At 38.7% G+C, this 62241-nt stretch overlaps 1 long non-coding RNA gene across 1 annotated transcript; it reads right to left on the bottom strand.

The window, feature by feature from the left end:
- Positions 1–26844: 26844 nt before the first annotated feature.
- Positions 26845–49401, bottom strand: LOC136858347 (uncharacterized). The gene is made up of 3 exons (XR_011017616.1): positions 49385–49401; positions 40157–40323; positions 26845–28930 (listed from the first exon to the last, which is right to left on the bottom strand). It is a non-coding gene; the product is annotated as an uncharacterized lncRNA (long non-coding RNA).
- Positions 49402–62241: the final 12840 nt, after the last annotated feature.

Genomic DNA, 62241 nt, shown 5'->3' with positions numbered 1-62241 from the left:
CCTAGGTGTACTAATCACAGGCGCCGGTTATTCCCGTGGTGTTCCTCACACAGTGGGTACTAATCACAGGCAGCGCCCAGACCCGTGGTGTTTCTCACAATGGTACTAATTACGGATACTGGAAACTCACAGTGAACCACTCTCTGCTGCTACTAATCACATATCTATTGTGTACCTAACATAGTGGTACTACTCGCAAGTAAAGGCAACCCACGTTGTTCCCCACTTGATGGTACTTATCAAAAGTAGTTTCATGGTTCGAATGCAATCATCCCTTGGTGGCTCCTTTTAGTCGCCTCTTGCGAAAGGCAGGGGATACCGTGGGTGTATTCTTCATCTGAGTCCCTCACCCACAGGTGGCTGAAATAAAGTTACTGCAGAGAGTTTTGCTGGAATTAAAGAAGACAGGGATAACTAGATTACCCAGAGAAAGGCTGTCCCATCTCAGCTAAATCCAGCACAAGTCCCATATGCAGTGACCAGGGCTTGAACCGTCCATCATTTAGACTTAATATTTGAAATGTATCACAGTATTTTAGAATATTTGAATGTTAGTAAAATTATTTGATTAAAAAGTATTATAAAATTATATCATAAAAAGCACTATACTCCATACTTACTGCAACTTTAGGGGGTACATTATTGTATCGTGCCGTTTTTTTAATTTCGTCAAAAACTCCGGCCAATAATTCAATATGTATTATGTTGGGCGATCGAATACATATATTAGTTTCTCGCAATCTCCGAGATATCACGCAGATGGGAATAAAAAAATAATGGCATCAACCTAAATCTGCGACCTGACATTAATATCAATAGCCATGTTTGCCACTTCGCTTGAATATTTCATCCCATAAAAAATAAGTACTCTTTCGCCGTCGCAACTCTTTGGTTATTCTGATAAATTCCACTTACATATCATGTTTTGATGTCAATTTGTACCAATTCTCCGCACGATACCTTTCAGGGACGATTATTGGAGCTAAAAAATATTTCCCTTCTTTTTACGTGGACTCAACTGAAGTAGTGCACAGCCTCTTTCCTAAGTTCGTCGGCCTAACCATTTCCACTTGACTGTTGCCAATAAATGGGTAATACCCTGGATTCATCCACTGATTATCTTATACGTATTCCATCTAATACCTCTTCTGATAATGAAATGAATAAATAGCAAAAATTTCAATCAAAATCCTTATCTGCTAGTTTATTCAAAAATATCATTGCACTTGGTATGAAAACATAATATTATTCTTAACATCTCCAATCATATTCACTGAAATCCGATCCAAATATAAGGTATAGTTGACTTAATTATTGACTGAAGTTAAGTTTTAACCTCGTAGAAAGAAAGTGAACTAGTCATAAAAAACCATAAAGTCACAGTGATGGAAAACCAGTTAACATATTCTAAGAATCGTGTTAAGTATTTAAATGAATAAAATTTTAGTGAAACATTTTTAAAATGTGCATGAAAGTATATTAAACATCAATGAAACACCACTGGAGTATCAATGAAATATCACCGCAATATCACTAAAATATCACTGAAATATCCTTGAATTATTATTGAAATATCATTGAAATATTGAAATATTATTGAAATATCATTGAAATATCATTGAAATATCATTCAAATATTATTGAAATATCATTGAAATATCATTGAAATATCGAGAATGTCCCTTGCAATTCGCACATATCATCTCTTGCCTATCTTGCTTTCTCAAATGTTTTCTCAAATTTCTATTATAACGTAAGCAATATAAGTAAGTTCCACATGAGCTGGCTTAATATAGCCATTCAATAACATACCAACGAAAATCCAATTAAAAATAGCAAATATCAATTAATTATCTCTCCTAGATGTAATTATTAATTAATAACATCTGAAAATATGTAGGAGTATGCTAACGCACCGCACATATGTCGATAAGCAAGTCAATCATCTGGTAGTGTCATACTTTCCTTCAAATACAATCACCTATCCGCGAAATTTCCAAAGAAAAATGTAGATGATAATTATCTATTTGCGGACAGTAGTTATATAAATCATGAGGGTGTTTCTTCCATCTAATCATGTCTTTGACAGAAATCAACTTGGACTTAGCCTTACATGCGAAACTCTTCTAGAAAAATATCAAGTTTCGGACGTAAATGCATTATTTTAGGATATACTTTCGATGATCGTACACCATTGACAGCCTATTAATTCAATAACCCCACATTAACATGTGCATGTGTCATTCAACCCGACATCGTACGCTATTTTATAATTCACATGGCAAAAACAACAACTATAACCTATCATTAGCATAACGTTGCATTAATATCACCAATTACTCGAATATATATACATATTTCGTCGTGTACACATAATATATCTAACATAATTCCTCATGAATCGTATACTTCCATATATCCGATTTATATTCTTGCCTATAATCTCATTATTCCGCTAATCATTTCATCATTTCCATATAATAACATCATTCGTTACCTCCCTAGTAGTGTAATGTATGCAGACTCCACTATTATAGTATAACGGCACATTACGGGTTTATTATAATACAGAACACAAGCAATTACTCATTTCCTTAAAAAGAAAGGCATATGTTAATATTTCAGGCTCTATCTACTTACGTTTGGTGACGAATTACCGTTATATCATTTTTTATAGTTCAAGTAGACGATCTTATTTCATTCCTCATTGCATCTGGATTGTTTTACACCATGAAAGACATAAATCTCCAGCACAACGTTGAGAATGCTGATTTCCAAAGCTCTCCTCAAATAAAATAAACATTCCTACACGTTGAATATACATTTGGGTTGTCAAAGACTACCTAGGTCCGTATTCTCAAGCAAATTATATGGATTCCCTTTTAAACACACTATTCATTGAACTTATATCTCGAAGAGCTGAGTATTGACCTTGCTATAATCATATTTTAAATTAAACGTACACTATTTATACACTCAAACATGAATAATTTCACTACCTAAAAGTAAATATATGGAACTTGACTTATCTTTGCTTTCGTTACTCGTCTGGGTTGGATTTCATCATGGATCTTCTTTGGACACCGGCTCGGGTTCAAGTACACGTCATCGCTGGTTACTGGTCTCCAGCCTCCGATGTGCGGAACGGCTGGTAAGGACTCCACCGGACGACGACCCCATCCTCTTGATATACTCAGTCATAATAGCACCGTCGGTTACATGTGATGAAAAAATATTGTAGAACGACATTAGCTGCATTTTCCAATCACAAGATAAATTACCTTGAGTCTATTTACTATCTTTCTATCAAATCACTTCTCAAAAAGGCAGTATTTGAAATTGTACTTAAAGTACTTTCTGTTTGTCGCTAACTTAAAAAAATTAATAAACTAGAGAACTCTAATTTCTTTAAGTGATTCTGGTTAACCCTTTGGGTTTGGATTGACGACTTCTACCAACTGGTCTCTTCTTCTTGTCCTAATCTTCTTTCGCGCCTGATATTTTCAATTTGCATTCAAGATTTGGCGTAATTTCTTTATATTTTTATATTGTCGCAATTTTATTAACAGCAACTCTTTTTCCGACTTTAATTTCTTCTTTTCTTGCGTGCAGAATCTTGCCTTTCACTTCGTTCCGATGTCCATTTTTTAAAGTGATTGTTCACCAACCCGGGATACAATTCGATTTTTTTCACGGCCGTATGGATTCCTTAGGTCTGTTCGTAGTAATGTTAACTCATGGCTTTCTTGACTCGCTATGTCTGCAATTCTTTTGACGTATTGAGGGCTCATCTAATTCCGCTTGTCTGTATATTTTCCTTGTAATATACTTTTCCATCATACAATTTTCGTCATTCTACCGCGATGCATGGCAACTGTTAGTGACGTAACTCTCATTCATGACGCAAACTGGGCAATGAAATGGTACATTTTACTTCCCCGCCAAAGATAAATAAATGTACTGCTCGCAGTATATTTATTTCGTTTCTAATTCTGTATATAAATGCAGCTTTCATTGTCCCGTTTGTATTCTAGCATCCTGCATAACTTTAGTAACACATTTTTTTACACTCTATTCACGGTCTTCTTCATAATACAAATTTAAAATAGAGGCTTTATATATATTTCTATATGTTCCAGTTAGGTTCTCAACTACATATGCGTTGTTACCTAACGCTTTCCTTATCACGTATGGACCGTCATACAAATGAACAAATTTAGCAAATATTCGTTCTGACACATTGGAATTAGGTGCCGTTCTAATCATTACCATGTCATTATTTTTAAAAGGTAGATGGAACTTTTTCTTTCGCACCCTTCTTAGTCGTATATTTGCTTGCTCTACAAGTTTGGCTGTTACCATGCGGTTAATCTTGGCACTATTGGGTTTCGGTTCGTCGTTTTCCCCTATAACATTATCCCAGGGTCTTTTTGGTTGTTCATTTAAGTGTATCATACGGCGTATCTGGTTAGTTGATTCATGAACCGTATTATTCATACATTCCTCAATTACATCTATAACATTAATCCACCTCCAGTGGCTTTTTGAGCAATATATTCTACAGTATTTCGATAACTCCCGCATACATCGCTCTACGGGGTTTGCTGATGGGTGCCTTACTGAACAAAGTATATGGTTGATATCTAGGTTATGCATCATTTCTTGAAACTCAGCTGATGTAAACTGGGTTCCTCTGTCAGTTAATATCGTTTTCGGCCTTCCCATTCGAGGTATTATATTTCTATTTATTGCTTTAAGCACTTGCTTAGTTGTAGCTCTTTGGATTGGTTGTAGTACTACGAATTTTGAAAATACGTTCATAGCAACTATTATGTATTTATGTCATCTAGCAGCTGTTGGTGGTTTACCGAATATGTCTATTGCGAAAATTTCTCTCGGTGCTGTTGGTATTATGGCGATTGGTTCATGTTTAGTTAGGAATGAATTATATTTTGTTCTTTGACAGGTATCACATGTTTTAATCACACTCCTGATGGTTTTCCTGATTCCTTTCCATGTTAACCTCTCCAGTTTTGTTTTCGTTACCATTTCAATTCCCCCATGTCCGACTATCCTATGGGTATGCCAAATGAATCCTCTTTGTAATGACCTTGGTACCACTATTTTCAATTTATCGAAATCCTTGTTAATATATTTCATTAACATTCCGTTTTTTAACACATATTGACTGCTTTCATCTTGTAAGTTCCCGTTTTCTGCGTTATTGTACTCTACCCTTCTGATTTCCAATATTAAGTTTTCATCTGCCCTTTGCAATAGTGCGATATGCTTTAGTTTTTCCACGAATTCCTCATCCTGTTGTATGAATTCAATATGCTGAACGACTTCTCTCTCCACAGGGTTTCTACTTGGTGCATCCGCAAGAATGTTATCTTTCCAACTACAGTGTTCGATCTTAATTATAAACTGCTGCGTAAATAACATCCATCGTGTGATCCTTTCACTCGACATGGCTGCTTTCACTCCAAACTGTAAGGCTTTGTGATCGGTTCGGACCTTTACTGGGAAACCGTATACTACTTTATTCCATTGCTGCAGGGCATATATAATAGCTAATAATTCTTGTTCAGTCGTCATATAATTCACTTCGTGTTTACTTAATTTCCTACTAGCAAATGCTAAATAGGTTCGACTTTTTGGATCATCTGTCATTTATTGATATAAGTAAGCACCTATTCCTATACTGGATGCATCAGTCTGTATTATAAATTCTCTAGTGTAATCAGGATACCCCAGCTTTATGCTATTAGCTAATAATTTCTTCATTGCAAGGAACGCTTCTTCGGTGTTTTCATTCCACGTATTATTTGCCTTTAACAATTCTTGCAATGGTGCTGCCGTTTCCGTATACCTTTACAATGGTTTGCAAACTATTGTGTCAATCCTAAGAATTGCCTAACTTGTTTGATCCGCATTGGGCGAGGAAATTCACATATTGCCTGAATTTTTATTGGGTTTGGCTTTACCCCATCCCCATCAATAACATGTCCAACGAAAAAGATTTGTTCTTGACAGAATTTTGATTTTGATAAGTTGATTTTAAAACCTGTGTTTTCTAGATTCTCTAATAACTGATCGAGTTTATCACAATGATCGTCGAATGTTCACTTGCAAACACCAAGTCATCTACGTAGCATGTCACGTATTCCTTTACCTCAGGCAACAGGTTTCTATCAAGGGCTCTTATTAATACGGCGCAGCTGTTTTTCAGTCCAAAAGGTAGTCTTCAGTACACGTAGGTTTGATTGTTGAATATAAAACCGGTCAATAGCCTCGACTTCTCTTCTAGTAATATATGATAAAATGATGAAGTCAAATCTAGGCTTGTGAAGTATTTCATATTTCTGAATCTTTTTATTACCTCCTTGATCTTCGGAACTTGATCATATTCCGGGATTAGTTTTTCATTTAATCTCCTGCATTCCAAACACATTCTTAGTTTTCCATTACTTTTTAAACAATAACGATTGGGTTGAGGTAAGGTGGTGTTGTTTTAACGACTATTCCGTCATCCACCATCTCTTGAATGATTTTCTTTACTTCCTGAAAATACTTCTCGGGAATATCGTATAGTTTTCCTTTGAATGGTGTCCAATCATTTACAATTATTTTATATTTGAAATTCGGTACCTGACCAGGTTTGTCTTTAAATATTTCAGAATGCTTCTCTATAATTGCATATAATCTCAGCTTGTCTTTGGCATCTAATTTGGTTTCGGCCATCTTTTTCCGTACAGTCGGTACTTCTTTTTCTTCATCAACCACTAAACTCTTTTCCAAACTTTGTATTATTTCTTCTCCGTCCTCAGTTCCACTTAGTCTGCTGTTGGTGTATATTCATCCATTAGCCCCATGTATTTCCATTCCTTCGAATTTCATATGTTCTAGGTCTTGTATCTCTTTTCTCAATTTAATCCTCTCTTTCGTTCTCTTTCCATCATTCTCAGTGATAGGAAATCTTATTTCTTGCTTTCTCAGATCTATAGTCATCTCTGTAGTTGTCATAAAATCGATCCCAAGGATTATATTATACCTTATTCTATTCATCACTATGGATGGGTGTTCGAATACAAGTTCGCCGATCCTAATTTTCAAGTAGGTTTGTACTTTGCATTCAACCGATTTATCGGGTATTATTCAAAGTATCTTTGTCTGCGAAACTGGTATTATGGGTATATTTTCTTTTCGATGGAATTCATCGAATAACGCTTTCGATATGACGCTAATACTTGTCCCAGAGTCGATCAAGCAGTGTGTCTTCAATGCATTCACTCGCACAATAATGATAGGCAAACGTGCTTTGTTTTCTTTACTCCCTTCCAGCGGTTCTTCTAAGAACTCGTCCGGGTCTACGTCCCAAGACTCTATTTGTAGTATATACCAACTTCCAATTTTGCTATATGTTTCATTCCAAGTACTATTCCTTTCATCTCCTAATCTAAAATTGGCGGTTTTTTATTCCGGGTGTCCAATTCGTATGTTTGGGCATCTGGGTTAAATTTTTGTTCATCTCTCTTTTTCCTTTTAAATTCTTGAATCTCTAAGCTTTCGGCTCCTTCTAAATCCCCATTTATGATTTGATTCTTGATTGCTTCTTCCCATTTCTTCTTTTCTTGGGTTTCTCTTCTTAAGTCTTGACTATATTGCCTATTTCTGCTTTCTCTATTGTTGTGACTAATTATTTGTGTTCCTCGATAGATTGGTTTTCGTCTAAAGTTGCCTCGACTTCTGCCGTCTCTGTACTGATTGTATGGTCGATGATAAGGGACAATTTTTTTATGGATTTGCCTTCCAGCCTCATGACCATTCTATCTGCACTCACATCGGCTTTGCTCTCTTATTCTCCCTTCGTCATCACTACATTCCCTTTTCCTGGGGTTTCTATCAGTCTCATCGTTCAGGAAATGATTTTCTCTGATTGTTTTCCCAGTTCAACACATTTACCTCCTCCTGGTTATTTGTACTCCTATTTGTTTTTTGCGCTGCATGACTAGATGTCATGTCAAGTTGCCTTTATATATTCTCCATTTCCACTGCTGATTTTACATTCGCCGCCACCAGTAATCTCTGGGTTTCCGGAGGGAATTGTTTCTGTATTGTTCTTATCGCCTCCAACTCACTGGGTGCCGAATCTAGGTCTTGGAACCTATGGAACTGGTATGACAAGTAGTCGCTATATCTAGTCTGTCCTATTGACGAATATTTTTTAGAATATAGCTCCAGTCTAAGGTTCTGTTGAACTTCTGGGTTCCAAAATCGTTTTAAGAAGGCAATCTTGAATTCCTCGTAATCGTGAAATGTGTATTTAAAGGCTTGGTACCATACATTCGGATTGGCATCCAAGTGTTTCTCAATTACTCTGAGTTTCTTTTCGTCGGGAATCCTATTTTCCCGGAAGTACTCTTCCATTTCTCGTAAAAATCTTTACGGAGACATTGCTGCAGAATTGTTAAAGTGTTTAGGTCTGTCATCGTAAGTTCTGATAATGTTTATTATTGATGGACTTCCATTTCCATTATTCCCTATCATCGTGTCCTTGCTACCTTGTTCTGTTTCTCCACATATCGTGGGTGTCCCCTCTCTTTCGTTGATCTGTATATCCACCATCCTTTGCTCATTCAATTGTTTTGATACTTCCGATTTTGTCATCTGAATTTCCCCTCTAATGTTCTGAATTTCTTTCTTCATCTCATCTATTCCTAGCTCTGTTCAAAGCATTCTTTCTTCTGTTTCGTTTTTACTCTTTTTCATTTCTTCTTTTATCATCTCCATCTTGTCCCCAATCTGGTCACGTGCTAGAATAAATTTATCTTCCATAGAATTTTTTGTCGACACTACATTTTCGTTTATCTTTTTCAACTTCTCATTATATTGACTCCATTTTCCCTGCGAATCTATTCATATCGACTCCATATTTTCTGTCAATTTCTTGATCTCGTCCTCTTTCAATCCTTGGATACAATTCTTAATTTCCGTTAGCTCGCCTCTAATCTTATTAATTTTATTATGGATCTCTTTATTCTTATCTTCCAATTTCTCCATCATTTCAGTTTGCAGATTGTCTAATCTGGTTTTCATCTTAGAAACTACTTCAATTTTACCAATCCCTGTTTTTATCATTTTCTTGTCTCTTCACCATTCTTTTCATTTCTTCCATCTGGTTTCGATATCTCTCCTCTTGTTTTTCCTCTTGTTTAATCATCATTTCCTGTTGTCTTCTTTCTTGTCTTTCCTCCTATTTCATCATCATTTCTCGTAACACTTCTATCATTCCTTTTTGTTCTCCTTTCGTCTTCTCTAAATCCTCAGTTATCTTATTTATCTTCTCCTCCTGTTCTTTAAATCTCTCCTTCTGCTCTTCTCTGGCCTTCTCGAACTCCTCAATTATTCTGTTTATCTCCTCATCCTTTTCCTTCTGATATTCCTCGAATTGTGATCTTAATTGATTTATAGTCGTCATTTTGTGTCTAATATTAATTAGCTTCGCTAAAGATTCTATTTCGCTAATTGTTTATAGTTTGTAACCAATATATCAGTATTTCAATCCAGTGTGGGATCGACAATCCGATTTCCCCTTATAACCAACCATTCCATCATCCCAGTTATTTATGAAATTTGAGAAAACAGAGAAAAATCATTCTTGATATTTCGTAACTTATTAACCTGTTTACTATCTCTACCTCAACAAAAGAATCATATCATGATCTAAATTACTATTATTAACCATCTTAACCAATTAATTATTCGAAATATTTTTTTGCTATTTTATTCATTATCATTATCATCCATTTCTTCTTCAGCTCCCTTCCTCGACCATACTTTTTGCCTAACTCTTCTTCTTCTTCTTCTTCTTCTTCCTTTTATTTCCCTCGTGTGAATCGAATCTGAATCATTTGCTCCCTATCAGTCTTGCCTTTCTTCTGGGTAAAGCTTTCTCATGTCCATCACTTTCTACATAACTCTTCATACCACATATCCTCAGTTTTACTGCGTTTCTGGGTGTCAATTAACGCGATTATTCTTCTCCAACGATGAGCGTTAACTAATGCAACAACTATTTTCCAGAAACTGCTCCGCATTTGTGTGCCAAATAATGTGCTAACAGTTATCTTATAGTTCGACTGGGCGTCCTTGGCTTTGCTCCAAGGGTGATTGCCAATTAATGCTGCGGTCAATAATTATCTTGTCACTGGACTGGGTGTCCTGAATTTTACTTCCATGTTAACGCTACTTAATGCTGTGCCCCTGGGTATCCTCAGTTTTGCTTCGCTGTTGGGCGGCAAATAATGCACCTTTAGGGGGTACATTATAGTATCGTGCCGTTTTTTTTAAATTTCGTCAAAAACTCCAGCCAATAATTCAATATGTATTATGTTGGGTGATCGAATACATATATTGGTTTCTCGCAATCTCCGAGATATCACGCAGATGGGAATAAAAAAATAATGGCATCAACCTAAATCTGCGACCTGACATTAATATCAATAGCCATGTTTGCCACTTCGCTTGAATATTTTATCCCATAAAAAAATAAGTACTCTTTCGCCGTCACAACTCTTTGGTTGTTTTGATAAATTCCACTTACAAATCATGTTTTGATGTCAATTTGTACCAATTCTCCGCACGATACCTTTCAGGGATGATTATTGGAGCTAAAAAAATATTTCCCTTCTTTTTACGTGGACTCAACTGAAGTGTTGCACAGCCTCCTTCCTAAGTTCGTCTGCCTAACCATTTCCACTTGACTGTTGCCAATAAATGGGTAATACCCTGGATTCATCCACTGATTATCTTATACGTATTCCATCTAATACCTCTTCTGATAATGAAATGAATAAATAGCAAAAATTTAAATCAAAATCCTTATCTGCTAGTTTATTCAAAAATATCATTGCACTCGGTATGAAAACATAATATTATTCTTAACATCTCCAATTATATTCACTGAAATCCGATCCAAAAATAAAGTATAGTTGACTTAATTATTGACTGAAGTTAAGTTTTAACCTCGTAGAAAGAAAGTGAACTAGTCATAAAAAACCATAAAGTCACAGTGATGGAAAACCAGTTAACATATTCTAAGAATCGTGTTAAGTATTTACATAAATAAAATATTAGTGAAACATTTTTAAAATGTGCATGAAAATATATTAAACATCAATGAAATATCACCGCAATATCACTAAAATATCACTTAAATATCCTTGAATCGTGGAAAATCGTATATATATTCCAATATGGCAATCCACATCACATACTGTAACAGTAAATGTGGTACTTCGGTAGAGATGAGACGCAGGGCGTGTACCATTCGTTGAAGTGCATACAGAGGGAGAGGGTTTGTTTAAATAAATCTTTAAAAAAAATTCCAGAGTTTATTAAGAAATTGAAAGTAATGTCACCTCTGTACAGTAGAAAATGTTCCTCGTCCTATGGCTGGCGATGTCCTTGGGTTCCGGCAGCTCCATTTTCCATATCAGCGAACCACCATTCGTCCCCCGATGGAAGTTCTAGAAAATCCATTCGATGTCTTGAAGATCCCTGCGACGTTAACGAATGGCGTTGAGGTAGTCCTTGTGAATGGTGAACATGAATGAACATCGTTAAGCCCTGGGGCGAGTTAACGTAAAGGCTGCTTCTGCACAGATGAGAGGAGCGTTTATAAATGGTTAACAAAGTTCAAACACAAAATGTATCTTTATCACACGGTGAAATGTCACTTAATTTTGTCCCGTGTTAAGTGAAAGAATGCAAGTTAATATTCATAAGATAAAAGTCCACTCGAAACTTATCGTCGAGTTTAACAGAGTCACTTAAAGTTTGTTGCACTTTAGTACAACGTAAGGTAATGCCACATGACTTAGTTCTTTGAAGCACTGTTCAACATAATTCATTGAAAATAAAGACGTTCCACTCGTGAATTAGAACTCATTCACGTATTGAAAATAACATGAAATCAAAAGACGAAATTAATCGAGTACTGACAGTCCTTGGTTCGACTGTTCGTAAACTAAATGTTCACAGAATTGAAATGTGCTGTTTATTAGAATAGAAATGCACTGTTCACACATGCACAGTTCACAGTTCATGACCTGAAATGTCAACACAGTTCATGGAATGGTAAATTAATTTTGGATTCAAACACAGTCTTATAACTCGAAGTATTTAGTACTCGGCAAGGAGCAATCAGTTCTAAGTCCTGTCCATGACATAAAATTTCAATTTCGAGCACTCGAAAACGTTTGCGAGTCTTAGACACTCGTATAGAGTAACAGTCAATAGATAATGTCCAGACGATACACAATTCATCTCACGTCCTATCGGAGTAAAAAGTTGTCACAATATAAAGAAATCTGCATAAGTCCATATTCAACACGATTAGGTTAAAGTCCACGAACTTGAAACTTAATAGCGGCATCACATTCTGGCAACATGCTGTAACACGCTGCAGCGCACTGCAGCACACTCTAACACGCTGGAACACACACTGGTCTGCTGAGCGAAGCAGTACGTATTTATATCTGATCCGGGCCTCCACCCCTTTTTCCATAACTTTATCGTCCCAAGTCAGATTCACGTGCAATTCGGCAGGAACATAGCTAAGGGATCAAGTTATATGGTGATGTTGTTCAATTTGTTCAATTATTATCGTGGGAAAAGTTATTACCCGTCGAAACTCGAAGAACATTCTACATCAGTCTAGGCTCTGTAGTGCGGCGAGGCATGCTGTGACGTCACCCGCTCACTACGTCACACGCGCACAGCTGTTGCTCGCTGTCTAGTCAGTCCTTCGTAAGCGGTCCGGAGCATAACACGTAAGTTTTAAAATTTCTATGACGGGGACTTAGTTTGTACCGCCGTTACCGGTACATCTCCCCCTCCTCCTGGGGAAAAGAAAATTCGATAGGATTTTCTTTTAATGATATTCTCTCCTGAAATATTTCTTTAGGTTGGCTGCATTGTAAATGCCCTCGATGCTTCCATCCAGTTTATTAATTTTGTATGCCCCGTTTCCTTATCAATGGCCAGGGTTTTAGATACGGAGTGACACATTTAGAAATGATACCATTATTTTCCATCTCCTTTATCACAGTCCTGGCTTCCTCTCGGTACTTCTCAGGAACTGGATAGGGCCGTTTTTTATAAGTAGAGGTGTCCTTAACATTCAATTGGTATTCAAAATCTCTAATAACACCGGGTTTGTCATCAAAAACCTCAGGGAATTTCTCAAATATTTGTTGAGTCGCTTCTGCCACGCGGGAATCGAACTCTGGGCTTTCAGCCGCACTGGTGAGAAATATGAAGTGATCACGACCTTCGTCGAACACATCCTCAACAATGGGCACTTCCTGGCCCTCGACGGGTCCCTCTTGACCGGGTCTACCCTCTTCGCAATCTATTTCATCGGCAGGAAAAGCATCGCTCATCTTGCCTCCGGCTTCTATGAATGGGGTACCCAGACCTTGGCACTTCAAATTATTACAGTCTACCAGCCGCAACTCTACAGAGTCGATGTTAAAAAATCGTATGACGTTGGCAGGATAATCAATGATTCCCCCATACTTGGCTAGGAAATCTGACCCTAGGATGACGTTGAATTTCATCGGCGAAATGACTAGGAATATATGTTCGAACTGGACGCCTTCAATGTCAAATGTAACAAAAGCTTGAAATTTACATTTGATATGCCTGTCCGGTACTATCCCTTTAATTTTGATCTGTGCGACTGGTATCAATAACATGTCTTCTCCCCCCTTTAACATTTCAATTAACCTCTCAGACATTAATGAAGCCTGAGCTCCAGAATCGATTAAGGCAGTTACGTAAAGGGTATCCAAAGTAATATTAATAACTGGAAGACTTCGTTGGACCCTTGGTGTTGTAGGAGTGGGATCTTCATACAAGAGATCTGAGTCATCCAAGTACCAGTAATTAATATTAGTGACACAAATTATTTCCCCTCTATTACGGTTTTCAGGCAATCTTATTGTTGTGTTGTCGAAGTTTTTTTTAATTGCGCCTGTCGATTCGGGGTTTGTCGCAGGCGTCGCGTTCTGTCTTCTGGCACACTCTTGGTATTCTAAAGAGGTAGCGCCAGGTAATCCTTCATCACGGTTTCGATTCTGGATATATTCGCGAGTTTCTCTCCATCTTCTTTCGATCTCGGCTCTCGGCGAATCTCCATCTCGAGTAAACGACTCGATAGGTTTCTTCCATGTTTGATTACGTCGGTAAGGCGTACTTTGCCCGTATGGACGTCTCCTAAATCGCCGGAAATGAGATAATGAATTTCTCCGTGGTTCTACTTCCTCACGGGGTTCGGGATTCGATCTCTGCGGGTTGTTAACTTCGACATGGTTGGTTGCAACCTCTTTCGTCTTAGTAACCCTGGGTGGATTTTGTGTGTGGGCAGTGTCAAGTTTCCTTAATAAATCATCAAGTTGTTCTAGGTCTTGAACATTGGCTGCCACAAGAATTTCTTGTACATGCGCCGGAAATTGTAGAGTTACTACCTGTATTAACTCCTGTTCTGGCAAAGGAGGATCAAAGAATTGCATCTTCTTTAATTGAGAAATGAGAAAATCAGAATATCGTGAAGAATTAATAGCTGTGTTGTATCTCCTGGAGTACAACTGTAGCTTAATCAAATGTTGAATTTCCGAATTCCAAAACCTCTTCAACAAGGCTTCCTTGAACTCATCATAGGTTTTAATGTTAAATTTAAATGCTGTGTACCAATTTAGTGCTTTCCCTTCCAATAATCTAGAAGCTATCCTCAATTGATGATCGGATAGTACTTTATTCTCTTGAAAGTACTCTTCAATGTTGAGAAGGAATTCTTTCGCTGTGTACTCTTCCTTTCCGGAAAATTTTGCAGGTTTATCGTCTGACAATTTTAAGACTGTGGAAATGCTAGAAGTATCTCCACTAGACCCTTGACACCGGTGTGCAGACACCTCCTTCTCCACCTGAGAGATTCTATCATCAATCGTCTCTATTTTTCCTTGCAATTCGACCTTGATAGTCTTCACTTGTCCACGGATGGAGTTTTCCACGCTCTGGACTTCCTTTTCGAGGTCCTGTTTCACTTCATTTACATCGCGGCCTATGCGAATGATTTGAGTATGTGCGCTATCTAATTGGTTTTTTACATGCTTATCTGTTTCCTCCTGCTTTGTTTTAAGTAAATTAACCTCATTACTTATTTTCTGAAAGTTAGTCTGAAAAGATTCATGGATGTTATCCTGAATAGAGGCTATTTTTGCTTGTGCCTGTGATAACTGACCATGAGATTCTTTAAATTCTGCCTTTAAGCTTTCAACTTCCTTAATCAATTGATGTGAGGTGGGAAATGAAGCTTTTAAGTCTTCAACTATTTGTAGTTTAAGGTCCTGTTTTACTGTTTCTAAGTCACGGGTGAGGCGTTCGTTTATTTCCGTAAACTTAGAATTAATCTTCGCATTAGTTTCTGAGAATCGTTTTTCAATCTCAGAACCAGCTTTAGTAAGCCTATGTTCCAAATTAGCATTAACTTCGGTAAACTTGGTGTTAATTATTTTAGTTACTTGTGTGATACGACTTTCTAAGTTGGCTGCAGTTGCAGCATTGGCCTCATCAATACGAGTGTTAATCTCAGTAATACGAGATTCTAAAGTAGTACTTAATTGAGCCTGCGATTCGGCGATACGTTCATTTAAGCTAATCTTAAGAGCTTCAATAGCAGCTAAAATATTTTCCATTTTGATGGTAATGTATTTAAACCAAGCAACAAGAAAATCATAAATCACTTGAAAAGAATTCAGGTATCACCATTATTGTCCAATGGTTAAAAGTTCATGTTCAAGGTCATTCAAACATTCTCAAAAGGAAAAATCTCCAAGACATTTAACACACAAAAATTATCCCATATCATTGATAATACTTCTTATTAGTGAGAAGTTAAATCTTGTTAGAATGTTCACTGTAATGTTAATAGCTATTCCACACAAAGCACTGGAAATGTATCTGAATTAAATTACTAAGTCACACGATTTTAGTGCGATTTTGTCTATCACTGCACTTCTTAAGTTATTACTAGTACTTCAAAATTGAGCCTAGAATGGTTAAGTGTCAATTTAATGTCTACTGCACCCATAATTAAGTTCTGATATTGCTGAAGCACTAATTTCTAATTTTACTGCACTCCAAATCGGCCCCGACACGACTGGGGCGCCAATTTCTCCCCCTCTCCTCTGTAACAGTAAATGTGGTACTTCGGTAGAGATGAGACGCAGGGCGTGTACCATTCGTTGAAGTGCATACAGAGGGAGAGGGTTTGTTTAAATAAACTTTTAAAAAAATTTCCAGAGTTTATTAAGAAATTGAAAGTAATGTCACCTCTGTACAGTAGAAAATGTTCCTCGTCCTATGGCTGGCGATGTCCTTGGGTTCCGGCAGCTCCATTTTCCATATCAGCGAACCACCATTCGTCCCCCGATGGAAGTTCTAGAAAATCCATTCGATGTCTTGAAGATCCCTGCGACGTTAACGAATGGCGTTGAGGTAGTCCTTGTGAATGGTGAACATGAATGAACATCGTTAAGCCCTGGGGCGAGTTAACGTAAAGGCTGCTTCTGCACAGATGAGAGGAGCGTTTATAAATGGTTAACAAAGTTCAAACACAAAATGTATCTTTATCACACGGTGAAATGTCACTTAATTTTGTCCCTGTTAAGTGAAAGAATGTAAGTTAATACTCATAAGATAAAAGTCCACTCGAAACTTATCGTCGAGTTTAACAGAGTCACTTTAAGTTTGTTGCACTTTAGTACAACGTAAGGTAATGCCACATGACTTAGTTCTTTGAAGCACTGTTCAACATAATTCATTGAAAATAAAGACGTTCCACTCGTGAATTAGAACTCATTCACGTATTGAAAATAACATGAAATCAAAAGACGAAATTAATCGAGTACTGACAGTCCTTGGTTCGACTGTTCGTAAACTAAATGTTCGCAGAATTGAAATGTGCTGTTTATTAGAATAGAAATGCACTGTTCACACATGCACAGTTCACAGTTCATGACCTAAAATGTCAACACAGTTCATGGAATGGTAAATTAAATTTGGATTCAAACACAGTCTTATAACTCGAAGTATTTAGTACTCGGCAAGGAGCAATCAGTTCTAAGTCCTGTCCATGACATAAAATTTCAATTTCGAGCACTCGAAAACGTTTGCGAGTCTTAGACACTCGTATAGAGTAACAGTCAATAGATAATGTCCAGACGATACACAATTCATCTCACGTCCTATCGGAGTAAAAAGTTGTCACAATATAAAGAAATCTGCATAAGTCCATATTCAACACGATTAGGTTAAAGTCCACGAACTTGAAACTTAATAGCGGCATCACATTCTGGCAACATGCTGTAACACGCTGCAGCGCACTGCAGCACACTCTAACACGCTGGAACACACACTGGTCTGCTGAGCGAAGCAGTACGTATTTATATCTGATCCGGGCCTCCACCCCTTTTTCCATAACTTTATCGTCCCAAGTCAGATTCACGTGCAATTCGGCAGGAACATAGCTAAGGGATCAAGTTATATGGTGATGTTGTTCAATTTGTTCAATTATTATCGTGGGAAAAGTTATTACCCGTCGAAACTCGAAGAACATTCTACATCAGTCTAGGCTCTGTAGTGCGGCGAGGCATGCTGTGACGTCACCCGCTCACTACGTCACACGCGCACAGCTGTTGCTCGCTGTCTAGTCAGTCCTTCGTAAGTGGTCTGGAGCATAACACGTAAGTTTTAAAATTTCTATGACGGGGACTTAGTTTGTACCGCCGTTACCGGTACAATACGAGTGTTAAGCTATTAGGCCCAGTTAAGAATTGCTGGTATATCTAAACCACTGAGCGTATGTTGAACATTAAAGCTTGAAATTTTCTTCACCTAACGGAAACGAAAAATAATTCATGCAGTAGAGGGTTAAGTTTTAACCTCGTAGAAAGAAAGTGAACTAGTCATAAAAAACCATAAGTCACAGTGATGGAAAACCAGTTAACATATTCTAAGAATCGTGTTAAGTATTTACATAAATAAAATATTAGTGAAACATTTTTAAAATATTAAACATCATTGAAACACCACTGGAGTATCAATGAAATATCACCGCAATATCACTAAAATATCACTGAAATATCCTTGAATTATTATTGAAATATCATTGAAATGTCACTGAATTATCATTGAAATATTATTGAAACATCCTTGAAATGTCACTGAAATATCATTGAAATATTATTGAAATATCATTGGAATATCATTGAAATATCATAGAAATATTATTGAAATATCATTGAAATGTCATTGAAATATTATTGAAATATAATTGAAATATCACTGAAATACAATTGAAATATCATTAAAATATCATTGAAATATCGAGAATGTCCCTTGCACTTCGCACGTATCATCTCTTGCCTATCTTTCTTTCTCAAATGTTTTCTCAAATTTCCATTATAACGTAAGCATTATAAGTAAGTTCCACATGACCTGGCTTATAGCCATTCAATTCACAAATGCGCAGCGATGGTCCAATTCTACGAACTTGAAGGTCCTGAAAAGGACCACACATCTCCTTCTTGTTTGCTCTTTGACCGAGAGGTCGTTTCCGACAGTTCGGTCTCATCTTATCACTACTTTAGCCACTGATCTGGAAGCCTTGGATGTATACTTCAAGAAATGGTGCCTTCTCCTAAATACTCAAAAAACAGTTATATCTACATTCCACTTACGCAACAGACAGTCTAATTACAAACCAACAGTCAGATTCCGAGGTTAAGTGTTGCCGTTCTGCAGTACACCTAAATACTTGGGAATAACACTTGATAGATCTTTGACTTTCAAGCAACATCTTTCAAATGTAGCTGCTAAAGTAAAAACTAGAAATAATATTCTTCAGAAACTTGCTGGTACATCATGGGGAGCCAATACTCATATTCTAAGATCAACAGCATTAGCCTTATCATATTCTGTTGCTGAATAATACTGCCCCTCTTGGATCAATAGTGTTCACACAAAGAAGATCGATGTACAACTCAATCAGGCAATGCGCATAATCTCGGGTTGCATTCGGAGCACGAACACACTATGGCTTCCTGTTCTCAGTAATATTGCACCTCCAGCCCTAAGACGATCAGAAGCTCTCCTAAAGGTTTGGAAGAACATTCAGCAGAACCCCCAACTACCCATCCATCAAGATATTACGCACACTGAACATCAACGACTGAAATCAAGAAAACCACCCTGGCGTACAGCAATGGATCTTGAAAGAACCTCTTTTCTTGTTAACAGTTCATGGAAAGCCCAGTGGGATCAGTCTTCGGTAGTGAACAAACATCTGGTTGAGAATCCTTCTAAACGAGTACAAGGATTTGATCTTCCAAGACGACAGTGGAGAATCATCAATCTGATAAGAACTGGACAAGGCAGATGTGGTTATCTGTTGTGCAAATGGGGTTGGACTAGGTCTGCAGATTGTGATTGTGGTGCATCTTCTCAGTCAATCTACCACATTGTTGCTGACCGCCCAATTCGAGCTTTCAAAGGAACACTAATGGACATTCATCGCACATCGGATGAAGCAGTTGATTGGGTCAAAATGCTAGACCTAGAGTTATAGTATTGTACGGACTTGTGACTACGCACATTTACCCTGAACTATATACATGTGTGTACATAGATTCATCATACGATAAATAATAATAAATAGCCATTCAATAACATACCAAAGAAAATCCAATTAAAAATAGGAAATATCAATTAATTATCTCTACTAGTTGTAATTATTAATTCATAACATCTCCTGAAAATATGTAGGAGTATGCTAACGTACCGCACATATGTCGATAAGCAAGTCAATCATCTGGTAGTGTCATACTTTCCTTCAAATACAATCACCTATCCGCGAAATTTCCAAAGAAAAATGTAGATGATAATTATCTATTTGCGGACAGTAGTTATATAAATAATGAGGGTGTTTCTTCCATCTATTCATGTCTCTGACAGAAATCAACTTGGACTTAGCCTAACATGCGAAACTCTTCTAGAAAAATATCAAGTTTCGGACGTAAATGCATTATTTTAGGATATACTTTCGATGATCGTACACCACTGACTGCCTATTAATTCAATAACCCCACATTAACATATGCATGTGCCATTCAACACGACATAGTACGCTATTTTATAATTCACATGGAAAAAACAACTATACCCTATCATTAGCATAACGTTGCATTAATATCACCAATTACTCGAATATATATACATATTTCCTCGTGTACACATCATATCTAACATAATTCCTCATGAATCGTATACTTCCATATATCCGATTTATATTCTTGCCTATAATCTCATTATTCCGCTAATCATTTCATCATTTCCATATAATAACATCATTCGTTACCTCCCTAGTAGTGCAATGTATGCAAACTCCACTATTATAGTATAACGGCACATTACGGGTTTATTATAATACAGAACACAAGCAATTACTCATTTCCTGTAAAAAGAAAGGCATATGTTAATATTTCAGGCTCTACCTACTTACGTTTGGTGACGAATTACCGTTATATCATTTTTAGTTCTAGAAGACGATCTTATTTCATTCCTCATTGCATTTGGATTGTTTTACACTATGAAAGACATAAATCTCCAACACAACGTTGAGAATGCTGATTTTCAAAGCTCTCCTCAAATAAAATAAACATTCCTACACGTTGAATATACATTTGAGTTGTCAAAGACTACCAAGGTCCGTATTCTCAAGCAACATGAATAATTTCACTACTTAAAAGTAAATATATGGAACTTGACTTATCTTTGCTCTCGTTACTCGTCTGGGTTGGATTTCATCATGGATCTTCTTTGGCCACCAGCTTGGGTTCAAGTACACGTCATCGCTGGTTACTGGTCTCCAGCCTCCGATGTGCGGAACGGCTGGTAAGGACTCCACCGGACGACGACCCCATCCTCTTGATTTACTCAGTCATAATAGCACCGTTGGTTGCATGTGATGAAATACATATTGAAGAACGACATTAGCTGCATTTTCCGATCACAAGATAAATTATCTTGAGTCTATTTACTATATCTCTAGCAAATCACTTCTCAATAAGGCAGTATTTGAAATGGTACTTAAAGTACTTTCTGTTTGTCGCTAACTTTAAAAAAATAATAAACTAGCGAACTCTAATTTCTTTAAGTGATTCTGGTTAACAGCTTTGGGTTTGGATTGACGACTTCTACCAACTGGTCTCTTCTTCTTGTCCTAATCTTCTTTTGCGCCTGATATTTTCAATTTGTATTCAAGATTTGGCGTAAATTTCTTTATATTTTTATATTGCCGCAATTTTATTAACAGCAACTCTTTTTCCGACTTTAATTTCTTCTTTTCTTGCGTACAGAATCTTGCCTTTCACTTCGTTCCGATGTCCATTTTTTAAAAGTGATTGTTCACCAACCCGGGATAACAAATCGATTTTTTTTTTCACGGCCGTATGGATTCCTTAGGTCTGTTCGTAGTAATGTTAACTCATGGCTTTCTTGACTCGTTATGTCTGCAGTTCTTTTGACGTATTGAGGGCTCATCTAATTCCGCTTGTCTGTATATTTTCCTTGTAATATACTTTTCCATCATATAATTTTCGTCATTCTACCGCGATGCATGGCAACTGTTAGTGACGTAACTCTCATTCATGACGCAAACTGGGCAATGAAATGGTACATTACACATTTGTTGCAATATCTACATGTAACAATCTTACCGTGTATTTTAAAATAATTGAATTCAGTCCCAGTTTTAGGCATGCTATTTTCACTCCACCGCAAAAATTCACAGTTTCACCAGATCACAAAACAACAAACGAATGACACATTCTAATCTCACAATATCTCATGCTCTCTCCAAGGATGTAGTATTGTGACGTGACAAAGATAAGGGACGCTTGCAGATAGAAAATGTTGCCAAATTGCTAAGCTGTTGCAATGCATGGAATGTGTGGCTTGGGATTTACAGACATGTTTCCCGGAAAACTGCATCAACAGAATATGTGAAAACCCCGTTTAATAAAATTATTTTATTAAAAAGTATGGAGGGAAAATTAGTAAATCTTACAAAATATGAAGCAATATATTTTCATGAAATATGAAATTTTCACTAAAATACATAGGTCGAGTCATAAGTCATGGCAACTATTTTTCCCCCGCGAACAGGAGACAACACGGAAAATCTAAGAAACGCATTTGGAAACGTACGATATGTAGCCTACTTGCGTATGATGCCACTACCTTCTGTATGCAAACAAAAGTGTGGGTCTATACATACCCCCAAGTTCAGTGTGTGAGTGAGAGCATCACAAAATGGAAGTCAACAAGCAGGAGCAACGACCGTATATTAAAATAGCAGTTCTCCGCAACAGAAATGCACGCCAATGCCATGCAGAGCTGCGGGAAGCATTGGGTGTGCATGCCATGCCCTATAGAATAGTGGCAATGTGGGTGGAGACGTTCAAACGGGGCAGAGTACCAACTGCGTCGCTTACAACGGTGGGGATGGGAGGTTCTTCCACATCCGCCTGATCTGAGCCCATGTGATGACTATAATCTAATCCCCAAAGTCAAGAAGCCATTACATGGACAACGGTTTGCTAACAAAAAGGACATCGTAACAGCATTTCGAAGAGAGGTGTCACACGTTAGCGATACACATGCAGCGAATGGTACCGTATTCAGCGACTGTCCCACCGCTGGCAACACACAGCGGAAACCTTGGGTGATTATTTCGAAGGTCTGTAACCAGTGGAGACCTGTCCTTTGTATGTAGTCTTGTGTATTTGCTGTCTATACAATTTTTTTTGCTAGTTGCTTTACGTCGCACCGACACAGATAGGTCTTATGGCAATGATGGGAGAGGAAAAGCCTAGGAGTTGGAAGTGGCTGTGGCCTTAATTAAGGTACAGCCCCAGCATTTGCCAGGTATGAAAATAGGAAACCACGGAAAACCATCTTCAGGGCTGCCGACAGTGAGATTCGAACCCACTATCTCCCGGATGCAAGCTCACTGCCCGCGTGCCCTCACCGCACGGCCAACTCACCCAGTCTATACCATAATAAAACAATGTTTACCAATGGCCTGTGTTCTGTCACTTTACTACGAGAATCTCCTGAAGTCAGAATTTGTCTTCAGGCACTATGCATAAGTACATGCCCTATATTTCCAAATGCATATCTTAGATTTTCCGTGTTGTCTCCTGTTCGCGAGAAAAAAAGTAGTTGCCATGACTTATGACACGACCCTCCTTTTATGACATATTTACATTTTTTGGCAGGCTTTGCCATCTAAACTTCCCCATTCGTAAATATTCTACTTTTGAGAGCGCTAACACCCATGGTTTAGAATATGAAATTTCACATTGTGCCTGTCCCTAAGTATGAGTCAGTTTTCTGTCTTTTCTTCGGACAGCTTTCCCCCAAGTCAGAGGAACACTACTCTCTGTAGAGGGTCTAAAGAAATGCCTACGTGAAGACAATCAGTCATATCCAGGTCTAACATCTGGGCATGTTACAGCAGTACCTCCCGCTCCGTCTTCAAGCACAATTGCAATGTAAACCACCGTTTTTAAGACATATCGGAACTCGCACTATTCACTAATGAATTCACCAATAACATAAACTGCGGCAATAGAACTGGCTTTTGGGTGGTTATGCCATGGGAATTTGCAGAGTTCCACCTAGACGTGCCATTTGGGCTCATCAATTGGATTGGTTTGCCCCTCCAAGACTTTGCTTAGCAGTGGCAGCCCAACTGCGTGGTCCTGCCGTTAGGGATTGCTAATCTGCTAAAGGAGAAGTGAATTCCCAGTTTTCAAAAATATATACTTCCCATGGAGATACAATTTCAAAAGTTGCTTTCACGGTTGCAGAGCTTAGTATCACAGGAACAGAACCAGCTTTTTGGTCGTTAGGCCGCGTGCATTTGCAGAGTTTTGAAACCGGAGAATTAACTTCTCCTTTAGAGAACACGACGGGACCACGCAGTTGGTCTGCCACTGCTAAGCAGAGTCCTGGAGGGGCGTGCCAATCCAACTGATGAGCCCAAATGGCACATCTGGGCGAAACTCTGCAAATGCACACGGCCTAACCACCCAAAAGCTGGTTCTGTTCCCGTGATTTTAAGATCTGCGGTCGAGAAAGCCATTTTTAAAATAAAAACTGCCTAAACCTCTTAACAGTGACAATGGAGAGCAATATTTTCCGAGAACTTGTCACAAATGTAAACGTGTACTGACAAGTCTTATCTGCTGCTGGTGGAAGGACCAGCGCTCTCTTCAGTTGGCTTATGGGTGAAAGGGGATGAGGGCACACTTTCTATTCTATATACTTTGATGGTAGATTAGTTTATTGCCGTATCCAACATCACGAGATTTCTGGCCTTTCCGCTGGGGTTCTTGCACACATGCAATGTCAACTTTCCATTCTTTCAGCATCGCTGCGAGTTCGCGGCTGCGTCAAACTAGTACCATAGCGCTTTAATCATTTACATTATTCATAAACTTGTATTGAACAGGTGGAACCCTTCCTTTTCTCTACTTGAATTGTCTTTCAATACGGATCATTACGAAAATTGTAGCTAAATGTTCCCTGCATTGGACTAGCATCTTTAACTGGTTCTGCCTGTCGCGTCCCAGAGTCGTACTCAGGACAGGAAAGGACACGTCAGGTCTCAGAAGTCAAACACAGGACAGCTATTCTCTCCGGGAATCGAACCTATGTATAGGAACGTAGGAGGAATAGTGTCTCTGAGTTTATATAGATAATAAAATTAATAAACGTAAGGAAACATAATATTATAAGGAAGAGATCATGTTCTGCGTATTGAAATGTATTGAGTTGTAGCAAGACATGGTGTAACCACAGGAGTAAACATGGAAAGTAAGAGTGGCGTTGGAATGCACAAACAAGTGCAAGGTCCAGTATGTCCGCTGACAAATAGGAATATTACCAAAGTCACAAGTTATTGTGGTATACAGGGCTGTTTATGTAAGCCAGCTCTGGAGCTTTCCACAAGGTTAGGGTGTGGTGATACTGATAGTATAAAAAGGACCGTAAGAGATAAATCGGGGCCTTTCGCCAGCCATCTGCCGTCTAGAGAGCATCGCCTCGAATCTCCGCCTGTTGAGGGGAGATTATTTATTCATTATTAATATTCTCAAGTCCAGTATGGGACTTAGTCAGAATAGGAGGCTTATACTTAGCCTAATATCAAGTTCGTGGATCTTGCTGCTGGTTACTACACCATTAATCAATCATTCTTCGGCTGTATATATTGTAATTAGCTAGCATTAAATATTTTGGAGAAAGAATCTACGATACTTCTTCACACGTAGCTGGTTTGTCCAGACCCAGAGCACCATCCCTTACCGCTCGGGGAGCCAACAGACAACATTCTCATTAAAGGTCGTAGAATCCATTTCGGGTCACGACATGCCCTTGAACCAGTAGCCCATAACCATTTGTCGCGGTGGTCAAGCAAGGCCAAAATTCGTCACTTCTGTGGGACACCCTAGCATTATTAGACAAAAAGGACATAGACATGCTCCATGGGTTGCAAAAGAAGTTACAGACTGACTTGTTGCCACAGCCTGCCATCAGGTGTTTTAGAGCTACTAAAAGCAAAGCAAAGTCACTTCCGTACAGGCCATGAAGTCCCTTGGAGGAGTGGAAGGTAAAGACTTCCACCACTGTTAACCTCGGCATGTAATGGGGTAGAAATGTTAACTTTACGCCCGACCGCCTTTGCCCTCAGGAATTAACCTGGTACTCATTTTTTTTTTTGTAGGCTGAGTGAACCTCAGGGCCATATGCACCTCCAGAAGGGGAAATCTCATTTCTTAAATTTTACGACTTCCTGACGGGGATTCAAACACTTCGTCCTTCCGGGCGAACCGAGCATGCCTTTACCGCCTCGGCCAAGCAGCCCCTATTTTAGAGCTACTACCAGCAGGAATTGAGGCTACTCCTAACATGGAGGACAGATGATAAATCAGATATGTGCCCATAGTTATGGACAAATACCTTTTACTTTTACTAATCCCAAGTACTAGGATGCCAATTTCACCAGCCACACCGTTCTGAATTCCAGCTTCTCCACTGTAGCTACCATTGTAGGCTTCACTCATAACCCTAAGCGGGGCCCCTCCACCTCCATATTCATGACCCCTGTATTGTAAAGCCCGCTGGAGCAGGGCTGCCTGTTGGTCTGTGGGTTCATCTCCGAGGTGTCTTCACCAGCCCATATTTCTGTAAGTTCGAATCCCATGTGAGTATTTTTTATTTTGCCGCCAATCGCCTGGGATGTGGTAAGGTTACATACTTGACACATTCCGCAGACTGATTTGTTTATTTGGCCCTGTAATGGGCAGTATGTATTGTGGCATAGGGTATTGAGTTGGGCTGGATGAGGATGTGATGGTCTGTGGCTAGGACACAGGCTACCAATTAGCTACGACGTACACGTTCCCAGCTTCATAGACCACAGGTAGGGCAAAGTGTGCCCAATTGGAATGATAACAACATGTGACAGCAGGTAGGTATTGTCCCCTTCTCCGGGGTCGCTCAGTCGGCGGAGCGAGAGTCCCAAAAGGGTGGACTGTTCGCAGGGCCGATTTGCTATTACGGGACCGACCTACAGAAAATTTCTATTTACAGGGCCATTGGTGACTGGATAGGAGACATAATGTGAAATAAAAATCAGAACAAAATAACCACATTTATTAAAATATAAAAACAAAACTCAGCCTGGACAAAGCACCAAAAGAATGAAAAACAATGTTTTCACATCTCTTCAACATAATTCAATTGCTTGATCTTCTCATTTACAAATAACTATAAGTCCTTGACATGCTTTGTCGCTTCATGGGATTCAGTAATATCTCCAATGAACTCCAACCGAAGCAATATTCTGTAACATTGATTGATCGTGCAATTAGTGATACTGTCGTACTAATATCAACGAAACAATGCCACATCAAACATGAAAATAACTATTTCTCATTACTGTTTTAATCTTCACAAATTCTCATTAAATAATTTTTACTTTAACACATCTGCGACAAATTTTCTATTTAAATTGTATTGGCATACTTGGAGAAAATTCTCTTGAGAAATTACTTTGACATTTCTGAAAAATCCTTCCTAACTCATTTTTTCCACACCATTGAGAAATTCTTTACAACTTATTCTCGAGGAATTCTATTCAAATTATTTTTGTGAAATGTTTTACAATTTGAGAAATTTTATACAATTTTGAGAGATTCCTTTAAGAAATTCTTTGAAAAATACTTTGAAAAATTCTTTGAAAAATTCTTTGGCGCATTTCTCCCCTCTCGCAGACTTCGCTAGATTGTATTCCTATATAAATTATCAACAATTTCTATCTGACTAGTATTCTATGGATGGATAGAGCATCACGTAACACCACGCATAATCAACAACAACAACATCGTTGACCAATAAATCATATAAAAATATGAAAAGAATAAGCATTCCTGAAAAGACATGAATAATATTCACGAATGACTCAATCACACCAGTTGTTTATAGGAAAATTTATCATACAGCTGAACTTGTCATATTTTATTATTATCATCATTTATTATTATATTCTCCTCTCAAATTTTATTGAAGACCCTTATAGCATGAATCGATCATAATAAGAATTCACTAAGACTGTTGTTACAAGACGACATAGGATGACTAAGTTAATTGTTGTTACAAGACGACATAGGATGACTAAGTTAATCTCGAAGAAATAATTATCACCACCATCATCAGAAGGATGCGTCTGTGAGCCCCAGGAAAGGCTAATAATAAGCAAGTCGTATGTTATACAATATCGGTTGCTGAGCGAAGGAATGAACTATTATTAGTCCCTAAATATTATCAAATCACTATAAATCACTATCATCACTATAATTCACCATAATCATTATGACTGACATGCACCCTAGTGGTCCCATATAGTCAATTTCATCGTAAAATCTACCATCATAACGCCGTACATTTTTATTCTCAACAACCAGTCAAATACCCGACTTTCATTATTATTATAATGAATTATTTTTGTTCCTCCTATTATGGCTCCTAGAAACGTCTTCTCGATGAGCTGCTCCTAGTACACGCCAATGACCATCCCGTCTGATATCCATTATATCACATAAACTAATAGTTCATTAAGACTTCGATTTACTGGTTTTTACTCTTATATTTAATTTCATCCTCCTCGTCGTGATTATTCTAACGATATTTTAATCTTATTATTATTCTTATTTTTAGGTCTTAATCCCCCATAATTCCTTTTGAGGATCTTAATTGTACATGACCTCATGTAACTCATTAACAACTGGGATTACTTATCTTCGAATCAAAAACACAAACATTGTTCCAAGAGAATGCAAAGATAGAAAATGTAGAAACCATAAATCAAAGAATGCATGAATACTCTACCATCACCATTTAAGTACAACATTTCCAAAAGAAACTACACTGCTCTAAGCAAGAATACAATCTACTATTCATCTACCGAAAGAGAAGAAATTTTACAATGGTACTTAAGGTTCCGATGGAAAATCTTGGCGTCGGGATGCAACTATGGGCGTCGGCGTCCTCTTCTTCCTCTACGGAGGCTCATAGATGTACAAGGTCATCGCGCTGGCGTGCACACTTTGGCTTAACCCATGATGACTACAGCTATGAACAGCAGCGTTGTATCACTCCCACAATGTTCCAGAAAATTCCAGGATTTTCCTCTTGTTCGTTGCATGCTGTCGGTTCCTCTTCACAATGGTAGCTGAAACTAAAATTTTGTATAAGAAAAGTGGTTCCACACTAGTTGTATTCTATTAAATTATTTACGACACTTAACTGGCACAATGATGTACGATCAGGTTCAGTTGTACCCCAGGCTTCAAATTCCGAGCACATTCACAAGATTACAATGAGTCTTGAAGCTGACGGAACATTATTACTAGTATTTCGACGTTCTATAGGCCAGGTTTCCTTTCGAATATTCGCTTTAGATAGCTCAATTCCCTTACAAATCCAAAGAAACACTCCATGAATTTCTACTGCAACACTCAGCTTAAGTGAGCGCACGAACTGTCTGTGGTTTCTCAAGTTCCACCCGTTGAAATGTGCGGCTGTAACACTTCGCTCTATACCGAAGTAGGCTGATGAAAAGTTAAATTAGCACTCAAATTACATAGTGGCTGTGCCATACAAGAAATAGGCAGAAAGTAACCATATCTGCGAACGTTCATCTTCTTGCTAGATGGTTGAAATTATACGATGTTCTTCCTGAAGACTGTCTTACTTAACTTCTCCTCAGAGACTCTTTCGTTCGAATTCTCTCGTAGAAACTATACTGTTCTCTTCAGCTTTTCCTTAAAAACTTCCTCTCGAATTCTTTCTAGAATAATCTCAAGATCTTCCAGCACCTTCCTCGATGTTCATTGGCTGTTGACCTCCTTGTGACGTAATTCATCCTTCACACCAGCAAGCAGATTTATCCAGAGTATCCTTCCCCTCTCGGCGGTCGGCTCGCTAAGTGACGTAATGCATGACGTGGCGACATTCACCAGCCTGGTGACACAACACGTCCGCCTGCAGCGGCACGGCACGTAAAAGCTGATGTATGCTTGCTTGTAACCCAATGTTCCGTAACAAAAATTACTCCAGCTTCCCCAAATTCAATCAGGCACCATTTAGACGGGTACAGTATGTAGCTGCACGCACTCCCATTCCTTCGAGGCAAGTCACAACAAAAAAACACAACACAAAGCTTATTCACCACCTCGTGATGTATTCCAACAACGAGTATGTTGGTATGTTACTCATCTATGGAGAAATTAGAATGCATACCAGGCACAATGCCTGTATCAAGAATGCTAACCGGATAAGACAGCAATTGACAGGCATGACATTTTGGAGTGTGGAAAGATGTCTGTGGGCTAATGCGTCCCTAGGAAAGACATGGCCTGTTTGAGATCATCCTGTGACGCCTGCTCACAATGAAGAGGTTGTGTTGGGCGCTGTCCGGCATAACCCCACAATAGTACACAGGCCATTACACAGGAAAGTAACATCAGCAAGGCACCCGTTATGTGGATACTGCATACACAGCAGTTTCACCCATATAATCTGCACTTACACCAGGAGCCCCTTGGTTATGATTTTGAAGCACAGGTGGCTTCCTGTCAATGGACCCTACAGCATGTGGACACTGATCCTGCCTTTATAGCGAGCATCTTATTTATAGACGAAGTGCAGTTCCACAACAATGGAACCGTTAACAGACATCATATGCATTACTGGAATATGGATAATTCCCACTGGGTATGACAGGCAGCTTTTCAGGTAGAGTGAGGCGTAAACATATGGTGTGGCATCGTGCGAGAAAACCTCATTGGTCCCCATTTCTTTGAGGGACCTCTGAAGGTTCTCCAAGATGATCCACCACCATTCTTTGAACATGTGCCATTCTTTGACCCCTGCAGGGTGTGGTTCCAACGCATGAGGCAATGGTCATCCGGAACCATCTCATAGCGATGTATCCTGATAAATGGATGGGAAGGAGAGGACCTGTCCCAGCAGATCGCCCGATCTTACGCCCCTGGATTTTTCTGTGGGACCATGTAAAACAATTGGTGCGTGAACAGGAGCCGAACAATTCTGGTCACCTTGGACAGCTCATCACTGAGGCATGCCAATCCATTACGCTGGAGATGTTGCAACGTGCCAGACGGTCCTTACATCGTATGCAGCTCTGTGTCAACCATAGAAGCCGTCAGTTTGAGCAGATGCTGTGTTAAAACACATACCTAACTGAAATCCTGCCGCGTTTCCGAGCCTCTTCCAACCTGGCACCATATTATATATCACCATACCAATGGCCCATTTTCAAGGCCAAATAAATAAATCAGTCCGTGGAAACTTAAGTATGCGCAATCTTGCCGCATTCCAGTGAACCAGCTGTAAAGAAAAGTATTTGCATGGGATTCGAACCTTTGCACATTTGTGAGCAAAGTTGTATTAAATTGCATAGCTCTATACGTCAGCCTAGAAACACGACAGGGAAGTCACCAAGCATTTCCTCATGTAAAGACTGGGTTAGGGAATTTTCATTGCAATGGTAGGCACGCTTGCCTATCATAAGTCACAATCGGTTTGGGGAGTTTTCATTATAACGTCAGACACTCATTCTCCACCTGTCTTTTTACATCCTCAGAAAGACTGTTTTAGTGGTTTTCCCAACTGAAATGAACATATGTCATTACAATGACGTCAGTAGGAATGGTGCGATTAAAAGCAATGCTTTCATATGATATACTCGATCAAATGAAAAACCACACTAATTCTCACTTTTAACGAACAGTACTACGCTGCCGATCTAACAGTTCAAAGTTCCAGAGCTGAAATAACCAAGCTGCAGACAGCCGTGATCCGTGAACACTCTTTGAGGCAAATTTTTTTCTCCAAGCCAGAGGAGAAACCCCCTCTTCACTGCTAATTTGGAATAACATGAATGTAGAATTTAATAAAAGTGAAAAGCAAGAAGCTTTTCTTAAGAAACGGCTCTTTTCAGAGTTGAATTTAGAGTTATTTAGTGAATATTGTGGTGCTATAACTTGGAATAGGCCTAAATTGTAATTCTACGCCAGGTCATACTACTACTACTACTATTAAGTGAGCCTCTGCCTTAAGTGCACACACTGCTCATTCAAAACAGCACGTCAGAGAAGGGATCAAATACTGTAGGCGGAATACTATGATGAATCAGTGTGTTGCGTACCAGCTGATATCAGAAAATGTATGAACCAGAGGAATGGCATTCTAAAGAAGAACGTTTTCTAACTCCCCAGCTATTTCCCGCTAATATTCAGTCAGGCTGTTATACTCGGTACGCAGCAGTAATTCCATCAATTGGAGTTGAGTGGCAGCATAAGAGACAAAGAACATCACAATAAACAATGGTCAATGTAACGTTATTGTTAATCAATGTTATGCGCTTTCGATATTGTAGGCCTTGCAAGAAATCAGCTTAATTTCCCATATCAAATCCTATAAGACTTAATAACAATAAAAAATCTTCCACCTTTTTGATACTTATATTTGCATTTTAGCAAATCAATCATACACAGTACATGTTTCGTTGCCTTTTAGAACATCTTCAGATGTTTTACATTACTTAGGTGATTCACTAAGTATGTATCTTTTTAAGAACATCCTAAACAGGTACCTTGTTTTTCTTAAATACTACGTAAATTTAAAAATAAATTAAAAACAATATGGATGGTTGAATGGGGTAGCGAAATGAGAGGGAAATGAATCTACTTATTTTTAGCCTATTTAAAAAAAATATTTCTATTCATTTGAACAGATGTAAAAAATGTTTCCAGCACTTTTATCACTAAAATATTCCACTTGTCTTCTAACAAAAAGTTTTTGAAAAATATAACTTTCCTTTGTCACTGTTCTGAATGAAGAGGGCAGAAAAGAATACAGGCAATTAAAAAATGAAGTGGATAGAAAGTGCAAGGTAGCTGAAGGAGAAGTGCAAGGATGTCGAAGGTTGTATGGTCCTAGGAAAAGTAGACGCTGCATACAGGAAAATCAAGGAAACCTTTGGAGAAAGGAAATCTAGGTGTATGAATATTAAGAGCTCAGATGGAAAGCCACTTCTAGGGAAAGAAGACAAAGCAGAAAGATAGCAGGAACATATCCAACAGTTGTATCAAGGTAAAGTAGATGAAAGGGTTCTAGAACAAGAAGAGGCTAACGCTGATAAAATGGGAGACACAATTTTGAGGTCAGAGTTTGACAGAGCTGTGAGAGACCTAAATAGGAACAAGGCACCTGGAATTGATGACATACCCTCTGAATTACTGACTGCCTTAGGAGAAACCAGCATGGCAAGGTTATTCCATTTAGTGTGCAAGATCTAAGAGACAGGAGAAGTGCCATCCGATTTTCGGCAGAATGTTGTTATACCTATTCCGATCAATCAATACTGATCAATCAATACTGATCTGCATTTAGGGCAGTCGCCCAGGTGGCAGATTCCCTATCTGTTGCTTTCCTAGCCCTTTCCGAAATTATTTCAAAGAAATTGGAAATTTATTGAACGTCTCCCTTGGTAAGTTATTCCAATCCCTAACTCCCCTTCCTATAAATGAATAATTGCCCCAGTTTGTCCTCTTGAATTCCAACTTTATCTTCATATTGTGATCTTTCCTACTTTTATAAACGCCATTCAAACCTATTCGTCTACTAATGTCATTCCACGCCATCTCTCCGCTGACAGCTCGGAACATACCACTTAGTCGAGCAGCTCTTCTTCTTTCTCTCAATTCTTCCCAACCCAAACATTGCAACATTTTTGTAACGCTACTCTTTTGTCGGAAATCACCCAGAACAAATCGAGCTGCTTTTCTTTGGATTTTTTCCAGTTCTTGAATCAGGTAATCCTGGTGAGGGTCCCATACACTGGAACCATACTCTAGTTGGGGTCTTACCAGAGACTTATATGCACTCTCCTTTACATCCTTACTACAACCCCTGAACACCCTCATAACCATGTGCAGAGATCGGTACCCTTTATTTACAATCCCATTTATGTGATGACCCCAGTGAAGATCTTTCCTTATATTAACACCTAGATACTTACAATGATCCCCAAAAGGAACTTTCACACCATCAATGCAGTAATTAAAACTGAGAGGACTTTTCCTATTTGTGAAACTCACAACCTGACTTTTAGCCACGTTTATCAACATACCATTGTCTGCTGTCCATCTCACAACATTTTCGAGGTCACGTTGCAGTTGCTCACAATCTTGTAACTTATTTATCACTCTATAGAGAATAACATCATCCGCAAAAAGCCTTACCTCTGATTCCACTCCTTTACTCATATCATTTATATATATAAGAAAACATAAAGGTCCGATAACACTGCCCTGAGGAACTCCCCTCTCAACTATTACAGGGTCAGACAAAGCTTCACCTACTCTAACTCTCTGAGATCTATTTTCTAGAAATATAGCAACCCATTCAGTCACTCTTTTGTCTAGTCCAATTGCACTCATTTTTGCCAGTAGTCTCCCATGATCCACCCTATCAAATGCTTTAGACAGGTCAATCGCGATACAGTCCATTTGACCTCCAGAATCCAAGATATCTGCTATATCTTGCTGGAATCCTACAAGTTGAGCTTCAGTGGAATAACCTTTCCTAAAATCGAATTGCCTTCTATCGAACCAGTTATTAATTTCACAAACATGTCTAATATAATCAGAAAGAATGCCTTCCCAAAGCTTACATACAATGCATGTCAAACTTACTGGCCTGTAATTTTCAGCTTTATGTCTATCACCCTTTCCTTTATACACAGGGGCTACTATAGCAACTCTCCATTCATCTGGTATAGCTCCTTCGACCAAACAATAATCAAATAAGTACTTCAGATATGGTACTATATTCCAACCCATTGTCTTTAGTATATCCCCAGAAATCTGATCAATTCCAGCCGCTTTTCTAGTTTTCAACTTTTGTATCTTATTGTAAATGTCATTGTTATCATATGTAAATTTTATTACTTCTTTGGCCTTAGTCTCTTCCTCTATCTCGACATTATCCTTGTAACCAACAATCTTTAGATACTGCTGACTGAATACTTCCGCCTTTTGAAGATCCTCACATACACACTCCCCTTGTTCATTAATTATTCCTGGAATGTCCTTCTTGGAACCTGTTTCTGCCTTAAAATACCTATACATACCCTTCCATTTTTCACTAAAATTTGTATGACTGCCAATTATGCTTGCCATCATGTTATCCTTAGCTGCCTTCTTTGCTAGATTCAATTTTCTAGTAAGTTCCTTCAATTTCTCCTTACTTCCACAGCCATTTCTAACTCTATTTCTTTCCAGTCTGCACCTCCTTCTTAGTCTCTTTATTTCTCTATTATAATAAGGTGGGTCTTTACCATTCCTTACCACCCTTAAAGGTACAAACCTGTTTTCGCATTCCTCAACAATTTCTTTAAACCCATCCCAGAGTCTGTTTACATTTTTATTTACCGTTTTCCACCGATCATAGTTACTTTTTAGAAACTGCGTCATACCTGCTTTATCAGCCATATGGTACTGCCTAACAGTCCTACTTTTAAGACCTTCCTTTCTATCGCATTTATTTTTAACTACCACAAAAACAGCTTCATGATCACTAATACCATCTATTACTTCAGTTTCCCTATAGAGCTCATCTGGTTTTATCAGCACCACATCCAGGATATTTTTCCCTCTGGTTGGTTCCATCACTTTCTGAATCAGCTGTCCTTCCCATATTAACTTATTTGCCATTTGTTGGTCATGCTTCCTGTCGTTCGCATTTCCTTCCCAATTTACATCTGGCAAATTCAGATCTCCCGCTACAATCACATTTCTTTCCATGTCGTTTCCCACATAGCTGACTATCCTATCAAATAATTCCGAATCCGCATCAGTGCTACCCTTTCCCGATCTGTACACTACAAATATATCAAGTTGCTTATTATCTTTAGAAATCAGCCTTACACCTAGAATTTCATGTGTCTCATCTTTAACTTTTTCGTAGCTTACAAATTCTTCTTTCACCAGAATGAAAACTCCCCCTCCCACCTTTCCTATCCTATCTCTACGATACACACTCCAGTGCCGTGAGAAAATTTCTGCATCCATTATATCATTTCTCAGCCATGATTCAACTCCTATTACAATATCTGGTAAATATATATCTATTAAATTACTTAATTCTATTCCTTTCTTTACAATACTTCTACAGTTCAACACTAACAATTTTATGTCATCCCTACTTGATTTCCAGTTCCCTGTTCCCTTATCACCGCTCCCTAGGCCATCCCGTTTCCCTGAATGTACCTCCCTATTACCCTTCCCAAGAAAGCCGGTGCTGACAAGTGTGAAAACTACCGCACCATTAGTTTAGTATATCATGCCTGCAAAATTTTAACACGTGTTATTTACAGAAGAATGGAAAGACAAGTTGAAGCTGACTTGGGGGGAAGATCAATTTGGCTTCAGAAGAGATGTTGGAACACGTGAAGCAATCCCGACTTTATGCCTGATCTTAGAGGATCGAATTAAGAAGGACAAGCCCACGTACATGTCAATCGTAGATCCAGAAAAGGCATTCGATAACGCTGATTAGACCAAGCTATTTAAAATTCTGAAGGTGATTGGGATCAGATACCGAGAACGAAGAATTATCTACAATCTGTACAAAAGATCAGTCTGCAGTGATAAGAATCAAGGGCTTTGAAAAAGAAGCAGCAATCCAGAAAGGAGTGAGGCAAGGCTGCAGTTTGTCCCCCCTCCTTTTCAATGTTTACATAGAACAGGCAGTAAAGGAAATGGGAGGAATTTGGAAAGGGAATCGCAGTCCAAGGAGAGGAAATCAAAACCTTGAGATTTGCCGATGATATTGTTATTTTATCCGAGTCTGCAGAAGATCTCGAGAAACTGCTGAATGGTATGGACAAAGTCTTGGCTAAGGAGTACAAGATGAAAATAAATAAGTCCGAAACAAAGGTAATGGAACGCAGTCGAATGAAGGCAGGTGATGCAGGAAATATTAGATTAGGAAATGAAGTCTTAAAGGAAGTAGATGAATACTGTTAATTGGGTAGTAAAATAACTAACAATGGAAGGAGGACATAAAATGCAGCCAAGCACAAGCAAGGAAGAGCTTTCTTAAGAAAAGAAATTTGCTCACTTCAAACATTGATATAGGAATTAGAAAGATGTTTCTGAAGACTTTGTATGGAAGTGAAACATGGACGTTAACTAGCTCAGAAAGAAAGAGAATAGAAGCTTTTGAAATGTGGTGTTACAGAAGAATGCTGAAGGTGAGATGTATAGATCGAATCACGAATGAAGATATACTGAATCGAATTGGCGAGAGATCGATTTGGCTAAATTTGACGAGAAGAGATAGAATGATAGGACAGATCTTAAGACAGCCAGGACTTGTTCAGTTGGTTTTGATGCTTGTTGTTTAAAGGGGCCTAACATCAAGGTCATCGGCCCCTATCAGTTGGTTTTTTGAAGGAAGTGTAGGCAGTAAGAATGGTTGGGGTATAAACATGACAACCAGATTAGAGCAGATGTAGGATGCAATAGTTATGTAGAAATGAAAAGGTTAGCACAGGATAGGGTGGCATGGAGGGATGCATCAAACCAGTCTAGGGACTGATGACTCAAACACAGCCGTTCTGGAGAAAGCAAAGCTAAACTGTATCGAAACCACCATCGTTGGTCATCTGCTTAGATCCATCGTATGAGTGATAGACTTCCTCGGCAAATCCTGCATGGTGAACTCAGCACTGGCAAGAGGATTCGTGGTGCTCCTCTGAAACGATATAAAGACCAACTTAAGCAGACCATGAGAAGAGTAGATATAAACCTAAATACTTGGCAAACTCTCGCATTGGATCACCCTCGCTGGCGTGCTACTATCTCAGCAGCAATTGCACAGTTTGAGCAAGAACGTCGAAGACAGGAAGAGGAAACTCGCCAGGGAAAGAAGCTACGTCAATCACTGCCACGTCCCCCACCTTCCATCGGATGTAACGTGTGGCCGCATGTTTTATGCGAGAATTGGTCTGATAAGCCATCAGTGCCACCTTCATCGTGTGGACTAAGGCGAGAAACGAAAACTCGGATAAGAGTATCGGCCGACGACGACAATGTGGTGCTTCAAAAGAGGAATTCGTGAATTTCAAAATTTTGCAGCTTGTCGTCTAATTTGCTAGATCATTATTATTATTATTTATTTTCCACTAATTGTAGGTACAATGTAGGGATGGTGAATGGAGAAAGGGCATAGTCAATATTTCCAAGGTCCACCTATTCAATACAATGACGTTTTATTGTGATTCAATCACATGTCAAATGGTCAAATAGTACTAGTTTCGGCATCTATGTGCCATCATCAGCCTTAAGTGCAAATTAAACAAATATATACATATTCCTAAAATATCTAAAACACATTTTAACACATTATAAAATACATTACTGTGATGATACATGAGATAAGTTAAAATTATGTTACAATTGATTGCTGTAATATAAAATTCTTAAAATTCCAGCAGTTCGTTAAATGTCCAGTCTGTGTACATCTGGAATAAGTGAATTTGGGCTGTTTTATGCTATCTATCCGAGTTGCACTTATACACTTGATATTAGGTGGTTCCAGGGAAGTTTACTTTGATCATGTGAGATTGTGATATAAATAAAGATGAATTCCCACTTCAATTTAAACCTGAAGGAGAAAATAGCCAAGTTAGATGTTGGAAGCAACGTATGGAAGTTACTAGAGCCATTAGAATCATTGGATGATGACCGACTCACCTTGAGCAGCATGTTGAACATGTTTGTTACACAGACTGAGCCAGACGATGTGTGTGCGCCGTGGTAAAGGAGGCGGAGCATCTGCGGGGGAATGGAACTAAGGCGGGGCGGAAGGATGGGGTAGTGGGGGTAATTGACAGGAGTGTGTATTGCGGATTGCTTGGAAAATCAAACTGTTTTTCTATAGTTTGGTATTTTTAAGCCAATCGATTAAAAGATCGAAAAGGATATTGGGTTTCTCGTGAATTTCGTTTAAATTATAATTGGGGTTGAAGTATTGATCACAGTTAATGTAACAACTTTCAATAATATTCATGACGCATCCCTTATTTACTGTTTGAAGAACTTCCATATCTTCTTCAATGTCTGTAAATTTGTGATTAGTGTCGTGCATATGTAGACTCATGGCAGAAAACTTATTGTGCCTCATCGCGCTGACATGTTCCGAATATCTAATCATAAAGTTACGTCCTGCTTGACCCCCGTAAGAGCTGCTGCATTCATTACATTTTAGTCTATATATTTCAGATTTGGAGTAGATATTGGGATTATTGATTGATGCAGAGTTGTGTAAAATTTCCGATGTTCTATTGTTAGTTTTGAATAAAATTCTTACCTTGTGTTTCCGGAAAAGGTTAGTGATTTTGTGGACGTCGTTATTTTAAGTGAAGGTGGTTGAAATGGGAGTTGTTTTTTTTTTCCCCTTTTATGAGTTTGGTTTTAGGCCAGTACCTATATTTGTTTATTATTTTCTCCATAAACGGCCTGTTGAACCCATTGAACTTGGCAATTGCCCTTATGGTGTTAAGTTCATTATTAAGATCTTTCTTTGTCATGGGTATGGCAAAAGCTCAATAGACCCTGCTACTGTATGATGCACGTTTGTGCATTAGGGGATCTATGGAATCTTCGCAGATCGTGTTAGCGGTTTGTGTATGTTTCCTGTATATTTTGTAAGAATGACCAGAGATATTTCTAATAATGGTTAAATCTAGAAAATTGATTGCTTTATTGATTTCTGACTCTAGTGTGAATTTAATATATGGGTCAATACTATTCAAGTCTTGAAGAGTGGAGTCCGCGTTCTTGATTAGTACCATTTGACATGTGATTGAATCACAATAAAACGTCATTGTATTGAATAGGTGGACCTTGAAAAAATATTGACTGTAATCCCACTTCAATACGGAACCCAATGAAATTCATAACTATAAAAAAAAAAAAAAAAAAAAGGGCATAGCCCCACATACGTGAACGTGCCTCCATCCCCACATAAAATTACAATATTAAAATAAACAATTATATTCTACATAGCGTGCTTATATACAGTTACCGTATTTACCTAGACATATTTTGCATTATATTCATAAGACCTGTTCAACATTCAAGTCGACACACACACACACACACACACACACACACTCACTCCTCTCTCTCTCTCTCTCCCCCCCCCTAGAATCCCTACATATACTGTACTTTAGCTAGGCCGGCTCACTCACACCCACACAGTCTCACTCACTCGGAATCCCATAAACTTTCATCGGTCCTCTCACGCATACTGAATATTCACAGAGTAGAAAAATTATGTTATGTACAGAAGGTTTTGTTATACATACATCCTTTTTACCTCTACAAAGCTTTCTGCAGGTCGTTCTTTTATCTGTGGTGAGAGTTCATTTAACAGCCGAGCAGAACGAATAAAGAAACCACTTTGATATGATGCTATTCTTGCAAATGACGAGACGGACACACCTCAACCTCTTTGAGTGGAACGATAGTTCAGCTGTAACACAATTAAAATTGAAACAAGAAATAAAGTGGTTCAACCTATTCAATACAAGGAAAATAAGAAATGTAGTGTTACATTCTTATGTGATTAAAAGCGGTACCGGTTTCGACCACTAATCTGGGTCATCATCAGCCGATTAAATGAAAATATAAAACAATGCATAGGAAAACCAAAAGTAAAGGATAAGTTTTTCACTAAAAGCAGTTCAAGAAGCACTATAACACAACAGGGATCAGCAATGCATGACGTAAAATCCTAAAATCCAGAAGAAGTCGAAGATCAGTCATTCATATGAAGCAAGGTGCAAGTTCTTGAAGAGCAGCGTAACATATGTAATCTTTAAAAGTTCAGCTGTAAGCAGTTGCAAGGGTTTATATAAATGTTACCTGCGAGGGGTTTTCTCAGAAAAGCAATATCTATTTGTTTACAGAGGGTGGTTATGGGGGGCAGTGACCTGGCTGTATTTAAATGACCGTGTTGAGTAATTAGTCGTTTTGCTCGGCCTTGAACTCCCTCTAGTTTCATCATGTTCTCCACTGTAGTAGGTTGCCAGGAAGGAAGCCCGTACAACAGTATTGGCCGTACTAATGACAAATAGCCTGTATGAATTGCTTTCTTCCTGGCTCCCAGTAGAGATCCGCAGATGAATCCCAAGACTCTGTATGCTTTGCAACTAATTTCCTCAACATGCTTGTTCCATTTTAAATTGCTGCAAATGTGAATGCCAAACAATTTTATTGAGGTGCAAGGCATTAGGTTTTTACCACACAGTGAAATTTTGTGTTTTAACTGTGATTTTGCTCTAGTTAAGCAGATATACAGTATTTACATTTCTGTACTTTTATAGACATTCTATTTATTTTGCACCACAGAGCCAAATTATCCAGATCTAACTGTAACCTGTTTATGTCGTTCTCATTGCGAATGGCTCTGTAAATGATGGTGTCATCAGTGTACTGTCATAGAAGACGATACACAACTTGGCAGATCCAGCGTAAATATTGTGTACAGAAGCGGCCCTATCACACTACCTTGAATCACACCCGAGGTGACTAAAGTTTGTTCTGACCTGGCCCCACTGAACACAACAACCGCGCCTGACCTACTAGAAATGACCAAAATCATGAATGCAGGTTGCCTTGAATGCCATACTTGTTAAGTGTTAACAACAGTCATTGATAAGGTACCTGATCAAAGGCCTTACTCCAGCCAAGAGTTACGCAGTCCACTTGGGATGTATTAGACTTGTCCAGGGAATGTTGGCACTCATCAATTACTGTTGTTAAAAGTGTTGTACAGGATTTTCCAGTGAGGAATCCATGTTGGTTGTTATTCAACAGGCTTCTCTCATTCAGAAAATCCAGCACATGTTTAACAATTAGGCATTCCATGCATTTACATAAGCCAGATGTAATAGAGACTGGGTAATGGTTGTCTACATTTTCCCTGTCACCGTCTTTGAACACAGGAACGACATTTGCTTTCTTCCATTCTTCTGGCACAGTCCCACTGTTCATTGAAATGTTAAATATTTCACAAAGAGAAGGTGCTAATGCTTCTGCACAGAGGTGGAGAACTCTGGCTGGCACGTTATCTGGGCCGTTCACAGCACGATGTCTAGTTCTCCGAAGACTTGTTGCGACCTTGTTAGTAGTGAAGTACAGGCTAGTTAGGGGGCGGAGAGGGAGGGGTTGTCCTTGTGGTGAACATGTCTTCATCCTTGTCAGCCGTGGTTGTTATTTTAAAATTTACTGTTAAATGTGTCTGCTATTTCTTGGAGAGAGGAAACTGATAGTCCGTTGTACTTGAAGACGGATGGAGCACTGTTGCCGCTTTTGTTGCTGATGAAAGCCCATAGCTCTTTACTACTGGAACTTAGGCTGTGGATATATTATGAACTGTAGGCATCACGGATTAATGATTTGAGTTTGTTCCTAGCCAGTATGTACTTCTCCCACCTAACTGTCACTTGGGTTTTCCTTCCATTTCCTGTATGAACAATTTCTCTTTCGAATACCTATTTATAACTCTTTAGTGATCCGTGCCGTTTTTCGCTTATTAGAGATGGAAACTTTCGGCATAATTTGATCGACACATTCAAAAAATACTTTTTTCCAGTTTTCCTAGATCTTGTTGATATTGATATCGCCGGTGAAGGACGTGAAGGGAATAGAAAATTTTTTGATAGTTGGTGCGGGAAAAGTTATACACTGTTCTGGAGTGGAGTTTTGGAGAGGGCTTTCTGTAGGTCAAAGTTGTAATTATAGCTTGGTGATCACAAAATCCAGGTATTACGTCTAACGTATCCACAAAGACGCACAAGAAATGCTGTTACTTGGTACAGTTATTTATTCACATCTATTTACAAATTGTACACACACACAACCTTAATCACTGCTGTAACAAACAAAACACTCACATTGCATACCGCCATTTTAACAATTGCCTATCACTGCACATGGAGACTGCAACCTTAAAACACAGTTGAAACAGATGGCTTAAAAGCATGTCACAACACGTGGTCACAAGTATAACCTGTTAACTCATAACTCTACTGAACAATAACTCTTAACTACCGTCAAGATCGCCTCCTTATACAGTAGTCTCGCTCAACCGACCTTCGCTTATCCGACATTCCGTGTTATCCAACACTGGTAGGCTTAATTTCAACTTTAGATGGAGGCAGTTCTGGGACACCCGGTGTGGAGGCTGCGACCGTGGGACAAGCACTGGCAGTCATGCAATAGGTCCAGGTTTTTCTCAAGGACAGGTGCAGCGAGTCTTCAGTCATTGTTCAGTTTAGTATTGATTGGGCGCGGATGTTATAGTTTTCATATCCTCTGTGAGTATGGGGAATAAACGGAAGAAAGTGATTGTTTCTGTGGAAGACAAGTTGAGTGGGTTAAAGAGACTGGACAAAGGGGAAACTCTTCACACAGAGTAACAAGTGATGCACTGAAAATTAGAAAAACAATGAAAAATGTGAGTACAAAAAAGTAAGTGAAGCACTATTTCTTTGGTTCACTCAAAACCGGGAAATGGGTCTGTCGATATCGGCCCCATTTTGCAAGAAATGGCGGTGTATTTCCATAAGTAGTTCAATGAATGGGACCCTATTTTTACTGCCAGTGCTGGGTGGCTTGATCGGTGAAAAAAACAGTATGGCATTGGGCAGCTTACTATCTATGGAGAAAAACTGTCAGCTAAATCCGATGAGGTGAAATTTAAAAAGAAATTTCAGAAAATAATTCTTGCTGAAGGGTTAACCGGTGATCAGATTTTTAATTGTGATGAGACTGGGCTGAATTTCAAGATGCTGCCATCAAAACTCTCGCAGCCCAAGCGAAGATGTCTGCACTTGGCTACAAGCATAGTAAGGAAAGAGTTACTGTTCTTGCCTGTAGTAATATTACTGGTAACTTAAAAGCAAAATTGCTTGCAATCGGTAAAGCAAAGAAGCCTAGGATGTTTAAAAACATTTATGATAATGCTCTTCCAGTCCATTACACAAACCAGAATGCTGCCTAGATGTCTGCTGACTTCTCAAAAGACTGTTCTTTACAAAGTTTGTTCCAGATGTAGAAAAATTTCTAGCTTCAAGCAATCTCCCTAGGAAAGCTCTTCTACTAGACAACGCCCCCGAATGAGGAGCAACTTAGAAGTGGTGACATCAAAGTCATGTTCCTCTCTCCTACATGACGTCATTATGGCATCCAATGGACCAAAGTGTGCTGGAAACAGTGAAGAGGAAATATCGGCGGAAACTCCTTTCATCCCTGATAGAGAAAATGGACAATGGCAACGACATGATAGAAAAGTTAAAACGAAACAACATGAAAGACATGGCATACTTGATAGCGCAGTCATGGGAAGAAGTTGGAAAAACGACATTAGAATGTCTTGGAACATATTGTTGAGTGAGGTTGAACATCGAGAGGTGGTAGAAGAAGACATGGAAAACATTGTTCCCTTACTGAATTCCATTCCTGGCTGTGAGGATGCTAACGATTCAAGATGTGAGTAAGTCGTGTGCACAAGATCACCTGTTTGAACTAACCCTGATATTGGTTTTCTGAATGCTAACGAAAATGAGGATGAAGAAGAACGAGGCACTGCAGAACAAAAGAAGAAAACTATGACTCACAGTGAAGGATTATCGTCGATGGCAGGATCTCGCAGCAAGAAAACGTGAATCAGCAGGCAAGCAGACATTATTGACAAGTTTCTTTTCGTAAGACATTAGGAAGGTTTTCGTTCAATATTGCAACTATTGTACAATTGAATTGATAAGTCAATAAATAGAGTACCGTAAAACATATTTATACAGCATTGCCTTCCTGTTTTATTTCATTTTCAAAGTTATTCTGTATTATCCGACATTTTTGGTCATCCAACGCACTCCAGATCCCGTTTAGGTCGGATAATCAAGACTTTACTGTATACGTGCCTGGCCGCGCTTCTAGAAAGATACATTTTCTCGTAAATTCTAAGAGTGCTTAACAACACATCTCATCTACCCAGTACCACTCTGGAAGTTACAGTGTGTTTCACAATTTTGTAGTTGATTACAAATTATATATACAGGTAAGAATAAATTATACACAGGTTCTTACATTAATTGAACTGATATAAATGTCTATATACAGTGCATGTTTCATGACATAACCTCACAAACGACGCGATCGTATCGTATGTACATGTGATGTAATAATAATAATAATAATACCAAATAGACGTAAACACTCCATAGCCATACATTATAAGTAATAATAATAATAATTCTAATTCTTTGAGCTCGATTCTTGCATTATTTACCCATGGGTGAGAGAATACTGTTTTCAAATATCTGTTTATCACACTTGCATCACGTCCAGGGACTGGACGGATGATGGGGAGTGGGTAAGAAACAGGTCTAGTGTTGAACGGGAATTTCGAGTAATACGAGTAGCTTCAAACACTAACTGATGGAGAAAAATGCCGTAGAAGGTGGAGAGAAAGTTATTAGCAAGAGGATTGTTTGGTACTGGGGCGGCATTTCTAGACCAAGTAATTTCAAGATTAAAGTCACCGGCGATATAAATTGCGTCGTATTTATTCTGTACGTTGAACACGATCCAGAGAGGAGAGCAAGGCATCATTCATCGTTTGCGAGGACTTCGGTGTACGATACACTGATCCGATGAGGAATTTATTACTACCACACACAATTTCTACCCACACGGCTTCAGCGGTCGTCTCCAACTCGGGACATCTAGTTGGATTACACTCTGGTTTTGAAGCAATAAGAACTCCGCCTCCTGTAGTTAGGATCCAGTCCTTACGGAACAGGACAAAAGAATCTGGTAGCATTTCTGAGTCATTGTGTCCGATAGCCATGTTTCACTGATACACACTATAGAGGGATTTAGACTTGACAGCGAAGCAAGAATATATTCTTTTCTACCTGGACATAAAATGCTGCGTGCATTAAACGCAAAGAGAGTTAGATTATTATTTACATATTTACAGTTGTAGCTATTTAGAGAGTCACTGGTAATGTCACTGTTAATGGAAAAGAAAGAGTTTGTTAGTGGTGGCATTTCGCATTGCCAGCAAGTCCACGTTCTTCCCCCCCCCTTCTTTAATTTCCAGTATTCCGAAGTAGAAATTTGTGCACATGTCCTGCGACTACTTGAACAACTGTTACAGTTCACAAATAGTTGATTAAGACGTCCACTGCTGAGGTCTGGGGTTCAATTCAATGTTTCCAATTACTGCGAGAGTTAGGCACCTCAGTGGCTGCCCAACGATCGGAAGTCTGACAACTCTGCCCTCCCCATCACGACGCGGCCGCCTTACCACCAGCAGCCGAGACTTTCACTGTCACACCAAGTGAGACACTTAAGAGAACATTTCTCACTTACCAACAGTTTTTCTAGTAGATGAATCTCCTTCAAATCACAAGACTTGTCCGAATGCACTGTTATACTTTTCGCGTACTTCATGGCACTTTTTACCAACAAAACTATAATTAATGCACAGAGAAAACTTGTAACCACCGGCATGCATGCAGCCATCTTGGCACGGATCGTACTAAACTACTGCACAGCACCTCAACAATTCCGCTGCAGTGATTCACTTATTTAAAAAATTGCGAAGGTATCTTGCTGTCACCTGACAGAGGGAACATCACAAAACAAGTGCAGTGTACAAGTTCATTTGGAACCTTCTTTAATTGAATATGTGATTTTAACAGTAACCCCTAAAAAATTTCCAACAGAAACGAGTTAAATGGAAGTGGGTTTCAATGGAACGCTAAATTAAGTTGATGACTTGGACTGGACAAAGTATTGAGTAACCAGACTCTTTAAAGAGAGAGAGAGAGAGAGAGAGAGAGAGGAACATAGAAAGGAACACATAAGAGGATGATCCATTTCTTATTTCTCTCTATATGACTTGATTTGACACTTGGATAGCGACTCAATTGCTGGTCCCCATATTTCGAAAACAGTAAAAGCATGTAAAAATCATGTGGAGCAATACCTGAAGTAGCAGAGAAGAGACATCCCTCCATCAGGGTACCCCCTAGTAACCTAAATCTGTTTTCCTTGTATTTTCCCTGGGATATCCTCATTTTCCCTGCATTCAATTTAGTGGGACATGGCACATAAAAATGATGCCCTGAGCCATCAGTCAGTCACTCTTCAAACTAATGCCTGCGTTCATCAGGGACCTTATTCTTGGATTTGGCGTGAGCCAAACACACATTCTAAACACACTTGTAACAGAAACGTGTGGGTTAGTGTTCAGAAGTTCAGAAATAAGATCCCATCAGTTCCTGTAGCAAATGGAAGTGTTATTCGAATACATATGCTGGTCAACTAGCGTGCATAGAAACAAACACCACTGACATATTTCTTTCTTTGTAGAATTTTTTTTCCTGTGATAATTTTACTTTTCTGAAATAGTTTCTCCTTAATAGTGAGGCAAAATCCATAATAATTACTAACAATCCATAACACTTAGCACATATTAAAAGCTTTTAAAACACTGGACATTTTAAAAGGAACATTAAGTAAATAAGAATTTATTATTATTATTATTATTATTATTATTATGTTTTGGTTTAATTAGAACAAGGCAATTACAAATGTATGGGGCAAGTTAATATCTATCAAAGTAAAGACCTAGAATTATACTATTGATCACTATCTGTCTCTCTCAAAGTACTACTCACTGCGCATGACTTGCGTAGCATCTACATATCCGTCTCGCTCTATCATTCGGTTCGGGTCCTGTCTTAGACCTAAAGCTTAATTTTGACGTGACAAGTCATTTCCCTGTGTTTTCCCTGTATATTTTCCACTTTTTTATTTCCCTGTTTTTACAGAAACAGCTACCCTGTTTATGCTTACGAGGGACCCACCAACCTGCCCCTAGAAGTATTCATATGTATAAAACAATTAAAACGACAGTGTAAATGTGCCCAATGCTGTCATTTTTGTGTTGCTATTGGCCAGCTGTGATGAAGGCAAGTTTGCTATTGCCTCCAATAGAGCTTGTGTCAAGTCTGGCCTAAGAGCTGCCACATCTGGTCAAAATAAGACAAGTGCCACATTTGGAACTACAGGCTAAGAGTCTTGTCACTCACTGGACCTAACAGGATCATCAGTTTAGGCCTAGAGTAAATTAATTTAGCCTAATTTTAAAAATATGCTTTTATTTGCAACACCACTACCATTAGCCAAACAATAACCATAATATATAAGTTATATACATTATTTTGCCTTGACTTTCACCTTCTGTTCCTTTCTGACCAAGTCTTCACGTCTATGCTCCTCAACATGTGAATGCACATGTTTTGTCAGACTACTTTGATATTTATACCCAACACCACAGAATTTACAAGTATATTCTGTTTTACCTTGGTGGATTAGCAAATGTTTAGTATAATTTGCTAATCTGTAAAATCCACTGCCACACTCTTTGCACTGATATGGCTTAATGCCAGTATGAAGTTTCTTATGAGTATTCAAGTCTGCAAGATACGCAAATGCTTTCTTGCAAAGTGTACAAACATGTGGTTTCTCACCAGAGTGACTTCGCATATGTTTTCGAAGACCGCTGTTATAAGAATATCGTTTAGCACATATCGAGCATGAAAATCCACGCAGTTCTGGAAAGTGTACAGTTACATGTTGTCTTAGAGATCGTAAGAATAAAAAACTTTTCTTACAGGTTGTACATGTCCAGGGCTTGTATTCAGCATGCATTTCCATATGTCGAGTAAGGTGAGAAGAAACCAGAAATGTTTTACCACATACTTCGCATTTAAAAGTCCGGCGAGCAGTATGAATGTTAACATGCCGATGAAAATGACTATTTCGGGAAAATACTTTTTCACAGACAGGACAAAAGTAAGTTTTCCTTTTCCTGGATTGTCGACGCGATTGTCGTCGTAGTTCTTGTCTCTTCATAACACGCAACTCAACTTCGGTGTTTGAAATACCAGATGCTGGAGTAACTAAAGCACAATGAGTACCTGAGATTTTCTGAAGTTTAACTTTCACTTTGCTTACGGATGGATGTTCTGGAGAGTCGGGTGCTTCATCTTTAACATACGATACACCAACAACACGACAAACAGTAACTGGAATATCTTCTGTCAATGGTATCACATGAGTTCCACTTCTTTTCTCCATAGACTCCATAGCTTTCTTCACTATTTCCTATCCTGCATTATCTGCATAAACTCACTTTAAAATTATGTCCATCACACGCTCTGAACATCACGTTCTTTGCTAAGACGAAGAGAGCGAATTACATTCTCACTCCATCGCAAGCAAATCAACGTTCCCAAAATAAGTAGGCTACTTAACCAACCAAAATATATTTCACTATAAGGTAAATCAGAAAGTAGTTTTCGCCACCGGTACTACAATTTATGACTTGAATTTCACTGAATTACCGATACAACTGTTCAATACGGTATTGGTAACACAACCCTGCCGTACCGAACAACCAAATATCTAATCTAATCTAAAGAACATTTCTTTCACCCAGTAAAAAAGCATACCGTACTCGTGGTGTATCACTTGCACAAAAAACATCAATGCTTTCTGTTCTGTTCGTGAAGTTGATTTGGGCTCGTTATTTCACCCAGACACAATACTGTATTATATTCGTACCAGTTTTACACACGCAAACAATTTCTTCTTCTTCTTCTTCTTCTTCTTGTATGTTGTTGGGCTTAGTTTTAACTCTGTACCCAATAACCACACCGTTTGTTAATGCACTTATTTGTGTTGAAAGAATATCAGTAAGTTCTAGGTTGGTAATCCTGGGTAATGCAAGGTTTGGAAGTTGTTTTACACGCAAACAATTTCAATAAAAGTAGAACAACACATCAATGCTTTACTTCTCGCAGCCCAGCACTCGCTACATTCAGCTGCGCGCGGAACGACCAGTGTTGCCAACTTCAGCGACAAGTCGCTAAATCTAGGGAATTCGGGAACCTTGTTAGCGACAAAATTTTATTTTTCCGATTAGCGACTTTTCTGGCGATTATTCAAGCACTTTAGAGGGAAAACTGGTGAATTTCATAGTTTAATAAAATTATTATCAATTTAACGGTATAAACTGCAGTTCAGTACGTGATGTTTATGACCGGTTATTTTTTAATCTGGACTTCCTTGTATATCATTTCATGTGATCACATAATGGCATCATTCGGCAATTCCTCTTCTTATCTGCTGGATGACATCATGTGTAGGCGCTGAGAGTTGCACAGACAGCGTTAATACAGTAGATTAGTCAGTCATTCGATTTTTTTTATTTTTTGCCTCTTAGTTAGGCGTAACATTACACAGCGGACGGAGGTGATTCAGCCGCGCACGCTAAGAAAATGAATCGATCTCTTCGCAGCTATCAGTGTAATCATAAGTTCTGTTGTGATCTGTGTTTTTTCTTGAAGTCATTCATGGTTTCTTAGGTGTATTTACGCAAATTTACATGTGCAATTTCAAATATTCATTTTCGTATTTTCTTGTTTGTGAACTGTGTTTTTGTTTTTTGTTCAACACCATGGGTAAGCCAAAGTATCAGCAAAACTACCGTAAAGACTGGGAACATCAGTTTAAATGGTTAAGACCGGTAGATTCTGATAAGTCCAAAGCCTACTGCGTCTACTGTAAAACAGAACTGTATGCTAAATATAATGATTTAAAGAAACATTCTGAAACTCAGGAACATAAAATGCGATCAGGGCCGTTTACCTCACCACTGCAGAAAAAAAAAATACCGTTTCCAAAAGTACATAAGTACTGCTAGGACTGAAGGAAATTTGGCATTGGTTATTGCAGAGCACTGCTCATTGTTGACTGTAGATCACTTGTCAAAACTTTGTGTTATAAAAATTTTGGCGATAGTTCTAAAGCAGCAGATCTCCGTTTACACAGAACAAAATGTACTGAAGTAATAAAACATGTACTAGCACCGCATTTTGTTGAGGACTTGGTTTCTGATATTGGCGATCAGGGCTATAGTTTAATAATAGATGAGGCGACAGATATATCCGTTACTAAGTTGTTGGGTGTCATATAATTCGTTACTTCAGCGTCAGTATGAAAAGGATAGTATCAAGATTTTTAGGTTTGGTAGACTTACCAAATGGCACAGCACCAGCTATTGTTAACGCAATAGGAATACTCTTACAGCAACTGCAAATGAAGCCTGCTAATTTATTAGGTATAGGTGTAGACAACGCTTCCGTGAACACTGGACTGAACAATGGGGTATATGAACTTACGAAAAAAAGAGTTTAATATTCCCCATTTGAAAATGATTAGGTGCTTGTGTCATTTCATACAACTAGCTGTTTCTCATGCTACGGAAGACACTTTGCCTCGTAATGTTGACTTCATTGTCCGTGAAAGTTACCTTTGGTTTGCTCATTCCAGCAAGAGACAGGGCATTTACAAGCAAATTTACAATGCAATAAATAATGAAGAGCCTCTCAAACTTCTAAAAGTTTGTGAAACAAGATGGTTATCCATTGAACCTGCTGTTCGGCGAATTGTTGAACAGCGGGATGAGCTCAAATTACACTTCGATATAGTAAGGACACAAGAAAAGTGTTATACTTCAGAGATGTTATTCCAAATGTACTCTGATTTATCAAACAGATTGTTCATGACTTATCTGAAAAGTATTCTGCATGAGGTCCAAAAAGTAATTAAGGTATTTGAATCTGAAAATCCAGACCCTACTCGTTTACTTGATGATCTCATGAATCTTATACAGTTTTTAGGAAGGAAAATCCTAAACCCAACTGCTCGATTTGATCTGTTTTCTCCACCAACTGAGATTGATAGTTACGTGGATCCCAAACTCTATCTGGGTTACGAGCTCGAAAACCTGGCGGAAACTCTATCAGTAGAAAAGGTAGAAGTGGTTAGGGGCCGCTGTATTAACTTCACAAAAAAGATAATTACAGAACTAAAAAATAGGCTACCGAACAATTTTCAAAACCTAAGAAAAATGGCTCTCCTATCTATTAAAAACTGTCTTAATGTTGTCAAAAACCCAATATTTGAGTTAGCGGAAGATATGGGTTATAGTGTCTTAGATATAGATCACACTGAGAAACAGTGGCGTAATTTAAACGCAATAAAATGGAGTCAAGTTTTAAATACCACAGATTTCTGGGTAGAGGTGTTACAGTATAGTGATTCGGCAGGACAAAATCCCTTCAGAGAACTAGCTACTTTTGCTATGAAAATTTTGGCTCTCCCGCATTCAAATGCCGAAGTAGAAAGGCTCTTTAGTACACTTGGTATTGTGAAATCTGAAGTGAGAAACAGAATGAAAGTCGAAACAGCAGCATACATCTTGCACATCAGGAATGCGCTTAAGTGCCTAGGAAAAACCTGCCATTCCTACGAAATTCCAGAGAGGATCGTCAGGAAGATAGGAACTAAAAATGCTTATTGAACAACGGCTGAACTATTACCTGCTACATTATCTCAGCAACCTTCCACTTCACAAGCTACATCGCTTGCTGAGGAGGAAATGGAAGACGATGAAGATGGAATATTTTTTTCTGCATAGGTATGTCAATTTTATTCATGTTTACTGGTAATTTTATGTTAGCGACTTTTCTTAGCGACTTTGACAAAAATTGGCCTATTTTTAGAGACTTTCATCAACGAATTTAGCGATATTTTAGGATGTACAGTTGGCAACACTGGGAACGACTGTCGTTTGTTTACACGCTCGCGCTTCGAGCATACAAATAGATAGAGGGGGCGCTGCCAGCAGAACGTGGCGCCAAGATACAAATCAGCTGATGTTGGGCACCTATCGTAAATTGCACGGGCCATCGGCGTAAGCGGGGCGATTTCAAGGATTCATTGTCGACAAACCAGGCTTTTTCTATGCAATTTTAATGTGTTACAAACATAAAAAACACGTATTTTCGTTTATGTGATAAGTGAAGTACACCAGTCTGAAAGAATATAGCAAAAATGGTCATATCTTGCCATGGGCGCCCGCAGGATCTTTTCCAGGGAGGGGGCACATTAACAATTTTCTTGAATATAAAAACCAATATAACGTCAGCAACATTAAATTGTTTACAGAAACTTCCAGTTATAACATATGCTAGATGACTGTCAGTAATTTCAGTTTATGAAATAATCTGGTATGATATTAAACAATTGAACATCAACATCTTTAGAATTCCAGGGGGGGGCAAGTGCCCCCCCTTGCCCCCCCTTGCGGGCGCCCATGTATCTTGCTCTGCTTACCATTGCAGTCAGAGATTTGAAAAGGGGAGTAAGATATCTTTTCACGGGCAAGGATTAAAATCTGTAACTCAAAATACACTGCCTTGATTTCATACAGTATCTAGGCTGCCAAGGAAAACGAGTATAAGGCAGAAAATGACTTGTACTCTTTTCGCATAGATGTTATTAACATGTTTACTTGTACCGTTGGGACCAAATGAAATATTAGGCCTAAGTAGGCCTGCATATAGTTTAGTTCTGACTTATAACTACATCGTGGACTTATCTTACTTGGAACTTTTTTGACATACTCGTTATTCCTGGTAGCATAAATTTATTTCTGGACCTCACAGCACAGCCGTAAGTCGCGCACCATGACCACGCGGCTGAGCCGGATGTCCGGGTTTTCCAATACTCCTTCCAGGAAAATGCCGGGATGGTACCATGTTTAAAGCAACCCCCCTCCCCTACTTGAATCCTAGACCTTAAAAACTAGTTACATACACAAGGTTACCAGACAAATTCAACAAACACCTGAGCATAAGGGGATGATGGTCAATATGTCCCAAGCCACTCAAATGAAGTAACATCATAATTTATTTAATGTAAGATATAAATGTTGGAGGAGGCGGTTAACAATGGGTTATTGTGGGATCAATTGGTGGATGTCACCCTCTAAGCATAACTGATTATGTTATTCACTTATTTAAGTTTCCCTTCGGATCCCGAATTGCTGAAGAAATGGGCCATCAATCAATCAATACTGATCAGCATTTAGGGCAGTCGCCCAGGTGGCAGATTCCCTATCTGTTGCTTTCCTAGCCTTTTCCTAAATGATTTCAAAGAAATTGGAAATTTATTGAACGTCTCCCTTGGTAAGTTATTCCAATCCCTAACTCCCCTTCCTATAAATGAATATTTGCCCCAGTTTGTCCTCTTGAATTCCAACTTTATATTCATATTGTGATCTTTCCTACTTTTGTAAATGCCACTCAAACTTATTCGTCTACTAATGTCATTCCACGCCAACTCTCCGCTGACAGCTCGGAACATACCACTTAGTCGAGCAGCTCTTCTTCTTTCTCTCAATACTTCCCAACCCAAACATTGCAACATTTTTGTAACGCTACTCTTTTGTCGGAAATCACCCAGAATAAATCAAGCTGCTTTTCTTTGGATTTTTTCCAGTTCTTGAATCAGGTAATCCTGGTGAGGGTCCCATACACTGGAACCATACTCTAGTTGGGGTCTTACCAGAGACTTATATGCCCTCTCCTTTACATCCTTACTACAACCCCTAAACACCCTCATAACCATGTGCAGAGATCTGTACCCTTTATTTACAATCCCATTTATGTGATTACCCCAATGAAGATCTTTCCTTATATTAACACCTAGATACCTACAATGAACCCCAAAAGGAACTTTCACACCATCAACGCAGTAATTAAAACTGAGAGGACTTTTCCTATTTGTGAAACTCACAACCTGACTTTTAACCCCGTTTATCAACATACCATTGCCTGCTGTCCATCTCACAACATTTTCGAGGTCACGCTGCAGTTGCTCACAATCTTGTAACTTACTTATCACTCTATAGAGAATAACATCATCCGCAAAAAGCCTTACCTCCGATTCCACTCCTTTACTCATATCATTTATATATATAAGAAAACATAAAGGTCCGATAATACTGCCTTGAGGAATTCCCCTCTTAATTATTACAGGGTCAGATAAAGCTTCACCTACCCTAATTCTCTGAGATCTATTTTCTAGAAATATAGCAACCCATTCAGTCACTCTTTTGTCTAGTCCAATTGCACTCATTTTTGCCAGTAGTATCCCATGATCCACCCTATCAAATGCTTTAGACATGTCAATCGCGATACAGTCCATTTGACCTCCAGAATCCAAGATATCTGCTATATCTTGCTGGAATCCTACAAGTTGAGCTTCAGTGGAATAACCTTTCCTAAAACCGAATTGCCTTCTATCGAACCAGTTATTAGTTTCGCAAACATGTCTAATATAATCAGAAAGAATGCCTTCCCAAAGCTTGTACACAATGCATGTCAAACTTACTGGCCTGTAATTTTCAGCTTTATGTCTATCACCCTTTCCTTTATACACAGGGGCTACTATAGCAACTCTCCATTCATCTGGTATAGATCCTCCGACCAAACAATAATCAAATAAGTACTTCAGATATGGTACTATATCCCAACCCATTGTCTTTAGTATATCCCCAGAAATCTGATCAATTCCAGCCGCTTTTCTAGTTTTCAACTTTTGTATCTTATTGTAAATGTCATTGTTATCACATGTAAATTTTATTACTTCTTTGGCCTTAGTCTCCTCCTTTATCTCGACATTTTCCTTGTAACCAACAATCATTACATACTGCTGACTGAATACTTCTGCCTTTTGAAGATCCTCACATACACACTCGCCTTGTTCATTAATTATTCCTGGAATGTCCTTCTTGGAACCTGTTTCTGCCTTAAAATACCTATACATACCCTTCCATTTTTCACTAAAATTCGTATGACTGCCAATTATGCTTGCCATCATGTTATCCTTAGCTGCCTTCTTTGCTAGATTCAATTTTCTAGTACGTTCCTTCAATTTCTCCTTACTTCCACAGCCATTTCTAACTATTTCTTTCCAGTCTGCACCTCCTTCTTAGTCTCTTTATTTCTCTGTTATAATAAGGTGGGGCTTTACCATTTCTTACCACCCTTAATGGTACAAACCTGTTTTCGCATTCCTCAACAATTTCTTTAAACCCATCCCAGAGTCTGTTCACATTTTTATTTACCGTTTTCCACTGATCATAATTACTTTTTAGAAACTGCCCCATGCCTGCTTTATCAGCCATACGGTACTGCCTAACAGTCCTACTTTTAAGACCTTCCTTTCTATCACATTTATTTTTAACTACCACAAAAACAGCTTCATGATCACTAATACCATCTATTACTTCAGTTTCCCCTATAGAGCTCATTTGGTTTTATCAGCACGACATCCAGAATATTTTTCCCTCTGGTTGGTTCCATCACTTTCTGAATCAGCTGTCCTTCCCATATTAACTTATTTGCCATTTGTTGGTCATGCTTCCTGTCGTTCGCATTTCCTTCCCACTTGACATCTGGCAAATTCGGATCTCCCGCTACAATCACATTTCTTTCCATGTCGTTTCCCACATAGCTGACTATCCTATCAAATAATTCCGAATCCGCGTCAGTGCTACCCTTTCCCGATCTGTACACTCCAAATATATCAAGTTGCCTATTATCTTTAGAAATGAGCCTTACACCTAGAATTTCATGTGTCTCATCTTTAACTCTTTCGTAGCTTACAAATTCTTCTTTCACCAGAATGAACACTCCCCCTCCCACCCTTCCTATCCTATCTCTACAATACACACTCCAGTGCCGTGAGAAAATTTCTGCATCCATTATATCATTTCTCAGCCATGATTCAACTCCTATTACAATATCTGGTAATATATCTATATATCTGGTAATATATCTATTAAATTACTTAATTCTATTCCTTTCCTTACAATACTTCTACAGTTCAACACTAACAATTTTATGTCATCCCTACTTGATTTCCAGTTCCCTGTTCCCTTATCACCGCTCCCTAGGCCATCCCGTTTCCCTGAATGTATCTCCCTATTACCCTTCCAAACAAATTTCCTATCTTATACGTACCACTGCGGTTTAAATGAAGGCCATCTGAGCGCAGATCCCTATCTCCTACCCACCCATTAGGATCTAGAAATTTCACTCGCAGTTTCCCACATACCCACTCCATAGTCTCATTTAAATCCCCAATCACCCTCCAGTCAGTATCCCTTCTACACAGTATTCCACTAATAACAATCTCCTCTTTCTTAAACTTACACCCGTGCTGCATTTACCAGATCCCACACATCTCCAACTATGTTGGTACTTATATCAGCCATAAATATGGAGAGGGTTTTCAGCCATCAAAATTTAGTAAACTTTGTTCAAAACATTTTGAACCGAACTGCTTCGTCAAAGAGAGGTTTAGCCATCCAGTTCCTCTGAAAGGATCAGTTCCGACTGTTTTTGAATTTCCAAGACACCTGAACAAATATTCCAGGCATTGTAAGCCATCTAAAAGTCGAAACAGCCCTTGCACTTCATCTTGCCTGGTATGAAAATGGGGAACCACGGAAAACCATCTTCAGGGCTGCCGACAGTGGGGTTCGAACCCACTATCTCCCGAATATTGGATACTGGCCGCACTTAAGTGGCTGCAGCTATCGAGCTCGGTAAAAAAAGAAGCTCTAAAGCTTAAAGTGGAAGAAGGTAATGCCACAGGTAAACCTGTCCTTTGTAGCCTTATCACTGATGAAATGTCCATCAGGAAAAGATAGAATGGGATGGAAAGGCCACATGTGGTTATGTGGACATGGGGGCTGATGTTGATGATGGTTCACTCCCAGAAGCAAAGGAGGCCCTTGTGTTTCTGGTAAATGCCATCAATGACCATTGCAAGGTTCCCATAGCTTATTTTTTAATTGATAGCTTGTCAGGAGAAGATAAGGCAAATATACTAACCACTGCTCTGACCATATTGCATGACACTGGTATTCATGTAGTCAGTTTAAAGTTTGATGGGGCAGCCAGCAACTTGTAAATGGTAAAATTTCTGGGCCTGGATATTCACCAAGCCAATGAGAAAACCTCATTTGAGCACCCAGTGATGAAAGAGCCAGTGTTTATTTTTCTAGATGTGTGCCACATGCTGAAATTGGTGAGAAATTCTTTGGCTTCTTTGGGCACAATTTTTAACAGTGAAGGTAGTGCCATATAATGGACATATGTAGGGATACTAGTGGACATACAACTAGAAGAGGGATTAACGCTTGCTACTAAGATTCATAAGTGCCATATTAATTGGGAATCGGAAAAGGTGAAAGTCAGATTAGCAGCCCCAACTTTGAGTAACAGTGTGGCTCAGGCACTCAGGTATTTGAAAAATTCAGGGTATGATTTATTTAAAGACTGTGAAGCTACAGCTGAATTTGTAGAAATTTTTAATAACATATTTGACAGTTTGAACAAAAGGGATATAAGTGCACATTCTCTCCCTCAACAGAGGTTTTTATAAAGGATTTCCTCAGCAAGGCAGAATCATAATCATGCAGCTATTAACATCAAGTTCATTAGACTTTTCTGTTCTCCACTCAAGAAAGAAGATTGGATTTCTTGGAATTTGGTGTGCATAAGAAGTTGCCTTGGCCTCTATAAGTATTTAGTAGGCCTACTCAGTGAGCAGCATAAACTGAAATACTTGTTATTGTACAAATTCAGTCAGGACTACCTGGAGGTACCGTATTGTTCTCTGTCATTAGGAGAGGTGGTGATAATAACAATAACCCTACTGCTGCTCAGTTTAAAGCTGCATACAAAAGATTACTGGTTCAACATGAGGTAAAAGGAGCAGATTCAAGTAACTTATCACATAAACAAAAATACGTGTTTTTTATGTTTGTAACACATTAAAATTGCATAGAAAAAGCCTGGATTGTCCCCATTTGTGAGTGATGTTGAGACATATATTGCTGGATTTGTGGTGAGGAAGGTGGAATGCCTTATCAAATGTGCAGTATGCTTGAGTGCTCTGAGGAGTGCCAGAGAGAACTACACAGACTACACTTTAATCAAAGAGAAGGTGTACTCTGGAGATGAGGGATTAATCGTGCCCTCCTAAGATGTGATAGTGTTGTGTACGTTGACTGAAAGTGCACTCAGAAATATCAATGTACTAAGGAGCAAAGAAGTTTGTTGAGGTCAGTGAATGGAACCTTGTTTTATTGTATGAAGGACCATTTACATTAGCAAGAACCATCGCAGATCCATGAAATGGACTTGGTTAAGTTAACTGTGAAGTGTTATGTCAATTTTAGAATGCGACATGAATGTGCTAAGGTAGATGAGGAAAGAGACAGAAAGAAAGTAAGAAGTGTATTGAACAAGTTCATATTGTTCAATCATCAGTGATTTAGGACAGTATTGTGAAGACATACAGTTCTCTGGTTTTCAAAACATTCCCGATCTTCAGCCTGGAGAAGAATGGTGAATAACTTACATGTAAATATTTGTTTCCTGTGTTCTATCATACATTTGTGTATTAACTGGCTGCAGCTGTTTTGGTGAGTTGTAGCCTACATGGCTTCCTGTCTTTCATCATATTGTAAATTATGTTATTGTACATTTTTAAGGATGGTTTTGTGAATGTTACATCACATTAGGCTTAACTAACTCAGTTATAGTTTGATATAGCCTGAGTATTTAGAACAGTTGAACAACTTTTGATGTGTGTGTACTTATTCATATCTGATAGTGGCTGCTAACCTTCTTCTTCTCCTTCTTCTTCTTCTTCTTGGTTAGTTATTGGACATCGTCGTAAGACGCTACGTCCAGTCACTGGTTTGCGGGATAATTAATGTCTGGGAGAGGTGCCAACATTAGAAGAAATTAGTACACTACGAGATAGTAGGGTTAGCTATGTAATGAAGCTAATTACAGCCGGTAATAATGAAAATGAGTAAAATACCAATAATATGGAGGCTAAACTATCAAGGCATAACACAAAAACACTGGGACACAGGGTTCTAATGCTTCACGTCTGAGTGGTCTGTCACGACGTCTTACTACAAACAAACAAGACCGGACCACAAATAGGGGTTGGGATGCGAAATTTCGTACCTATAGGGAAGGAAAAGGTTACAATTGGATGTTACAGGTAACTAAAAAAGTAAGTATTAAGTCTACAACGCGAAAAGTCGGTTGGAACACTAAACACGAAACATTTAACGGCAGTTGGTAACCCGCATGAAGAAGCTTAGCTATGAATTTGCGACGTTGATGTTCATATGTCTGACACTGAAAAAAGATATGATTTACAGTACCTACTGCCCGACCGCATGGACATAAGTTACTTTCGATAAGATTAAGGCGATAGAGATGAGCAGGCGTACAGACATGATTTAAGCGGAGCCGTATGATTGTAGTAATATGACGCCGAGTGTAGTTACCAAAGGCGAACCACGGTTTATGAGGAATATCAGGCATAAGCGTGAATAAGTGCTTACCTTTCAACTGGGAAGTTCGGCGCCATTCTGCACACCACTGATCGTGGATGAAGTGACGACAGTGTTCCCATAAGTCTGTGTGTGGAACTGCGAGATAGTAGTCTAATCCAGTACCCTGGGCGGCCTCTTTAGCTAGGATATCTGCTGTGACGTTACCGTGTATTCCAGAATGGCCCGGAATCCATGCGAATAATACATTAACATTACGGAGGGACAAGTCATAACTTAATTTGCGTAAATTTTGAATGTACCATTTATTGGTATGTTCGGGATTGTCTAAAGCCATCAAGGTGCTTAAGGAGTCAGTACAAATGAGAGCTTTTAATATTCCAGAATATTTTATGTACAATAAAGCCTGGCGTATGGCGAAAATTTCGGCCGTGAAAGAAGAAGCGAGGTGTGGGAGAGTGTATTTTTTGTTCACATCCAGTTGGGGGGAGTAAAATGCAGCACCTACACCAGTTGGGGATAGATTCTTTGAACCATCAGTGTAAAAAGTAATATATTGCTCTTGGTTATGCCTACTGAACGCAAATTGAAATAGACTGTTCGTGACATGACTATTTGTTCGTAGTATTGGAGGACTAGTTTCGAAGATAGTGTGAAGAATGTCGGGTTTAAATGTACTAGCTCGAAAAGGTATAGAGTATTTCGGGTGGTTTAATGTTTGTACCATGCTAGTACGAAAGTGACCGAATTGGTTAAATGCCCATAATAGAGCCGGTTGATGTTCTTCATTAACATTCCGGTTTTGATAATATTCGTGTAACAGCTGTAGTTTCGGGAGGATTGGGTGGCGATATTTATTTAATTTGTTAAGAAGATATTTGCTAGCGAGTAGTCGTCGTCGAAATTTTAATGGCGGTTCCGATGCTTCAGCTAAAAGTGCGTTCGTTGGGGAGGAAGACATAGCCCCCATGATTAAGCGGAGTATTTTAAACTGAAAGGTATCAAGTTTGCGTAGTTGGCTATTAGATGCGATATCAAGAAAATGACAGCCATATTCGAATACTGACCGGATGATATTTTTATATACCGTAAGAAGGACATATGGATCCGATCCCCAGGTGCGTTTAGTGAGAGATTTAATGATAAGGTATTTAGTTTCTAATTTGGAAAGAATATATTCGATATGTTCTTTCCAGAGTAATTTGTTATCAATTTTAATGCCTAAATATTTGATCCAAGTTTTGATACGAATCTCATAGGAACCGAAGGTAATTGGCGTATGATCATAATTTCGTTTCTTCGTAAAAATCATTGCAGAGGATTTTTGAAATTCTATTTCTAAATTATGATGTAGGAGCCATCTATGGAGGATCGTTAATGTACGTTCAATGGTAGTACGGGATTCAAGTGCCGATTCTTGAATGGAATAAATAACTATATCGTCAGCATATTGTAGGATTCTAGCCTGTTGAGAAATCACCCGCTCTAAGTGAAAGGTATATAACAGATAGAAGATAGGGCTCAAAATATCACCTTGTGGGAGACCTTTAGAAGTGTACCTAGAATCGAGACTCTGGCCATTGGTCTTTAGAAAAATGTGACGATTGGTGTATAATTGCCGTATGATATTAATAAACGGAAGAGGAAATTGCCACTTATGTAATTTGGCAAGAAGTACTCCAATGTCCACATTATCATATGCTCCTTTTATATCGAGAAATATAGCCGTCAAAACGTCACCTCGACTTCGAGCGAGTAATAAATCTGTAAAAAATATATTAAGAACGTCTGCCGTACTTCGGCCTTTCAAAAACCCAAACTGATACACTGGAAGTATATTATAATATTCTAAACACCATAGAAGACGGTGCAAGGAGGATTCGTTGAAAAGTTTTACGAAGGCAGGAACCCAAAGCGATCCCTCTATACCCGTTTGGGTCTTGAGGATGTTTACCTTGTTTTAATAGGGGTATAATTTGAAAATCGTTCCAATCGACAGGAATTGCATGGCTGTCGAGTATGGCGTTAAATGTATTTAGCAGCGTTTGCTTAGCGTGGAACGGTAGA

This window comes from Anabrus simplex, chromosome 1 (assembly GCF_040414725.1).
Source record: "Anabrus simplex isolate iqAnaSimp1 chromosome 1, ASM4041472v1, whole genome shotgun sequence".
NCBI classification, from domain to species: domain Eukaryota; kingdom Metazoa; phylum Arthropoda; class Insecta; order Orthoptera; family Tettigoniidae; genus Anabrus; species Anabrus simplex.
The sequence above is the reverse complement of the archived record's forward strand: the minus strand, read 5'-3'. Positions and strand labels throughout refer to the sequence as shown.